Source organism: Calypte anna, chromosome 1 (assembly GCF_003957555.1).
Source record: "Calypte anna isolate BGI_N300 chromosome 1, bCalAnn1_v1.p, whole genome shotgun sequence".
NCBI lineage: Eukaryota > Metazoa > Chordata > Aves > Apodiformes > Trochilidae > Calypte > Calypte anna.
The window spans coordinates 52,922,967-52,985,099 of NC_044244.1; the positions used below are offsets into that span (position 1 = coordinate 52,922,967).

The 62,133-nt window shown below is 47.0% G+C and overlaps 1 protein-coding gene and 1 non-coding gene across 2 annotated transcripts; one reads left to right on the forward strand and one right to left on the reverse strand.

The window, feature by feature from the left end:
* The first annotated feature begins 2,030 nt into the window (after positions 1 to 2,030).
* On the forward strand, positions 2,031 to 55,862 carry CACNG2 (calcium voltage-gated channel auxiliary subunit gamma 2). The gene is made up of 4 exons (XM_030463379.1): positions 2,031 to 2,241; positions 50,925 to 51,008; positions 54,701 to 54,841; positions 55,327 to 55,862. The coding sequence occupies exons 1-4, from the start codon at positions 2,031 to 2,033 to the stop codon at positions 55,860 to 55,862; spliced, it is 972 nt and encodes a 323-aa protein (XP_030319239.1).
* LOC115600490 lies at positions 31,246 to 31,337 on the reverse strand. Its single transcript, XR_003989015.1, has one exon. It is a non-coding gene; the product is annotated as a small nucleolar RNA SNORA5 (small nucleolar RNA).
* Positions 55,863 to 62,133: the final 6,271 nt, after the last annotated feature.

Here is a 62,133-nt window from a genome sequence, read left to right on the forward strand (position 1 = left end):
TTGTGTCTGCCCAGGAAACTTAAGCAGTGATAGATTTCAGTCTGCATCCATTCAGCTCATGCCTCTTTCTGTGTAAAACAAGGGTATGAGAAGCGGATTGCTTTCCAGGGGCTGGGGGAGAGAGGAAGCTATTCAGTTTGGTGGTTTCTTTCCTTAACAAAATAACAGTATCAATAATAAATTGCCCTTTCTCATGAAGAATCTTTGCAAAATGTCTGCTTCTTGGAGCAGGCATTGGGATTTCACAGAAATCTGTATAGGCAAAGACAGAACACAGGGATTCATATAACACTGGTCAGGGGGAGACAGAGGGACGGAAAATGAGCAACACCAAAACATATGCAACTTGCAGCAAACCCGAGAAGAGTGAAGAGCGAGCACTTAAAAATCATGACAACGACAACAGTAACAGTAATAAATGCTTATTTTTAAATTACCCTTCCACGTTACATTTCACCAGTCTCCTGGGGAGAGCAACGGCTGACTGAAGTTTTGTGCGGGTCTAACTGCAGTGTGTGCGGGTTGCGCTTGCAGCTCTGGGCGCGTACGGTGGGAATGCGAGGGAGGCTGAGCTTGGGGGGAAGCGGGGGGGAGGCAGAAAGCGAGGGAGAGCCCCAGCTTACACCTTCATCGGGGGAAGGGGGGGGGGGGGGGAGGAGAGGAGCGCGCAACCCCTCCCGGGGCTGTCAGCGGCGGTCTAAGAAGAGGGGGTGCGCTGGGTGCGTGGGGGGATGGGCCGGCTACCCCCCCCCCCCTGCCCCCCCCCCTCCTCTTCCCTCCCCTCTCCCGCCCCTCCCTGCCTGCTCTGCCTGCCCGCGCAGAGCGGAGGAGGAGGAGGGAGGGCGGCTGCCGGCGGCGGCTGTCGGGGCGCGGGCGGCGCGGGCAGGGAGCTGTCCTTCAGCACCACCGCGGGCCGCCGAGCGCTCCTCCCGCCCCGCCGCCCCGGGGAGCTGTCCTTCAGCACCACCGCCGCCGCGGGGGAGCCGGACAGCGCCGCGACGCCGCCGCCGCTGCCGTTGCCGCTGCCGCTGCCGCCGCCTTGATGCAGTAACCGGGGCCCGGGGGAGAGTCGCCGGGGGCCGCCGCGGGGAAGGGGGTGCCGCAGCCGGGCTCCGCTCCGCGCCCCCCCCCCCCGCCGCCCGGGAGGGGCGCAGCCTCTCCCCTTCCTCCTCCTCCCCCCGCCTTCCCCCCACCCCCCCACCCTCCTCCTCCCCCTTCCTGTCCCCCTCCAGGAGCCCCCCTCTCTTCTCGCCCACCTCCGCTGGGAGCGAGCACCGCGGCTGTGCGGAAAAGCCATGGGAGGCAAGACCTCGGCACCTGTTCAGCTGAAATCAAGGGCTTACAGTATACTGGGCAGTCTGGCTTGGTGGTAGGAGCGAGCGAAAGGAAGGAGAAGCAAGCAGGAAAAAAGTGAGAGAGGATTGGAGCGACTGCCGCTGCCGGGAAAAAAAAAATAAAAAACCTAAGGAAGATAACTGGGAAGGAAAAGGATTTTCATGGCGCAGGCTGCAGAGCTAAGCAAGAAGACTGAAGGTTGCATCTCTGCTCTTACAGTCTCTAACTGTCTAGGTCCAGATAATGAGAGATTGTGTTGAGGATGCTGCTGCTGCTCCCCTGTTCACTGTGGAAGCCATCTCCAAATTAGCCATTACATATGGAAACTGGAGACCAGAATTTTAGAAAAAGGGATTAAGGCATCTCGTTTTGGGGGGGTTCTCTCTTTATTTGTTTGTTTTTTCTTGGTTCTTTTCTGTCTTTTTTTTTTTTTTTTCTTTTTTTTTTTCTTTTTTCTTTTTCCTTTTTCCTTTTTTATATTTCAACCGGAACGTTTCCGATTTAAAAGGCAAGCCTCTTCCCGTGTGGTCTTTCTAATTTACACTCTTTTCCGTGGGCTTTCTTACCTCCCTTTTTTGATATCTATCTCTCTATATATACCCATTATATTATTAGTCGGAATTATTCTTTTATTTTATTAAACACACACACCCCAAGAATCAGAAGGCGGTTGGGTATTTGTATAATGAAGAATTATGGGGCTCTTTGACAGAGGTGTTCAGATGCTTTTAACCACCGTTGGTGCTTTCGCTGCCTTCAGCCTGATGACCATAGCTGTGGGGACCGACTACTGGCTTTACTCCAGAGGGGTTTGCAAGACTAAAACTGTCAGTGAGAACGAAACCAGCAAAAAGAACGAGGAAGTCATGACCCATTCTGGATTATGGAGAACCTGCTGCCTGGAAGGTATTTGATTCTGGATCTCCACACTCCCCCTCCACCCCTTTCCTCTCCCACCACCCCACGTTTCTCCCTTTCTCTGAACAAACCCCTCCACATTCCACCATTTTCTCACTTCATTCTTTTCACCATGGATCGAGAGCAGTGGGCTCAGTTACTCAGGGCACAGAGGCAAGAAGACAGGCAAAACATTCCCTGCTCCCCTCCCTTCTCCTTTCCTCTTCCCTACCCCTTTCCTCCCCTCTCCTTCCTCTCCCCCCCATTCCCCCTCCCCCCTCCCCCCCTGCATCCCCACAAAATTTACTTTCCCTCTCCAACGGGAATAATGTGTGTGTGACCGAAACACTGAGAGACCCTTTCAAAAAGCCACTGTGTGGTCTGCCTGTCTTCAGCTTGTTTGTATTGCCTGGGAAAGCAATGCCAAAATGCTGTATTATTGCTGTGCGCCGGCTGTAACCACAGAGTGAAATAATTGCTCTCTTTACATATGGCTTATTGCAAAGACAAGTCTGGGAGTGGGCGACGATGTGGGGAGGGGGTGACTGCAAAGCACTTAGGATGCAATTATGAGTTCACTTTAAGAGGGAAAAAGAGAGAAAGAGAAGCAGCCTCGTTACATGCAAAATGTCTCATATGGTAGATCTAACAATTCTAGTCATCTCGAGCAGAGTTCTGAGCATTTCGTAATGTCTGTAAGCAACCACATCTCATTGGGCTGGGTGCAGAGGGGTCTAGTTCGTGGCTGACTGGTTTTGTTTGGGGCTGGGATTTTTCCTTCTGTTTGTTTGTCGTTGAGGGGTGGGTTTTTGTTTGGAGTTTTGTTTGGGTTTTACTTTCTTGGGGGATTTTTTTGTTGTTGTTGTTTTGTTGGTTTTGTTTTGTTTTGTTTTGTTTTTTAAGATTTATGGTAAAGGCTAAAAATAAACAGGTCTCTGAATGGAAAAATCAGCCTAAGTCTGATGTGGTGAAACTGAACAGCAACTCAGTGACATGTCTGATGGCAGAAGAGACACCGCTGCAGCCAACTTCTGGAATCAGACGTTCCTAAGGGAGGGGGAAAGAAAAGAGGGGCCAGTGATTCGCTTTTCAATACGTGTTGCTCAGTACTGCTATTGGCGTGCGTGTGGGCTGGGGAGGTGGTCTTCAGCCAGTGCTGGAGGGATAGGGGCGACCGATGGAAATGTGTGGTTTCTGTTACACACAGAGAGAGGAAGAGAGAGAGTGAGAGCACACAAGTGCACATTACAGCCCATTGTAAAAGCCCTGCTTATGAATGAGGTCCCGGCTGGAAGGTGGGCTGCCAGGGGTTTGTGGACATCCAGGTACAACGTCTGTGTCTGTCGGTGTCCACCAGATCTGGGTGTGCCTGGGGCTCCCCGATGGGAGAGAGCGGGGAGTGGGTACCGCAGAACTGATTTTCTAAGACCGGCACTGGGAGATGGAAGGCAGGAGGAGGGGGAGGGGGGAATAAACTATGTATGTCCTAATGTCTCTCACCAAAGCAAGCTAAAGCTGCTGTTTGGAAATGGTTATGTCCGGGAAGAAGCGCGAATTTCCCCCCCGTTCTTGGTGCAAACGGTTGAGTGATGGCTGGACATGTTTTGAATAGCTAAGTGACTTCATTGAGCGATGGTCTATTTGACGCATACTGCATTTAGTGCCCTTTGTCAACCCAAACTGCTGCCTTTTAACATATCCTGCAGAGGAGCTCTATGCTGAATACTATATGCTGTCTCCACGCCAGAAAATCAATAGCAGTAAATTAATGGGAGATGTTTTAAACACACTTGCTCGCATACACGCACGCATTTCCTCCAAATAGATAAATATATAGAGATATAGATTAATAAAAAATGAAAAGCCTTTCATACACCTATTCATTACAACCGGGGAAGGAGACATCTCCTTAATTAAAAATTAATGAGAGAGGGAAGAGGGGAAAAAAAAAAAAAAAAAAAAAAAAAAAATGGAAGCCCAAATACAAAGCCATGCAGGGAAGGGAGGCTGCAGGAAAGAACTCCTTTCCTAAGCTGTGTCCCCAAACTGGAGGGCAGAGGGAGGCTGGGGTGGAGACAGGAGGTATGAGGGCCCTGGCCGGGAGAGGCAGTGAATTCAGATCATGTCTATCTGCCCACAGAGTCATACCCAGAGGGACGCGGTTTGAGGGGGAGGAGGAAGGGGCGGGTGAGGTTTGTCAGATTGGAGGAGCTCGGGGCTCCTTCTCTTTTACATCTGACAGGACCCCACAGGCACTGTGGAGAAGGAAAGTGCCAGGATGCTTCCAATTAAAAGCTCCAAAGTGCCCTCAGCCTGGTCCCCCACCCCTCCCTGTATTGGGGATGATGTTCTCCAGTGGGCTCAAACTGCAGCCCTGCATGAGGGGTGTGAAATGCAGTCTGAGAGCAAGCTGCATGGCCCCGGCAGGGTGCTCTGGCTTGCCCCAGCCATATGAAGGTTGGTCTGGCCCATTCCCCCAGCCCCTGGATGCTGGTCAGAAGTGACAAGTGGAGCAGGAGGGTGCAATGCACCGCACAGGAGCTGAGCCCAGCTCTAAGTCCCTAGCCTGAGGGCACAGGTTGTACCAAAACTTGAATAAGGGCCATGTAGCAAGAGAATCTCATCAGGAGGCAAAAACAGCCCTATGGCCACATGCTGAGCACGGGTTTGCCTGATGGGCCAGAATGGCACAGGTCTAGCACCGCCACTGCCAGGATGCCTCTGCTTGTCTTTTTGCAGCCCCACAGCCTGCCTGGGCTGGTGGCTGGCACTCTCTTGCTTGTCCCAGAACATCAAAGCCAAATATCTCCACCAGCCTCTGGGTGGCAGACCTCTTGGTGTCATGCCTGAACTGCTTGCAGTGGGAGGGGGGTTATCTTCTTTCTCAGCAGAAAGAAAGAGAAAGGTGTCCCTGGTTGAATTGCTCACCCTTGTAAGCAGGAGGGAGAAGGATGCAGCAAAGATTTCTTTCCCCCAAGATGCAGAGAGTGGGCAGATTTGTGGAGGGAAGGGCTTGGTCCCAGGAGGCTGTAAAAAGGACAAAAGATTTAGAGTCTACTCACACCTCGCCCAAAGTATGGCAAAGGTACCAGAGAAAGGGTGTGAAACAGACATCACTTTTGCTGCCTGGGGTAGGTGTCAAGACATGTCTATTAGGGTAAGGGGAGGTAGTGAAGAGGAGGGCATGAGGGTTTTTTACATGTAAATAATCAAAGGAACCCAAACTGCCTCCTGCTACTGGCAGGAAGCCTCTGACAAGGTTGTTTTCATTTTGAGAGATGTAGGGGGATGCTGGCATTAGTCAGTGCTGTAGGTGGTAAGAAATGGTGGACCCCTTGTGTTCAAAATATTGTGCTAAGTTGTCTTTTCTCTTCTCAGCTTAAAGATCCAATAGCAAACATAGACGTGGGGACTTAGCCTTGGGCTATGCACACAGATAAGCAGCAGTCAGACTTGGAATTTTCTCTTGAAGAATTTGGTCTCCAAACTTTCAGTTTTGGGGTTACCCTCTCACCTATCATTCTGTTCCCTGCAGTGGACTTTCAGCCAGCATTTTCAGATCTTTCTACTGCTCCAAAGAGGAGTGTTATTTGGGATATTCCTTCTGTTTTCTCCTTGTGTCCCTAGAGTGAGCACCTGTTCCACTGTGGGGCTGAAGGAGGGAAGTGGTGTTGGTTCACACTATTGCAGATCACACTTTTGTTTTCTTTCCTAATCTTCCTTGAAATAATCCTTTCTCAAACTTTAAAGTTGCCTGAATGTGTCCTGAGGCCATTCAAAAATCTTTGCCCTTTAAGAAAAATGGCCTTTCTCAGCCCTTTAGCTGTGTGGACATGAAAACCACACATACACCAAGAAACTGAGATCTGCAAGCTCATGCCACACATGGATACTGCACCTCTTACAACTTTGAAATGGCTACGGATCTTCCAGCCTAATTCCTTCTTGGCACCAAATGCTTTAAAATCACTTTTTATTATGAGTGATGCCTTGTCTAATTCTTTCATTAGCTCCTGTAGATCTCCTACAGGATCTCAAAAAAAGTGAGCAAGGATGCCTTATCAGGGTTTTATGAAGCAAGCAAATGAAATGTATTTTATATCTGTAGGTTATTGGGTTTGTCATATTGTCATTATTATTAGGAAAGGAATAGGTCTGGGAGGCTTTTATACTGAGAAGGAGGGAGAGTGTCCAGGGCAGGCAGGCATGAGTGATGTGCATGGGGTTAGACATCCCTGTAGATCTGACTGGTGTGAAGGCAAGTAATTGAATGGATGTTGGTGCAGAAAGTAATTCCTGCCTAGAGACCCTTCCCAAGGAAAATTAATGAGCTGATCTGTTCTCTTTTCAGCTTGTTATATCTGAACAGCGCATGAGTTCAGTGCTGTTTCAGTGTTTGCAGAAACGAGGAGCTGACAGCAAAGCGGAGCACAGGCAGTGGACAAGCTTCTGCCAGACAATTCTGGTGCCGCGTTGCTTCCTCATGCTGCCTTCTCCCACTGCTGTTTGCTCCTGGGCCACCTCTTTCCTTTCATGCCCATCTTCTGAGCGGATTTTTTTTGATCTTCCCCCTTACCTTTCCCAATTTCCTTTCTTTTACCCTTTCCGTCAGCATTCCTGGTTTTGCGCTGCAGAATTGCCTGCCGTCCTACTTCCAAGGATCCACAAAACTACCTGAGGTCCTTCCCCCTGGCTCTTGCTGTCCTAACCCAGGGGCTTTTCTGAACATACAGTGAAAACAGCAGTAGATTAAGCAATGGTGTCCATGTCTTCACAGTTCTGGACCAGGAGCAGCCTAGCACAGCCCTGAGATGCAGCAGGAGGCAATGGCCAGGCACACGGCTGATTGCTGCTGGCATTGCATCTGCCAGGGAGGAGGATGTAGAGCTGGACAGGCCTTGGACAAAGAGCAAGACAAAGGATTTTTAAAAGTGGGGTGGCAGATGGCAAGGGAGAATCAGTTGGGATCCCAGATTTAGAATCATAGAATCATAGAATAGGCTGGGTTGGAAGGGACCTCAGAGATCATCGAGTCCAACCCTTGATCAGCTACCGCCACAGTCACTAGACCATGGCACTGAGTGCCATATCGAGTCGCTTTTTAAATGTCTCCAGGGACGAAGAGTCCACCACCTCCCCAGGCAGCCCATTCCAATGTCTGATCACCCTTTCCGTGAAAAAATTCTTTCTAATAGCCAATCTGAACTTCCCCCGGCACAATTTAAGACCATGTCCTCTTGTCTTTTTGAGAGTTGCCTGGGAAAAGAGACCAACCCCTGCCTGGCTCCATCCTCCTTTCAGGTAGTTGTAGAGAGCAATGAGGTCTCCCCTGAGCCTCCTCTTCCTCAGGCTGAACAGCCCCAGCTCCCTCAGCCTCTCCTCATAGGATCTGTGTTCGAGTCCCTTCACCAGCTTGGTTGCCCTCCTTTGGACCTGTTCAAGGACCTCAATATCCTTCTTGAACTGAGGGGCCCAAAACTGAACACAGTACTCAAGGTGTGGCCTTACCAGGGCTGAGTATAGGGGCATTTGGGTGGGTATTTGGGTGGGTTTAGTTCTCCCTTCAGCTTAAATTCACACCTGGCTGTCTGTACCTGGCTGTAAGTAACTGAGAAGGTGGGGACCTGAGGGGCTGAGACCTGCAAGCCTTTCTGTAAGATTTTATAAGGGAATGCTCTTCCTCATCAGTGAGTTGCTGGAACTGTCTTTTAAATTGTTTTTAAGTTATGAGAAAGAGGAATGGGTTAATATTGTCCTGAAATGCACCAGAAATTGCCTTGCTAAAGAGAGTGAGAGACCAATGCAGTGGGAGGGACATGGAAATGCAGTGGGGCAGCAGTAATGTATAAAGAAATTACACAGAGATAGAACAAATGTCTCTTTTCCAGTGAGACCAGGAGTTATTCCTGTGTAATGTTTCCCTTCTAACCCAACCCTTTCCCCATGCAGCCCTCTGAGCCCCTGTCTCACTTCGCTGCAGTTTGGTATGATCTAAGCAAGAGTTTTGGGGGAGGAGGACTGCTGAGGTTTGCCAGCAGAATCTCCGTATTTATTTAATTTTAAAGCAGTAGCAAGGAGGTTGCCGGTGGGTGGGGGGTGGGGGAGCAGGGAACATTTCAGGCTCTCAGATGGCTCTGCCCCTTGCCCCTGTTTTAAGAGCAGATTCCCAACCAAGCGTTCCCGGTTTGTCCCAGGGGGAGCCCGTGCTGCTCCGTTCTGCGCTGCTTCTCCCTTCTTCCATATTGCCCTCCTTGTTCAGGGGATGTGCTGCTGCTTCTGCCTTTCGCAGGAACAAAACCTTCCCCCTTGCAGGGGGCTCCCAGGGAAGAAAGTTGGCTGCTTCCAAGGGAATGGGATAGCATTGAATCTCTCATTCCCTCTCCTTCCCCACAGCCCCCATCCCAGGCTAACCGCTACCCAGCCAGGCAGGGAAAACACAGGGTGCAGAACAGGTCAGGCATACACAGAATGCATTGTAAATAGAATATACTTAAAAGTTGTTTCTCCTTTGCTGGTCTGACCCCAGCTTTTCCCTCACCCTCCATCTTTGACTCATTCTATCCATCTCCATTTTATTATGCTCATGTTTCCCTCCCCGGTTTTTCTTCTTTATTTTTCTCTTTCATCTTCATGTCTCTTCTGTGCTTTCTCTCAAATGCAGCTTCTCCTTCATTATTTCTCCCTATTTCTCTGGAAGCTCTCTGAGGCCCATCCCCCTTGCTCTTTCCTCTGCTATATTATCTTGTCCTTGCTCTTCTCTGTCCCGTTTGCTCCTGCCATCTCATTTCTCTATTCGCATGTCTCCCATAATTTCCTCCTGCTTTCCCCTATCTCACATACAATCATTCTCCCCCAAATGAAGAACTCCATCCTTTTGGAGCCGTGCTGGCCCTCCACTCTAAAGCAATTCTTTTCCAAACCATCTCCAGCTCTCCCCCTCCTCCTTTCTCTGGCCAGTGTGCCCCCTTCCTCCAAGCTATGAATGACACTGGTTGCTGTCAGTGTCTTCTCTCACCCCCAGGGCAGCCTAGCTGCCTCTGAGGGGGGTGAGACCCAAGCCCCTCCTTCCTCTTCCCCTCATGGCTCGTTGCTTATGGTCAAGCCAGCAGCCCTCCACTTTGCTGCCTCCAACATCCCGTGGCCGGAGGGCTCACTGGCAGCTCAGCTGATGAGCTGTCTCATCTGCATGCAGCCAGCAACTGGGCTGGAAGGAGCTCATGGCAGCCCTAAATACCCTCTCTGGCAACCCTCAGACATGGATCAGGACAGGATCCAAATGGAAAATAAGGGTCTCTAGCCATAAGCCTGGGGCAGTTGTTGTGCACTACAGTAAAGGATCTCCAGTTGTTAGGAGGAAGTGTCTCAGCAAGCAGTCGTCCTCTTCAAGCTGTTTACAGTAGGATGGGTTTCTCTGAGATTCTCAGGAGCACCCCAGGGGGTGAGGTGAATGGGTTCGAGGTCTTTCAATGATCAGCTGGATGAACATGAGTCAGTCAGGTCAGAGGGTACCATTGGCTGGTAATGACCAACAAAAAGGGCGCTGGTGTACTGTACAGGGCTCTACATGGACCACAGCAGCTCACAGGATGCGAGAAACAGTGATACTGCTGGTGGTGGCCCAGTGAAAAGCATAGGTGTAGACAGAAAACCCACCACCAGCAAGTCCCCAGGCATAAAGAGTAGAGTAGGGGGGATCTCAGAGAGTGTAGGAGCAAGGGCCACCTAAGGCAGGGAGTCTGCAGAGTTAGAAGAGGGTTCATAAAAGGGGACAGGGACAAAGAGGAGTAGGAAAGACGATGACTATGAGGGCGACCTGCAAGACTAAGATGTGTTTGCCTGGAAGAGGAGGTGAATGAGAGGGAAAGTGACTGGATTGTATTGAATAATGAATGGGCTGAAGAAGATGGATCAGTAGCTCTTGATTTCCCCATTTTGTAATACACAGACAAGAGGACCTGACGTGAGTCACCAGAGACCCAGTTAAAGCTTTCTCATTTGATGCGTATCAGGGCTGTGGAGCTCATTGCCACTGGAGCTCCTGTGGCCAAGATTTTAACAACATTTAGCAAGCAAGTGGGCATTTATGACAGAGTTCACAAAAATTAAGCGTCCTCCTAATGGATGTGAACAGCATTTTGGGGTGTTTTGTAATTCAGCAATTAAGCCAGCTGCCATAAAAACTGTGATAACATTTCACAAGGGCAGCCTATCCCCTATCTGACTGCCATGTGGTTCTTGCCTCTTCCCAGAAACATTTGTCAGGGATTAAACAGAGCTCAGATTTACTTAGTCTGGCACTTCTTTTGTTTCTAAATGCTAGGCTATGCAGTTGCAATCTAAGATGCAAACTAGGCCCTGTGTTTCTGCTAGTGTCAATGACTGCCCTAATTTGACAAATTAACATCAAGTTTAGATATTTCTATCATATTTGGCTAGGAAGGATCTGGGATAGAAAGCAATTAAGAGCATATGGAATTAAGTGGAGTCCTTTTTCTTCACACCCTAGGGTATAAAGTAAGTAGTTAGCAATGAAGGTGCTATATATGTGAGAAGAATTATTATTGTTGAAGTCCCTGCTTCCCAGAAAGCAATAGGCTTTGGGTCTCTTTGATGCTATCATGACTAAATTAGAAACGAGGTTGTCTCTTTTCTCTTGTATCTCTGGATATGATTACTGAACCGGCATCTAATGACGTACGGTACTGTAGTGTTTCAATACACAAGAGATGAAGGCCCAAGTCTCTCCTCGTTTGCACTGATGCAACCTTACTGACTCGGATGGAGCCACCCTGCTTATGCTGTCGGGGTAGGCAAGGGGAGAACTAGGCAGAGGAAGGGCCATGTGTGCTTTAAACATGTCCTCAAGGTCACTCTGCGTCCTCACTTTGTCGGTGCCGTACCCAACAAACCAGGGGCTAAGTTCACTTCCAGTGTGAGTGGATGCAATGACCTCAAAGTTAATGAGATTCTGCACTTATTTATGCCAGCTGTTCACCTGTAGTGAGACAGGACCAGGTGCCCTGAGTTATTGATGAGTGGGTGTGGGTTCACCTGTGTCTGGCCTCCCTCCTGAGCATGTGCAGGAGCACGGGGCCAATAAGAGAGCAGCTGACACCCACAGAGACAGCTCTCACTCTTCAGTGAGGATGGGGAAGCCCACAGCTCAAGGAGCCCCAGGAGCCCCAGGAGCAGGCAAGAAGGGGTAGATCCCGGAGCCCCAGGAACAGCCCTAGGACATCGTCCAGGAATGGGCTAAGCCCCGAGGCCTCAGGATCAGCCCTAGGAGCAAGAAGGGCTCCTTCCCGCTTCATCTGGTGGAGAATGCGGGCAGCCTGCAGAAAACCTAGCTGGCACAGAAACTGCAAGAATGTTCTCCCTGTAAGGTATGATCAACAAGCTCTCTGGACAGGAAACCCCAGAGCAGAGGGGAAAATCCCATGAGGAAGGGTTAAATCCCGAGGCCCATGAGGAAAGAAACCCCGGAACAGAGGGAAACCAAGCCAGAAGAGCAGATACAGGAGGGAGAATAATAACTAGAAGAACAACTTGCAGAGACTCTGTGAAAAGTGCCTGGTGCAACTTGCAGAGGCTTTGTGAAATATGCCTAGGCTAAGCCCTTGAGCAGAGGGAAATCCCATGAGGAAGGGTTAAATCCCGAGGCCCATGAGGAAAGAAACCCCGGAATAGAGGGCAAGTGCCTGGGACAATTTGCAGAGACTTTGTGAAGAGTGCTCAGACAGCTTGCGGAGACTTTGCCAGAAAGGGGCTGACATCGAGCGAATATATGGGTATGCTTAATTCCCCTTAAAGAAGGTTGAAAGAAAGAAGGTTGAGAATTCTCCCCAAAATACGTGTAAGGGTTGAGAATTCTCCCTAAAAATATATGTAAAATAAGTTATATGTTATATGTAAGTTATATGTTTAAATCTTGTAAGTTATATTTTTGTGTAAAAATCCTCTAACCTCTCGGCGCCTCCTCGATGCTCTTAGTTGAGTGTCCCGCGGGGCCCGAAGAAAAATCCTGTAAGTGTATTCTTGTGTATAAAAAATCGTGCGATGTAAATATGTAAATGTCTATGTAAATGTCTGTGAAAAAAAAAAAAAAAAAGGGGGGAAATGTAGTGAGACAGGACCAGGTGCCCTGAGTTATTGATGAGTGGGTGTGGGTTCACCTGTGTCTGGCCTCCCTCCTGAGCATGTGCAGGAGCACGGGGCCAATAAGAGAGCAGCTGACACCCACAGAGACAGCTCTCACTCTTCAGTGAGGATGGGGAAGCCCACAGCTCAAGGAGCCCCAGGAGCCCCAGGAGCAGGCAAGAAGGGGTAGATCCCGGAGCCCCAGGAACAGCCCTAGGACATCGTCCAGGAATGGGCTAAGCCCCGAGGCCTCAGGATCAGCCCTAGGAGCAAGAAGGGCTCCTTCCCGCTTCATTCACCTATCCCAGAAGTTCCCTTTTTAGCTATTTCCATTTTCACCATCTTTCATTAGAAAAATTCAACCTGGCCACCTTCCCTGTGGGACAAAAAAACCTCTTACGGACTCCTCGCCTTGCATCACTGAGAGTGTAAAATGGCAGAGGTGACCATGAACTCTTGGTATCCTCCCTTCTCTTCTCTCTGCACTTCTCTCTTTCATTGAATCTCTTTGATTTACTGACAGCTTTCTTTCTCTCAGCCCCATCTGTCCTCTTTGTGTTACGGAAAAGCTCTCTCATATAATTCTGAACTACATAATCAAGAGTTTTCATAACAAGCCCTGCAGGATAGGTGAAATCCACTTCTGTTTCTGTGCCACAGGCTGCTGAAGTTTTTATACAAGCTTCCTATCAAATCTATAACTCCCCAGAGGAGCATATGGACTTTATCCTGCACCTTCTATTCCCCCAGAGAATATATTCCTACCTGTTAGATGTGAAAAACAAAGCATGAGGGTGGTATAGGAAAACTTGAGAACACAATGCCCTCCTATCCATGAGTAGGGATTTTTCTGTTGTATGTTTTTGCTAGAAGCAGAACAGCTATAAATTTCTGGTTTAGCTTGTTGTATAAAGTATACTTTCTGTCAAATAAAGAATAACACTATCCACCTCCGTCCCCTGGATTTTCTATCCCTTTCTGATTTTTTGCTTCCTATTTCTCAGTTTTCATTCTCCTCCCGAACATGATTTTTTTTTAGTGCCTGTTTTATTTTTCTCCTCCCACTGCTTCATAACTACATTTCATTCTTAAATTTACTATCACTCAGAGAACTTCTCCCTTTCTTCAGGTCCTGTTTATACCAGCAGTGTAGCTGTAGTGCAATGGATCGCACTTGAACACTGAATATTTCCCAGGTTTATGGTCATGTTCAGTCAGTGTCACAGACCAAGTGCTGTCAATCAAGCCTCTTTTCATCCAACCCTGTTTTCTGACTCCTGCAGCCTTACTGTGACCTGTCTTTTGCAACCAATAAATTTCTAAGAACCTGTTCCTAGAGTTTTATTTCTTCCTGGAGATGTTGCTTAATACTTTTCTTTCTGAGTTTCTTTTTTTTTTTTTTTCCATTTACAGTTTCAGTTTTTCTTCATTCATGCCATCAGTTCCCTTCAGAATTCATTGGTTTTAACTTTCTTCCCTTTTTCTCTACGCCCTCTTTCACGTCTGCCATTTTCTCTCACAGCACTCACCTCTATTTCTTCTCTTCACATTTCCAGCCCATAGTCCTCTTGGCTAGGAACAACTCCTCTTGATCCTTCCTGGTTCAGCCTATATGGAGAGGTGGTGGAAAAGGAGTTAAGGGTGTTTATGTGCATATTTGTGCGTATGCATGCTTACATCTGCATCTCCTTTCAGAAATGGTCGGTATGAAAGCTTGGTGGTTGTGATGAAGTAGCCTGGCTCTGACTCTTGCCTTTTGGACAGTCATGAGGAGTCATTTCCAAATGTAGATGGCCCCCCAGAATTGCCTTCGGAGTACAGGATGTCAAGGGATCAGACATCAAGGATTTCTGCTGCTTCCTTTTATATTCAAGAGTTGCCCTTTTCCTTAGGCTGAGGGTCATAGGTTTTTGAAGGGCAGTGGCAAAATCATGAAAGACATTTTTCTCTTGCTCATTTTTGAGTGAGGGAGTGAATGAACTGTGATAAATATTTTTTCTTTATAGAGCTAGAGCTGTCTCAAAGAAGTGGCAGAGGAAACAGATGGTAGAGGCCCTTTATAGGCAGCTGCTGTTGTCTCTTAAGGTGTCACAAAGACAAGAAAAGTGGTTGTAATTGGAGAGCTTCAAGATCAGTAGCACCTGAAAGACTCAAGCAGAAAAGAATGTCATCCACACAATGGTGGGGAGATAGAAATCAAAAATTCAGAGACTAAAGAACAGTGCTTGAATGATGAAATTAAATACAAGGAATAGGTTGAAGCAACTAAAAAGTTTTACTGAATGTTACAACCTCAGGATGAATGGTTTCCCTGTGTTGGGGAGTTCATACTTTGCCACAGACAGTGGGAACATTGTAGGCAAGATAAAGTGATGGCTTAGAGTACTTTGGAGACAGCAAGAGGAGCTGATATCCAGAGGAAATAACTGAGTGAGAGACAGAGATTCCCTAATATACCATGGAAATGAAGCTCGGGGAGAGGAAATGTCCAGCAATATCTATCTCCAGGCTCCCATCTCTTCCAACTTGCTTCAGAGTCCACCTGCAGAGTGTTCCCTTTGATGGGATAGGGGGTGCTAGAGTCTGGTGTAGAAGCCTCTGTCCTAGATATTACTCAAATAATTCACCTGCCTGTAGCTTTATCAACTCAGTGTACAGAGCACAAAGAGAAATTCTAAGCTGACCTGTAAAGTAACAGAAGTGGAGACAGGAAGCTGCTCCCACAAGGGGAAAAAAAAACAAAAAACAGAACTAGGTTCCTTCACATCTTCCAGGCTGGGAGAGGTTGTGCAGTAGGCTAGACCTCTAAGTCTTCCAATGATGGGGTTGTTTACATCTCTCCTGGTCCCCTTGTGTGTCCAAAAGAAGGAACCATGTATGCCCTTCAAGGAAGAGAAAATTCACATACAAGCTCAACAGGAAAACAGGGAGAATGATATGGTCTGTCATGAAGTGCAAGGGTTTGGGGTGACAGAGCAGCTGTGAACAGGTTTGGTGTTGGAGATAAATTGGAGCTGAATGTTGCAGAGTGTCCTCCAGCTGAGACACCTCCATTGCAGCTCTACTCAATAATCTCAATGGAAACAACTAAGAGCAGAGCAGAGCAGTGCAACATTTCTGCTATTGGGAAAGGGAGCAACAAACTAATATGTCTGCCCTATAGAATGAACTTCAAGGCAGACAGCAGCACAGTACAGAGGGAAAATATGGGATTGACAGTTTTCCTAAATTTCAGGTGACCACCTAATGGTTTCGCCAATCTTCCCCAGTCATCGCTCCACTTTTCCTCTCCTCAGTCATGACTTATTCTGTGTGTTTGCAGGAAAGCATAGCTCAGGAAGGCCATGAATGGCTTTCCAGGAATTAATTCCAGGGGCTGCCTCAGATCATAGGAGAAAGGTGTTCTTCTGTGTGCTGCATCCTTACAGCTTGGCCCACATTTGCAGGAACACTGAGGGGGAAAGATAGCAGAGCAAAGCAAAGACTGTGAAAAAGAGCACTTTGAGGATGTAAAGATACCAGGGCCAGGGAACATTTATGCTTTTCTGCAGAAACTGAAGGGATTGGGTTGTTTCTGGGAGTAGACTGGCTCAGATGTGGAAGAAAGCATCTTTGCATGCTGGAAATAGAGGGACAGTTTGGGCTGGAAGGGTCTGTAGCAGCTGGAGAACATGGCTGGCCAGAAGGGAACACTAGGCAAGAGGCAACCCAGTATTTGTCCATGGCATGGCATGGGGAGGTGGTAATAATAATGCAGTGGGAATGCTGGAGATAATTGAGAAATATGGTCTGAAAGAAGAGGGTGACTCAGAGGAAACTCTAGGACTCAGAGATAGGAGGAACTTGAATTGCTGAGAGAAGCAGAAATGTCAGCTGGAGGGACAGACCTCCTCATCCATCTTCTCTGCCTTGTAGAATGGGACAGATTTTCTCCTGTCTCATGCCAGTATCTGCTACCCCTAAAAGCCTTTTCTTCCTCTCCCACCTGCTCCAGCACATGTGAGAAAGAAAGGTTCAGACAGACATAGGCAGGGCAGGGTGAATCACGCCAATTTACCAAGCCATAGACCTGCACCAATCTGGGAAGTCTGGCCAGTGCTCGCTGGCTCCATGTGGTGAAACCTAACAAAGAAAAGATAGGGAGAGGAAGAACAAAATGAGCTGGAGTGTAATATTTTTGTTCTGAATTGCTTGTGGTGAAGAGACTTAGCTGTGTAAGCAATTAAAGACAGACATGACCACCTCCTGCACTGAGTCTCTTTGCAGGTCTTACAGTTGTAAGCACGTGATCTTGTCCCACTTCTGGAGGCCTGGGGTACAGTTTTCATGGCAGATAACTCATGGCTTGGCCAGATTATCTTTAGTAAAGCAAGGGAAGCCAGACTTCATGCTCCTCTCTGGCTGATGCTCTTCAGCAGAGGGTTTCTGAGTATTTCACCTTTTGTTGCTGTTGTGACATTGCAGCTGCACCAAATGCTTCACGCAGGGTGGAAACACCCTTACACTAGACACTGTGCACAGATAAAAGCTGTCTTCCCTGTATCAAAGAAGTAACAAGCTGAGATGACAAATGACATATGAAAGGCAGCAAAGCAGAAGACAGCAAATGTGTAGAACTTTTTTTTGCATTGTTGCTTTAGACTTCAGTAAGAGGGTATTTCATCTAGAACTGACTTCACCACCTTCTCCAAAACAAGCAGAGCAGAATGCAGAACAGAGCACAGCTGCCCAGCACCAGGCAGTGCCAGAAGGAGATACCTGAATAAATCTAAGCAAGCTAGCTTAGGTATTTAAATCCCTAATGGCTACTCAAGCATGGTGCTCTGCACAGGCAGATTAGCAGCATGTCTGCGAGCTGTCAGGATGCGGCGCTTACTCAGGTGTTCAGCTTCAAAGACCCGTACGAGGTCACATTATGCTGTGGCATGGGGACCTGTAGGAAGAGCCTCTCTCCTTTCAGCCTAAAATTAATTCCCATATCCCCGTGCCTATGTGGGTGGAAGTTTTGTCCCCCCACACTTGGTAACCACAAGTGGTCTGAAAGGAATGAATTATCCCATCTCACTCTTCTCCTGTGGAAGGGGTACTGTATTATTTGGGGTTCTGGAAGGGAGCTTCGTCCCCAACTACTTGAGAAATCTAGAGCCAGGAGATGCCATCACAGCTGGATTTCTCCTTTGCAGTTTTAGCAGTCAGGGTTGAAGGACACAGAGACTAATCTCCATGTGACCTGCAGATCCTGTCCTTTCACATGAGGGCTGAAGCTTGCTGAAGAGGCAATGCTGGAATGCTTTCGCCCATGTGGTATCTGCCCTGGGGATACCCGGCCACTTCCGTCTCTAGGGTTGTCACCACTGAAAATTCATTGGATTCATGACAAAACTGCAGGATTTACCAGCAAAGAAATAGTTTGTTCAGAAAATAAATAAAATCTGATCTGGAGGTGGTAATTTACTCAGGCACCCAAGAGATCACTTATTCTGAGTATCTTGTTTAATTCTCACTGAGACTGCTAGTTTTCTGTCATTCTTGATCTTAGTTTTCTTGGGAAAAGGTAGAATATATTACATGGCCTTTCCCCCATAATAAAAACAAAGAAAAATCTCAAGGAGAGGAAAGCTCCATGGCCATCACTTCACTGAGCTGCAGCACAGCAGGGACAGAGGTTGAACCCACATCCAAAGAAATTCTTAGGGCCTATATGAAGCCCTGCTCGTCTTTGAGATCCATGTGAATAATGAGATCTCTGCAACAGATACACAGCCAGTAGCTTTTCCCAAATAATGAACTAATCAGAAACACTAAAAATAGGCTGCATTGGAACATCAGCTCAGCCATTTGGAATGTAGAGCAAACGGCACTGAATGTGTTTAATGAAGTGAAAGGGCTTTGTTTTTAATCACTGAGCTATTGATAAATTGTTGATAGGTGATCAAATGTGGGCTTTGCTTTCAGATGTTGTGACTTTATGAACCTGCCAAGACCCTCTTGAGCCACCCTTGTTCCTTTCAGTGCTAATGTAGTACGACTTCCTGCCCTTTTCAGGACCTAAAATAAGAATAATTGTAATGTCATCTTTTTTATTTTTTCCGGATAACAAACATTTAGCCTCTGGGCCAGTGATCAATTTTCAAGAATAAATGTTCATAGTTGTACAAAATCAGACCCTGGGAACTCAGTCGGATATATGAGAGAGGATGACAAGATGGGAGGCAGATCAGTTCACATCTCTACATGCTGTTTTGAGAATAACACCAGGGCATTAGATTAAAAGGATGGTGAGAGCAAATGAGTGAGGATCTGGTTCTTAATTGTACAGCAGCAAAACCAGTGGGGAATCAGGGTAGAGCCTATGGCTGAAGAGGAATTTCATTTTCATGCAGGGAAGGAAGTAAGCTGGGATCTCATGGATGTTAGGAACAAGCAAAAAGAATTAGGGAAACTGAGGCTCTAATAGGAATAAATACGTCTGCTTTCAGGTTTGAGGCAACACTATTGAACCAGTTTAGTTCATAATAGACCCTACTGGATGTCCTTCACATGTGGACTATGTCTTCCAGCATGTCTGATTCATACTCAGTCCAGAATGCAAGAGAAGAAGAGCCTTAGCCTCCTGTCAGAGTCCCATGTCACTGAACTTAAGTCATCCAGTGTTTCCCCTATGTACAGGAATTTAAGCAAAATTCTTTGTTGTTTTATGTTATTCAGTGGTGTGAAACAACTAGAACTAATTTGAGGACCAAGCTCTATGTCTACACTGTGGCTGACATATGTTAATACATTAGTGATTTTAGTGGGTAGTCTGCTCTGCACCTTGAAGCTATCTTTACTTTTCCTTCCAGTGAAGCAGAACCACAGTGTCTTTCTCATGGTCTGCAGGAAATCTCACCCCATATTTGAGGCTTGGTTTACAACAATGTGTTTTATCTCTGGTTTGCCCAGTATGTACAGACCTTAACTGTTCTGTGTTAGTGTTATTGGGGTGGGGGACATCATTCAACCTGTACTAAGCTGTATTTAATGTAATAATGAGTTCAATGAGCATTTGTATTCTGATCATAAACCCACAAATTATTCAAGTCTATCCTATTAGGAACCAGATTTTCCTTTTAACCTCAACTGCAAACCAGCTCTTCATCCATTACAACACGCCAGCACCTTTAGGGTGATGAGAACAGCAGAAAAGCCTAAGTGGGTTGCTAGAAAGTGCTACAAGTAAAATAGAGATGTCTTTCATTAGTGTTGGGAGGACTGACCATTCTTTAATTGGATGAATCACCCAATGGGTGTGTTCCTGAAGCCAATCAGAGCGTGCCAGTTCAGTAGAGCCACAGTGAGCAGCGCTGTGCTGCATCATCCAGCATTCTCCGGTGAGTGATTAAATCCATGTCATTTGTAATAAATCAAATGTTGTCATGGGGTCAATCTGGTGGGTCATGCTAGGTTATGGTGGTGATTTCACACTGGTTATATCAGGTACTGCTGTGTCATATGGGGTTTTGCTGGGTCATGGGGTCGTGCTGAGTTCCTTAGATATCTTCTCTTGAACTCACCAGTAGCCCTGCTGGAGTAGGTCAGGGGAAAGAGGAGAAAGGCTGTGTAGCCTTCTGGCACACCTAGTTACAGCCTCTTCTAATGGATGAAGTATCTCTTCCCTGGAAAATGTGCATTTGTCTTGTTTATTAGTTTAAAGAATCATTGTGACTTTTGGGATTTGTCCCCTCCAAAACAACACCTGCCCAAGGCCCAAAGATCTAATCTTGAGCCAATTACTTTTTTTTTCCAGAACAGAAAACATCACACTCTTTGACTTAATTATATCGCTGCCTGACTCCATAGAGTGAGAAAGAGACCCTGCCCTCTGCTACCATCACTGTACATTGCTGGTTTAAGTGTCTACTTGGGGACCATCTTATTATAGGGAAACTCCCACACAGCCAAGAAATGCATAAACCTCCCCTCAATTAAGAGAGATGGCCAGAGGAACAAAACTACAAGTAACAAGAAATCATGTTCCAGGTGTCTCTAGCTTCACTGGTATCTTGTTTTGAGCTATGATTTGTCAAGTATATGTTGGAACAGCCCTGAGGTGACTCTAATATGCATCAGAAACTAAGCCAATCTCTTCTGGTCTGATGGTCAGAAAAACACAAATGCAGCATAGGCCACCCTTAATGCCCACACCATCCATCCTGCTTGAGATACCACTGAGAAAGCTGGAATCCCCAGCTTCAGTAGAGATGTCCCCTTGAATGGCAAGAATTTAAAATGTTGACCTCTTGATGCAGAGCAAGACTATTGTAGGATTTTTTTAAAGATAAGTATGGCCTTCTTTGAGGTCTGCATAGTAAGCTGAGTAGTAACTGGTGCTTGCTTCCACAGAGAAGGAACATAAGAATAGTCTCAATAACATTTTTAAACGTCTCAAAATAAATTTATTTTCCATGACACACATGGCACCTCCAGAATAGAGAGTGGCAGATTGTATGGAAGTTTTACTGGTACCAATCAGGATGACATTTCCAACCCACTAGTGCCATCGCTGGTCAGGTAAACAAAGAAATAACAGATGATTTACTGAAAGCAATGTCCCATTTTTCATAAGCAAAAACAGTGCTGCTGTTGCTGAGGTTTCAACTTGTGCTTTCTATGCATTCCACGGCTGTTGTCTGCTCACAGCACCAAAAGTCATTCTGTTAGTGCATGGGTTTTCACTTCTTGATGCATTTCATCACTCAGTGTCCTGGGAGGAAAAGAAAATGCTCCCATGCCCATTCTATATGTGGAAAAATTTGGACACAGGAAGGTTAAGTGGTTAGCCAACTATACACAGAGATTGCAGCAGAGCTGAACTTACTTTTTGCCAGGTCCTAAGTCCATATCCAGCTCATTCCACCATCCTTCCAGAGAGCTGTTTATCTGGCCCCACTGCCCATCACACCACAGAAAGGCATTGCCTGTTTTCCAAGAGTGAGGCATATAGATGATGTCTAAAATACAACAGAAATATCATGGATTGCAATCAGTAATGTATTAGAGCCAATTCAGGCTCTACAATGCTTTTTGCATGCTCCCAGATTCTTTGAACATGGGAGGTCTCTGCAGGAGCCACATCAGATCTTGCTGATCTTCTGTTGGAGTCAGTGAGTGAGCCAGGAAAAAAGTTATTCCCTCTGCAATTGAAATCAAACTCATACTTTCCTCAGAGGAGCTATTTTAAGTCATTCATTATTATCTTTCTTCTCTCCAATGTAAAGCCCATTTGATACTCAAAGGTTGTTAGAACCAAAGGAGAAAGAGAGAACACTGGGGTATTGGTCTGGTTGCAGTTGCAGACTTACTTGGTATCTAAAAGAGATTAAAAAAAAAAAAAAACAGGCCACATCTATAATGCTTTGAGTGAGATGAAGAAAACAGCAAAGGAAAAAAGAAAAAGAAAATCCATGCTGTTGAAGTCTTGGGCAGTGTCAGGGAAGAAAGGCCTGAAGTTGACATACTGGGTCAAATCCACAGCTACTACAAGTGAGCATAAACCACTGATCCTTTCATTTGGTGACGATGTGTGTGAGGCTAAGACGCCGATTAGCTCATTTAACCTTTGTGATATAAGAAAGATCTACTACTGAATTCCTGTGTACATCTTCAACAGATGGTATTTAAAAGCAGCAACAGTCACTGTGGGTGCCTTTCCATGTCTTGCTGGATTCCATCCTTCTCAGGCTTCCCATGCCAGTTGTAACTCACCTGGAGAAATTTTCAGGTGTGTTTTTCTGCTGCAAAAGCAAGGTATGGAAATACATCCACATTAACTTGCCACTTCAGACAGCTTCACATGTGTGATGTGTTGCAGGCAAAGACATAGGTTGGCACCTCACATTGCTTGCTTTCTTCTATATACCAGCATGAAGAATCATCTCACCATCATCCACCTATTTGCTTCTCCACCTGCTTGCCTGTGGCTTTTTTCCTTCCTCATTCATGTTCAGCAGGTGCCTTCAGTTCTCAAACATGTTTCTAGATCTCCCCCAATGTCAGTTGTGGAGCTAAAAAGGTATTTCCTGAATTTGATTGATCAAGTTGTCACAAACGTGGCTGGGAGCCATTTATTGGACACTTGCTACTGCAGAATCCAGCTGCTGAGTTTCCAATGTTTTTTAGCCTTTGGAGTATAAAAAGAGAGAAAAGCACTACACCTGACTGGGCATCTCCAGGGATGCCTGAGGGTCACAGAGCCTTTATCGACCATCTCCTCTCCTGAGATCTTGACCTGCTACTGCAGTTGCCACTCCCTGTGGGCTTGCACAGCTTCCCCAGACAACTTAAAGGCAGCCTTTCACAGATTCCTACCAGGAGGCATGAGCTTTCTGGCTTACACTTTACTCCATCAGGCACTGCCAAATGTAACAAAGGGGTGATAAAAATGAACTTTTCACATAATGTCCAAACCCAGCATCTCTCAGGGAACATATATCATGAGAAAACAACAAACACAGTATCCCCACCCACCAGTACCTCTCCCTTTGACTCAGAGGTGGATCAGATTGCCAGCTCATAATTTGTCTTTTTTAAATGTGGTTATTCCCTTTACTAAATTAGGCTTTTTCTTTCAAAGACTATTCACTCCCCTTTGTGCCATCCCTTCTCTCCTTGATGAAGTTCCCTGTTTTGTTAGCCAAGTCTCTTAAATCCTTTCCATCCTTACTTGGCTTGGTTCAGCTTTTTTAAATCATGGAATCATATCATAGAATCACAGATGGTTTGCATTCGAAGGGACCTTAATGATCGTGGGCATGGGCAGGGACACCTCCCACTAGACCAGGTTGCTCCAAGCCCTATCCGGCCTGGCCTTGAACACTTACAAGGACAGGGGCAGCCACAACTTCCCTGGGCAACCTGTGCCAGTGTCTCACCACCCTCATAGGGAAGAATTTCTTTATTATGTCTTCCTAATCCACCCTCTTCCAGTTTAAAGCCATTTCCCCTTGTCCTATCACTATGTGCCCTTTACAAGAAGTCCCAGCTTTCCTGTAGGTTTTTTTCAGGTACTGGAACGTACCTAGGCCTCAACAATCCCACCACCCCTGTCTTCAGTCTTAGTTGTCACCCATCAAATTGGCTCAAGGACCAGCTGCTGTCAATGACATATGAAGGACTCTTTTGCCCAACAGTGAGCAGACATCCACACTAAAACAACTCCCATAGTGACAGCAGTGTAGTGACACTGTGACATCAAGGAGAGTGCACAACTCACAATGAGGTCCCACATCAACATGAGGCTCAGGACCAGCTGTTCAACAGCTGGAACCCAAGGAAGAGGCATTTAAACCAAGTGCTATTCTAGTAGTGTTGCAGGCTCAATAAGTACAATGACTTTGAAAGCAGAGATATTTATCTCAACAAGCAAGTGCAGCCTTCAGCTGCTCATCTGGCAAGCGTTGAAAGGTTGGTTCTGGAGGACATCTGACCACTTAGATCTCCAACTTTTGAAGTTCCTTACACAGGAGCTTGAGGACACTGGTTATCTTCTGGGTGCCATATTAGCCAGGATATATACTGTGCACACAATGCACAGCATAACCTGCATGGTTTTATAGAGGGAAATAGGTGAAAATACGGTGCCATTTGTGGTTGCAACTCAGCAGACGCTCCATTTGCACAGCACAATTTATGAGCCATTCTGCAGTATGATTTAAAGGGTAGAGGACAGAGTGCTTTGGTCTCCTCAGGGACAGAAAGCTAAGGGAAGGCTTCCCATGAACAGGCAGTGAATGCAGCTTCTGGTAGGGGACAGAATCTTCCTAAGCTGACAAGCCCACACACAGACCAATGCACAGATCACCCTTGGAGTAAGGATGACTCGGTGGACTCCTATTATAAATGGTCCTTGGCTAACAACATAGACACAGTAAATTATGGCTCTTCCTGCATTACTGAATAATCTTTAGTAGGTTGAATTGTCCATAAATCTATTGCTGTTCTTTGGATACAGGTGTGAATCCAAGGACTCTCTGACTCTTAAAATGATGAAGTTTGGCAAGCAGAAATCACTTTTAAATCAAGGATTCACTCTTCTCTCATTTAAATACTTCAGGAAGTGGTGACGCACTTACAGGAAGTTAAGAGCTGATTCTGGTAAACTGGGCTGATATAACTTGCCATTTTCAGAGTGGGATGAAACACATGGCAATTATAATGCAAGAAGCTTTATGAGGATGTAATGCTTAAAAGCTGATTAGGAAAAAGAGGGACTTGGCATCCGATTCGGAAGGGTAGTAGAGGGAGGGATGGCTGCATGGCAGGACTCCTGTTGGTGTATGAATGTCTGCACCATGGTAGCATTGTTATCCCCTTCTTGTCCTGACAATATACAGTCAATGGCACTTCAGGAGGTGGGTGGGGGACATCTGGTTAATGAGGAACAGATGGACATCATCGGACTGCACTATACCTGCTCTTTCCTTGGCTGTTCCCTCCCTCTCTCTCCAATTTCTCCCCTGCAGCTGAGCTCTTCCTTCTCCTTTCTTTTAATTGGGAAAGAGTATTCATGTGCTCCTGAGAAAGAGCAACGGGTGGCTGTGGTCAGAGCCAGGTGCAATACCAGAAAACGCAATTAGGAAATAGCTGTAGCATGTGCCTTTCTCTGGAGTCCATATACACTGTGCTCATCCCTACTTACTGCATCCCTTTCCCACTCCATCATGACAGTGAGTGATGGAGGCTGCTTTCCCATGTGCCATTTTTTTAATATTACTTGTAGAATGACTTGAGAAGGACTTTCTTGAAGCCCATTCTTTTGGCAGTTTACCTCACTATGAACATGTGTGCATTTACCCCTCCTGGCTCTCCACTCCTTAGTTTGTGGAGATGATTTTTAGTCAAGGTACAATGATCTGAGCCAGCAACCTGAATTTCCCTTCCATCTTTCTGGCTGCCTCACAGCACATACGTGGGATTTGTGTCTGTGCTCGTGCACTCTCAACTACTGAGCCAGGAAAGTGGCACCCACTCCCATAATAATCTGAAAAGTTGAATACAAACTACATCCTGAGAGAAACACAAGCTCCCAAAGGCCTCTGCATCTCAGTCTCAGAGTAGACTAAAGAGCATTCCTAGATGAGCTTTTACAAAAGAAATCTTCCAAAAATCCCTGTGTTCCAACTAATGCTGACAAAATAGCAAAATAATTCCTATCAGATTCCAATTGGCTTTCATTAATACTGGTGGCTTTCACTGAGTTTTTCTTCCTGTGAAATTTGACAGAAAAGTCAGTCCCTAAACCCCTTCTCACTCCTTAGAGCATTTTTATTTCACTACAGTTATAACTGCTCAGTTACAGACTTGGACTGATCTCTCAGGTTCAGTTTCATGACGTGCTCATGCTGCATCAGGACAAGGATTTCCACCTCTCACTCACCAAATATTTTAATGTGGGTGAGCAAAGTTCCCTGAAGCAGTCCCTTTCAGGGGCATCAAGCAGAGCTATAGCCATCAGTCCATCTGTGCTACCTTCTTCTGTGTCTCTAGTCTGAGAGCTGTTACAGTGTCCCAAAATGGGATTAATTTTCTGAGTAGCTCTGTTTTGGATAAAAGGTCTCCATATTCTTGCTGTGGTCCTTTTCCAGCTGCCTTTGAGACACATTGGATTTTACATATAAGGCACAGCATGAACGAGGAAGGAGAACTTCAAAGAAGGATGATTTAGGTTGAGTGAGGTGGAAACCAAGTTAATTCACTTGACCTGATCATTTCAATGAGGAAAATGGACTGAACCCTCACTGTATTCTCACCATAGCACACAAATGCTGAGTTAGCATCCAGATCTATCTTCTGCCAGGATTCTGACTTTATGGGCAACTCGGAAGTGTTATTCAATACGCATCCCAGCCAAAGCATCATAACTATATTTGATTGTCCTTGGCTTTCCTTCCAAGGTATTTTCCATACTCCCTCTCTTTCTGCCTTTTCCCAAACAAGCCCTTACTTCTCTCTGGGGAGTTAACAAGCATATTCTGACACAGTGAGTTAGCAATACCTCAGCAGCCATATGGAGTCCAACAACTACTGGCAGGATGGGGCAACTACACAAAAAGCCTGTTCATCTTTCTCCTTTTGCCATTCATCAGAGATTGGACCACACTTTATTTTGTATGACCCCTTGGGACTCTCTTCCTGCTTGGATCATTTCCTTCATTACAGAAGATGAATGAAGATCCTGATACCCACACAAGTAGCCTCTGAAATCCAGACTGCTAAGACTGCCTTTAAACTAACCTTTTCTACAAGCTAATGAGCATGGCAACACAATTCAGGGACACTAAGGATCCCATCCAGAAGTCCTCAGGGGGAGATTGTGCTCAGCCATCCCTGGCAGCTAATGTCCAGGTTTCACCATGCACATACCAACGAGTCTGTCAGGCCAGTCAGTGATAACACTTTGCATCCACTTGACTGGCTGTACTCTTCTTGTTTCCTCTTAGATTCTTTCCTCAAACACATCTCAAATCTTTCCTTGGACACATTCCATGGAATAACAATTCTTTATGAAGCCCTCTGCCCCCAGGAGAAATATTTTCCCAAGGTCACTGATGATTCAGTGAGTTGGGGTGGTCTGAAAGTTTCTTACCAGCATAACCTCTCTGTTTGTTAGCTCCCATCCCCTCAACTTCAAGGTGCAAGTCTTGGCAATAACACTGTCTTCAGCGTTCCACCTCCAAATAGCCTTCCATCTGCTGAAGACTGAAAATCGGTGTCAGTGCACCTGAACCTGTTCCCTTGCAGGGAGATATTCTATGCACTGCCCCAGATTTGTCAAGTCCATTATGAAGAATCCTGTTGTGCAGAACTTCGATTCAAGACACACTGCTTTGTAAGATAAATGCAGCTTGAAAGTGTGCAGCTGCATTCCTAGAGAAAAGGGCTACAAATCCCCAGAGACCCTCGAAGGTCCAAGGTAGCTGCAGTCATGACCTCATTGCCTGCACCAGTCTCATCAGTGCAGTAATGGAATGAACTTGTGAAAGCCTCACTGGAGAAGGGACAAACCCAATAATCCAAATCATCTCACCCACAGCAAGTGCATGGCCAGAAATGACCTGGTGTGCCTCTGAGGAAACCTTATACCCAAGGCTAGAGAAAGAAAGGAAATGGGGTTTGCTGGTGGTTTTAAGAGTCAGTGGATTTTGGATTCTTGCTGTAATTTCTTGTGAAATACAAGTTGATTTATTACTTGCCAACGGAATGCAGCAACATCCAGTGAAGTGCATTGCTTTTTGGCTGTTGAAACTCTTGGCTGCTGGAAGGAACCCAATTTTCCTGTTTCGTGCACAGCATTTCCCAAATGTGGTGGGACCTGTGGTCACCCCAAGCTGCATAAACCTCTCCCAGCCCAAATTAGAGCTCAGTTTCAATTTGTTCTTCTGACTCAGTTTCACTGGTAAGTTGGAAATAATCATTCACCTTAGCTGAAGTCTGAGTTTCCATCCCAAAATGTTTTCAGAGGCTTACCAGTTATGAAGAACAGACTGACCAGTCAATGAGCTGGAACACTCATCCTTTTCAGAATAGTAGAGAAGTCTCTTTTACTTTAAAATATCGTGCACTGACAGAAGCCTGTCAATATGTTGCCAGTCTGAGAAAGTCTGTTTTTCACTATACATGGTTTTTGATCATCTCATTCCTTTTCTCCTTGTTCTAGTTACAACACAAGTTCAGCAACTGGATCCTGCGGTAGGATGAAATTTTAGAGTCATATACACTCATAGGTATTTATTGTCTGGCCATTATTATGCTGTGTCTGTATTTTAGCACTAGCTTGTCAGGCTTTGCAATGACATAGCACTGACTTTCACCTCTGGTTGTGGTTGTTTAGATACACCCTCCAACCAGAGGGCTGGGGTGTGGGGGTTGGGAGAGAAAAGGTCAGTCAGATAATTATGTGAAGTTTGAATTGTAACCTCACTGAAGCATTCTGGTAGGAAGGGATCTCACAAAGTCTCCCGTCCAACCTACTGCTCAAAGCAGGCTGGGACTGTTTGCTCAGGGCTTTATCCAGCTGGGGCCTTATCCCATCAGAACTTCAAATGAGTGTGATACATCACTGCAGAACAGCCATGCCCATACCTTCAGAGGTATACAGTTTTTTAAAAATTAATGCTTTCATTTTAGCAGTTTGTGCATCACACCTTTAAACTTATCCTGACTCCTCAGTCTATCAGACCTCAGAGATACTGATCAAGAATGGAAAATAGCCCATCTTAGATCTCAAATCAATATAAGCTGTAAGCCCTGCTTATATATTTGTATATACTTGTAAGAAAGCTAAAGGAAGCACCTTGTATGACTTTTCCTAGGTGATGCACACAAGAAGAGAGAAAGCAGTGCCTCACCTCCCTTACCTACTAGGGAGTAGTCAGAGACTAAGAGATGTAGGACAACGTGGTCTGCAGTATCAAGGTCCTTGGGAGCTCAGTGTGTGCATGCTGGAGGCTGTGAGCCCAGGGGAACATCTTTCATGCCTCTTTGTACCAGTAGGTGAAATCCCACGCACCCTATTTCTAGTCCCTTCTGTCCTGGGGATGAGCAGACTGATCTTCGTGAGCCACCTCTCATAGGCTTCTGCACATATAACAGGAACTTATGTCTTTCTGATGGTAAGAGTCTTCAGGGTTAGTGTGAAGGAATCACCATCTCATAACCCATCTGGGCCATCCTCAGAGTCCTGGGAGCAGGAGTTAATGTCTGGACCCAGTGAAGTAATCTCTGGTCAGCATGGATGATGCTGGGTTTGGATTCTTGGACAGTATTAAATGTCCTGAAAAATATTTTTGATATCCCATTTGTTTGGCTCCTTACCCAGAAAACTGTAAAGCAGCTCAGGGAGTTTGCTGGTCTCATCATGCAGAGCAAATTGGACAGGAAAGTTTCAACAGCAACACCAACCAATTCAACTGTTCCAGATAACAAGTTTTGCTTCCTAAACATGACAAGGGATCCTGGTCCCCATGTGCTGAGGATCTATTGCTGCAGGTCTCAGAGCTGCAAAACTGTGTCAGCCAGGGCTGTTCAATAGTTCAGTGTCCTGTTGGACAAATGAGAGGATGAGAAACACAGTAAAAGGCAATCTGAGGCCACGTGACTGTCTGTCAGCCAATGCCACCCTTCTGGAAAACCCAGGGTTGTAATTAGAAACAGTAAGTATTTCATGAAGCAGTATTTCCTACTGTAATACTTGTTAGATAAACAAATAGAATTTTAAAAAGGGCTTTAGGGTCTCCTACTGTGATGCATGCTAGACAAACACATACAAAAATCTTCAGGCAGGCCCACTGGATCTATTCCACTCAGATCCTGCAGCCACAAGGGCCTTCCCAAACTCCCAGATCCTGGGAGGAGGCTGCACCTCTGAGTGGTATTGCACAGTGATAGGGATGCAAACAGCTCTTTGCAGACCCTTGGTAACAACTTGGGCCTCTTGTATTATCAGAAACTTCCCTCTAATCTTTGATGTAGCACTGGCTGGATTGGTCACAGGCATCTCCTTTTTCCATCACCTCCTGTAATTCCTTGCATGCACACTTATGAGTTACTGTTAATCCCACTTTCCTGGAGTTCACTGTCCAGGCCAGCTAGGAAATGGGGCTATGTCAGAGAGAGATACTGTACTCCACACTTACTGCTGTGCAGCCAGAGGAACCCAGTCAAATTACTTTGCAAATGGCCCCAAATTTGCTTGCTTGTATTCACTGGTACACCCCATGGCACTGAATGTCACATAAGGCAAATGAGCACTTGGTGTTCTGCTGGCTGTGAAATGTGTGTGATTCCCAGGGCTGCTAATCAGTTTCATAGTTGGCTTATAATCTATATGTTAGGCATGTAATGGTGTAGAGTAGTGTGATTGATCTAGAGCTAGATGTGGTGGCTCTGACATCTCTGTCATCTCTCTTTTAAATAGTTCATCAGATGTTTGCAGCAGAAGTTTCCAATACCAACTTTATTTACCCGCGGCCATTACTTTGCACTGCAGCCATTTCACTGCACACAACCTCTGGGATTTAATTCCAGGACTTCTACACTCAGGAGAAAAGGCCTTTCATCCACTGAGATACAAAAGCAGTTTGACTGTCTCGGATGGAGAAGACGGAAGTTTATACCTAATAAAAATGCCAGCAAACCATAAGTATTTGGCTGCATTCACAGCTTGAGCTGAGTGAATTGGAGGCAGTGTGAGATGCTGTAATGTGTCATTTTTTCTGTCCTGCCAGCACATAACTCACACAACTTAAACTACCTTAACTACCGCTGGTCACCCCACACTTGTCCTTTGCTGGCCAATAAACAGGATAGTGATGTGGGGATCCTAATAGCACCTGTAAGTCTACCCTGTGCTACAACAGCACCATTCTTGCAGCAGCTGAGGGCAGAATCATGGCTGGGTAGGCCAGTAATTGAAAAAGCTGATCTATTTCCACCAGAAAAAGGTAGCAATTCATACCCTCTACCTATCATTGCCCTTAAGTATTGATCCTCCAGTCGCATTTTCTTTGTTAAATGGCTTAATTCATCAAGGAGGGATTCTGCAGTTGCAGTCAAACCAGGACTGAGCATATACGTGGAGCAAGAAGTGTATGTGACCTGAATTTTGGAGTAGCTGCTAAGGCTACCCTTGTAATGAAAATCGGCGTGCCACGTCTCCTGCTGTTGGTGAAGTCCTCCCATTTGAAGGGACAGGCTATGCTCTGATGGGCCTGCTGTCAGGTTGTTGTATCTTACTTTGCAAAAATTATGTGGCTGTTATCAGATGGGAAAAGGAGCTAGGTTTTTTGGTAAATAGCACATAAAATTTTTGTGTGCGATCATTCAGTTTACTCTAAACAAATTTGTCTCTATTGTGTTCCCACTCTATTTGTCTGCCTTCTGTGACAGTTCCAGCAACATTTTTACTGGCACTGATTTTCACTCAAACAGCAACATTTAAGTGAACATGTTTGTAAAAAGTGAATCTATAATCAAAAAGCATTCACTTTGATGAGACACTACTATTAATGAGCTAAAGCCACTACGTAATTGTTACTGGAAATTTTTGTCTGAAAGAAACTTCAAATTTACACAACGTGACAAGAGCTGCAAAAGTATTTGGTTTCCTGACATGTTTTTGATAAGTTTTTTCTTTTGGTAGGGCAATGGCAATGAAAACATTTTCCATTTCCAGTTGTTGGTGTAGGATAAAAGTCATTTAGTGTATGTGTCCAGGCAGAACAGAACTTAATTTCACATCTCATGTACTTAAAGCAATGCCAGTAGAAATGGATTGGCAAACAAATCAGAGGCTGAATTGCCCTTTTATTGTCAAAAAATGGCAATCAACAACCAAATTAAGGGAAATTATTATTTTCCTCCAAGAACTATTTGAAAACAGGTGGGAGTAGGGTTAATAGTTTTGAGGGAGCAAGTATGTCCCAGGGTATTCAAAAGAGGAGGGCTTTCTGCTCATCATGTATGGAATTGTGCTTTTACATTGCTTTTCAATCCCATCTTTTGTAACACTTGTACTGTGTGCCAGAAGAGCACAGGCTGGCCTGGGTTCACAGTGGAAAAATACAAGAATAAAGTTTAAAAAAAGAATTGAAAACAAAGCTGAGATCAATTGAAATCCAGATAGAAGGGGAAGAGAGAGTCCAAAAAACAGAGAGATGGAACTGTGGGTCCAGACCAAGGAAGCAGCATTGGAAAAAGATACCTCAACAGCTGGAGCTGTGGGACACTGAGGAATCTGGCATTAGCAGAGAAATGTGGGTTATGGCACAGATTGAAGGAAATCAGCATGGAAAAATAATGGAGAGGAATTTGAAAATTTTCCTTTAAATGAATGGGAAAACAAGGCTTTGGGATGAAAAGCCTAAGGTGTAATACCAGTTGTGTTTAGATGTACAGACAGATTTGGAAAAGCCCTGACTAAGAACATTTCAAAGGTCAGACCACACAGCAGGCAGTGTGACTGGTAGATTTGCTGTTGTGACAAACCTACATAGAGAAGATGAGTTAAAAATTCACAAAAATGCTCAGCTTAAGCCTAGCATATGCAGAACGGGTTTCAAAGAAGGACTGGAAAGAACAATGGATTAATTAAAACATTTTAGATGAAAAGGAACCATTTTATATGTGAAGGAGTTAACTGAGAAAAGCTGATAGAAATCCAGAGGCTTTCTTAGGCAAGAGTGGCTGCAGGTAAGCAGGGGAGAGCCAGAGCAGTTAGAGAAGGTATGTGTATTATTTGAGTACTATGGACATTAAAGTAACTGGTAGAGCTCAGAGGATTTTTTTAATGGAACATTTTTTGTCTGGGAATGTCAGTTTGTTGAAGCTGAGACTTTGCAGGAACATACTTTCTAGTCTCAGTGGCAAAGTTTGCTTAGATCTGAGATGGAATCCCTAGTCAGAAGGAAAGAGAAGAGGCCACCAGAAGGGACAAATAATTAGTTAGCTCATCTAGAACACAGGAAGCCCAAGGTGAAGTCTTCGTTGGGTGTGAAGAATTTTGAACCAGTTTCCTCCATTTCAGTCTTAAGTCTAGCTGCCAGACCACTATTTCTCCTAGAGCAGAGCAGTTTTCACCCTTCCTCACAGGAAAAAAGCCAAAAAAACAAAACAAAACAAAACAATGGAGGAGGTAGGGACAATGTGTGGACAAGGTATGTCAGAGTACAAACTGAAGATTTATTCTGAAACTTCTAAAATATCCTGATGTTTTGCACCGTCACATCTCTCCATCGCTTAAGGCAGAAAGAAGACCCTGAAGCAGCAGTATCCTCATGAATGGAGGTCTCTGACTCTGATGCCAGAAGCAGCTGAGCTCTGTGTGGTCTTGATCAGATGGTATACAAGTATATTTTCATAGGTACTCGTATCTCTGAGGTATTTTGTACCCACTGTTCTATTCTGCCTCGTTCAAAGGTGCTGAAGACCTACTGCTCCCTTTCAAGTCCTACAGCAAAGCAATTAGGTTAAGTTATTTCAGACTGGGTTCCCAGAAATGAAGATGCATAAAATGAATGAACACATGAAAATATTGGCCCTAATATCTCTGTGACTCAGCTTTTCCACCTCTACAATGAAGAAAATGACGCTTAGTGATTTTGCAAAATGCTTTGAGCTCTATGAATGAAAAAAAAGGAAAAAAAAGAAAAAAAGAAAAGAAAGAAAAAAAGGAATATTAAGTAGCATTGTAATTTTTATTAGAAAAAGGTTTAAAGGATCATTTGTCCCCAGAGAAGGGATCCCAGCACAGGAGAGACATCTCTGTCCGAAGAACTACTTGAAAGTTGAGCAGTTGCTAAGAAACCAGAGTACCTTCATCATGATGAATACCCCAAAATGGATGGAGTGGGCAACCATTTCACAAGGCTGCCACAAGGTAAAAAAAGAAACGGGACCAGGCATCATTAGCAGAAAGGAGATCATTAGATTTCCTCACTATGGTCTGCATGAACCTGAAGAGAAAATGGACGAGGACAGCCATGTAGGAGAGATAAGAGGGAGTGACTCTCTTAAGCACTCTATGAAGAATAAGGAGGCTCTGGGTGCTTGTTAAATGGAACAGCGGTGTCGATGGAGGAGCCTGAGGACACAGCAGATAATGGCTTACTTTCAAAGAGCTAAGCAGAGTACCAGAAGCTAAGGAATTACTGGAGTAAAGTAAAAAGCCAGAGTAAGGAGATAGGCCCACATTATGAGAGGTACCAGGGTCAAGAGAAGTAGTTGTTTTCTTGAATGACTGAATTATGTCAGATGTTTCCAGGGCTGCAAAGAGAGTAGGAGGAGAGGCATGAGAAAGGCTCAGGAAAGGGGGATGTTAAGTCTAAGTGAGATAAATCAGGGCAATCTATAATTGAAAGATGAGAAAAGTATATTGTGCTTGTCTGGAAAAGGGCTAGGAGGTGAGAACAACATGGGTGTGCTGGGAAGAACACCAGTACCAGAGATAGAGGAAGGAAGAGCTAACAGCTTCTTGAGAAATAAAGGAGTAATAGAAACAAGACTGTTCCTGATAAACTTCCCTAAGTCTCCTGCAGGATATGGCACAGGGATTGGTACTGTTGTTGCTGAAGTTATATCTCAAATGACTGAAAATCAGAGATTGGACAAAGTATCCTCAGTAAGATCTTGACATGATGGATTTTGGTTTTGTTTGTTTCTTTTAATGAGGAGAGTGTTGGACAGAAATGGAGATTAATTCAGCACTATGGGTAGTGCCATAATGGACTGAGAGAGGAAAGGAGGGAGACAGTTAAACTGCAGATGAGCATGAGAAAGCATGTGGGGAGAATGCTTCAAGGGAATCAAAGGTTTATTGTGATCCTGAGGTGAAGAGACAACAGAAATCAGTGCAAATCAAGCAAGACATCACTGGCTAGGGATAGAAAGGTTGGGCTCATTAGGACAGAGTCCCAGAGATGAGGAAACCACATGACAGTAGTTGGAAAGGGGGGAGAAGAAAGAGAAAGGTGCAGCATGAGGACAGAGTCACCACATTTGGAACAATAAAGCAAGGACTGTAAGAAGTTTGCAAGATCATGAAACATAAGAAAATAAAAGAAATCCACTTGCAGAAAATTGTTTCAGGAGTGAAATGAGAGATTATCTGTTTAAAAAAAAAAAAAAGACATAAGATCTGCTCAGAGCTTAGGAGATGAGGTTTCTTCTGGGAGGATGCCACATGAACAGAAATGTTTCTTGCTTGTGTTGGCAGTTCCATCCTGCAGGAACTACCCTTGGTAGGACATGATCCAGGGAAGCTGCAATAAACAACTGAGACAGCAGTATTGATCTATTTGGGAGCCTGCAGAGAGTGAGAAATGCTCTACCCTTGGGATTATCCCTTGGTCACCTTCCAGGGAGATCCGGAGGTTGGAGGTGATCTTCACACCACAACCTGTAGGCCAGGATGAGAGATCCTCAGCCCCACAGCATCACATTGCTCTGCTGCTGGGATGGCACCCATCCCACCACTCACAGACAGCCCTTTCTCAGTAACTGTCTCCCATCACGAGTAAAAGCTCCTGATGTGTGCAAAAGCAACATAGAGACAACACCTTACAGACCTATTTAGACCAGATCACAGAAGCACCAACCCACTGCATCCTTAGGGCCAGAGAGCCCCAGCAGGACTACAGGGGAGGCTTAATACTCACGCTAAAATGCCCAGTGTGCAGCAAATACATTATCTTTCCCTACCTGCTGTTCCACTTGTGTCACTCTCTCTTCTCGAATCCCCATGCTGCCTTCCAGTCTCCTTCTACATCAAAGTTCAGTTCCTCACTTCATCTGCAAGGCCTTACATGGCTCTGTCAGACTCTGGTTCCCTCTTTCCTCTCCCACCCTGCCTGGTGCTCACTCAGCACAGCTCCCCTCCCCAGCCCCTCTCCATCTCCCTACAGCAATGACCCTGCTCCTTCCCTCCCCCTGCCCTCTCCCTTCCCCTCCTTTCACCACACAACCTTATTCACCTCCCTCATGCACACCCTCAGGACTCATTTACTGTGGCAAATCTTCCTGCGTTAATGACTTCCACTTCTCCTATGCCCTTGGCAAGCTTTGCCCCCTCTGACTATTAATTTTGTTTACTGTATGACATCTTTAGAACAAAGAATGATTCAGAAATGCCCAGCCAAAGCCAGGAGCAAACATGGCATGAACATGCCATAGCTCAGCTTGTGACCTTTTGCAGACACTTCCTTCCCTCCTTCCATCCTGCCTGGCTCAAACCTGATCTTGTCCCCACTGTTTTCCCTCTGACCTCACCAGAAGCAGGATCCAGGCCTTGTAGTTACTGCCTAATGGCTGCTGAGAGCATCTTCTGAAGAACTGAGCATCCTCACTCACTAGTGCCCCAAAGGCCAGGGTCTTTGTGCCATGAAATCCTAGGGGCAAGATCCTGCCTTTTTAGCTGCCAGCAAAACGCCATGTACGCATGATGGCACGTGGAAGCCCATGATAATGCTTGATGCTTTGAGCAGACAGCATTAGCAGGGAAAGGCTTTCCCCTCCCACTCACCCTTTGTCTACCTCTTTCTTTCCCATTGTCAAAATTTAGCATCCTCCACTGAGAGATTCTGTTTTGCTCTGATGCTTGGAAGGCATCCAGTCCCAGCCTGCTCACTTTCTCTGCCAGTCTCCACAGGTATTCTGTACATGGGGCTTCCAGATAGTCAAGAAATGTTCTCTCTTCTCTCTCACCCTCCCTGCAGGGGAATCTCCCAGTGCAGGGGTTGTTACAGGATCCTGGTGGTTAGGCAAAATCATTCATTCTTGATCTGATGTGTTTACCACGTCTGCTCCGCAGTGCAGGGTGAAGTGCACTAGAGGAGAAGAGGAGCCCTTCAGTGGGAATAAAGGGCAGCCCTGAAGAGGCATTTACACAATGCATTTGTTATGTCAGGTCACAGAGGAAGTAAGAGGAAAACCTGCACCTTTTTGGCTCTAGCTTGGCCAAAACTCATTTTGGTGTTTACTGGAACTGTATACAGGAGAGACAAGTTTGGCCAGAGACTGATTCACGGGCTGGATTTCATGTTTGAGGTTGACATGACCCTAATGTTGGCTTGGCAAAACCAAGGCCACAGACTTCCAAGGCTGAGCTGGTCAGAGGGCCAAGAGGATAAGGTCTTGGTGCATTGTGTACCTCAGACGGTGGTTTTGAAGAAAAAAACTGGGGGATTGAGATGTGGCAGTGGTGGATAGAGTTAAATGGAGAAGTGGTCCCCAAGGAACAGCTGGCCAGCTGTGCCTTCAGCAGCCACAGCTGTCACAGCAGGGCCCAGAGAGAAGCTGGGTCTTTTTTATTTTCTAATTAAGATGCATGGCAGCTGATGTGAAGTCAGGTAGTTGCAGAGACCAGGCTGGAAACACGTAAGAGAACTATTTTCCTGTCCCACAAAACTTTGGAATTATAGGGCTTCCTGTTCTGCAATGGTGTTGAACAAAGATGTTTTTCAAAGGCTTTTTTTCAGACCAAAGTTAGATGCACTGAAATTGTTGGTAAGCCAACAGTTCTGGTATTCACTACATTCACCTGGGATTCAGATGTTCAGGTCAAAGTCTCTGTATCCCTCTGAGAAAATTTCAATGGAAAACTCTGACCAACTCCAAGAGAAAAAGACTTTCAGAAGTGGCTGTAGCATGGCAAAAAAAAAAGGGATATACTCATGGAGAATCAAACACCCAGTGACATTGAAATGCTGCTGTTCTTTGGCACATGTCCTGACTGGCAACTCCAGTTCAAAGGTAAGATAACTGAGGTTAAGGCCTGAGATGAAGCACAATAGACTGCTACATCTATAGCAGTAAATTAGAAACTGAGGAAGGGGATGGAACTTTAGACCAGTGATTCCACTGGATAACTGGTAATTTTTTCAAGGAAAAGTAGGCAAATCTTGAAGGAATTTTTTTTTTTTTTTTTTAATCTTTGAGAGACAGGTTCTTGTTTCACAAACTTCAAAGCAGGAAGTTTTACTTCTGAGACCTACATTACCCTATGTGGGGGGTAGCTGGGGATGTGTGGTTTGGTGTTAGAAGCACTGATGGGCACATCTCCAGTTAATACAATCCTGGCCAGGGAAGGTGACTTGGTACCTGGCTTGGACATGATTCAAAACCCTGAAACGGCCTTTTAGGTTTCTAACAAAGAGTAACTGGACCAGATCACAGTAGAAATCATATTCCCTAGTCTCATCTTGTGAGTAAATTTTATCCCATTCTAAATAGCCTCCTGCCCAGGACGCGAGAGTAATGTTATGTATAGAGTAGTTGAAAATGCTTCAGAGATTACCCCTAGCACATAGCTCACACCTACAGACAATCCTGTAATAAATTAGCATGCTCAGTGGATGAAAAATAATTGGTGCAGTAGCATGGCTTACAGTCAAGCTTCAAAGGGGTTATTATGGCTGAGCAGCAGTCCCTGCTCCCCTTTACACCTTCTCTGGCTGCGCCACAGGTAGTACCATGCTCCTCCTTCACAGCCTCCCCTTCAGCCTCCCCCTTCCAAGTAGTCCTTCCCTCACTGGCCTCCATTCACCTTTCTTGCAGACATAACTCCTAAATCTAGCACACTTTCACCCTCCACGGTTTTCTTTTTAAAAGCCCTCATAAACTAATGGGATACACACACGTACACAGCCATAAATGTCTCATGATCCTGTGCTGCTATAAACCTCCCTCTTCCAAACACCCTGCTGGCACTGTTTGCTTCTTAAACAAGCCCAGCGCTGTGCTTAAGTCTAACTTTTGTTATAAGCACTTCAGGAGAGGGCCAAGTCACTTTGTTTCCTTGTAAATCACCAGGGTACCTGCAACCAAGTTGAAATAACAGTAATAAAATTATTAATGTTATAATAGCAGCCTCAAAAAGCTAACACCAGTCGCAAGTCTTGGCATTTGTTTTTTGCTCAGCTGCATAAAAAGGGACCTAAAATCAAATCTGTGCAATATCTACTTTAACACCCAATGTTTGATGTGGATTATGAGTAAAGCAGCAAGTCAGAACAGCAGCAGCTCCTCTGGAGACATTGAGAGCCACAGCATAGCTGTGCTAATGCAATTTGTTCAGTCTCACACTCACCAGCTACCCTGTTCGGCCCTGTGGGATACAGACTGTGTCTACCAACACTCTGAATTTCAACAACCCAAGTCAAAAATAAGCATGACGTTCGCTTTGTGTGAAACAAAGCAAACTCTGTGCCTTGGCTCTTGTAGCACAGAGGGCACTCATTTCCTACAGCTTTTACGGACCAGTCTGGTTGTTACCCTGAGTGGCCCCCATCCCTGAAGTGTTCAGGGCCAGGTTGGATGGGGCTTGGAGTGACCTGTTCGAGTGGGAGGTGTCCCTGCACTTCCAAGGGCATTGGAACTAGATGATCTTTAAGGTCGCTTCTAACCCAACCATTCTGTGATTCTGGGATTCCATTTGCCCTGCCAGAGACCGGACCCAGATAATCAGTGAAGTATGAGCCTACAATTGTTTTGGAACCATAATGAAATCCACACAGCTCTTCAAATCCTGAATCCCCCAGTATAGCCAGGGAATGCAGGAAGCAATATTAAGCCATGTTTGGATTCAGTGTTTGAGCTGACTGTGAGAGGGCTGCAAGGGGGGCTGTCCCCACACTGAGGACACTGCTGAGGCAGACATCTCCCCTTTCTGGAACAGCTGGGGACTACACTGGTTTCCCTTCCAGCTGCCTGTAAGAAGGGGCTTGCCGTGCACCAGGTCAGCCCTCCATTCTTACTGCCCAGTCTTCCCCCCAGTTTCTTATTCCTTATTGCTTTAAGAACATCTGGGAGGCTTTGGGTCATTTTGTGAGTGTGGTGCAGGTCAGGACTGAATTTACCAGGGATGAGCATGCTAAAGGGGTTCAGCAGGCTAACATTCCCCTCATACTAGGGTACCACTGGGTAGCCCTGTACCTACTGCAGAGCTTCTCCCAAAGCAGCAGTGCTGCAGGGTGAGATGCAGTAACTGCTGGAGGAAATCTCAGATTTAGCAAGTCCAAACCTCTTCCTCAGAGGTTTAATTTTATGGTTGTAGGTGGTGCATTTCAAGGCAATAAAGGGCACAGGGCAGAAAAGCACCACGAGTGCCTGGCCCTGCATGATGCAGCCCAACCCGAAGCGCTGCAGTCAGCAAGGCTTTCCGCCAAAGAAATCCTGCTCTGAGTTCCCTCCTGGCCATCTCTGGTGGGTTGCCTGAAGGGACAGCAAAAACCCCTGTGCTCTTTCTGAACAGAGTAAGGGATAACCAATATTCCCTGCCTGGGTAAAGCCACCCCCTCTCTCCGAGGGCATCTGTGAGCTCAGTGAGCGCGTAATGGCTGCCATGCTTGCCTGCAGAGCCACCGCACTTGGGGGATCTTTCTCAGTGTTGCATGAAGGGCTTTAGGTACCCTGGGGTATAAAAAGTGCTAGAGAAAACCCAGCCCTTCCCCTGTTCTATTTCCTCGCCTAAAATAAACTTCGCACTCATCTGCTAGGCTGGAAGAGACAAAGCAAGTTGTACATCCCATCCCCAGTGGAGGTGTTCACCCCAATTCAGGCAACCATGACCGGACCCCCAGTTCTTACCCAGAAATCATTAGAGAAAGCAGGAGGTGCCCTACCTGCCCAGTCCTTTCCCTACGGGCAGGTAGGTCAATGAGATGAAAGGCCCTTGGGAGCAGGGGGGGCAGGGTTGCATTTTCCCCATGGGAGGCAATCTAAGGAAATCACACTCCCTGCTAGTCCCCAAAATTTCTACTGCTGCCTGTAAATTATGTTGCAGATCTGGCAATTTCTACTGCAGGCTGATGATGTTGTGTGGGAGAACACAGGAGACTTGCTGAGACTGCCAAATTGCTAAACACATGCAGTGGGGGTCTTTCCCTTTCTCCATGTGTCTGAGCCCTGGAGATGGAGGAGGAGGAGAGCTTAAGTGGCACAGAAGAGGGAGGATGGATTGAAAGCTGCCTCTGTCATTGACTTGTTCCATTCTTTAGACTATTTCCCTGGTGTTCTTGGGTATTTTTATTATTAATAACTAATAATAATTTTTATATAGCGCTTTGCATCCTTAAGGACTCTAAAGCACACCACATACTTCATAAGCTAATTACCAGCTGTGAGCCTAATTCCTCTCTTGGTTGTGACCACATCTGCTGAAGAAGTTGCTCAGAGTCACACTAGATTTACACCAGTTTAACTGAGGATATTGTCTCCCTATAGATCCGTCTGGATATGGCAGAGATAAATGCAGTCTGGAGTTAGAGATGAAGGATTTGAATGGCCTTTGCTACTCCTTTGTAATTCAAAAATGACTAATGAAACCACATTTAAAAAGCCTTGTGAACACAGCGTTACAGTCAGGGGTCTAAAGTTTGGGAACAACCAAGTCCAAATTCACACTGGGGCAAGGACTCAGCCCACATCTGAACCAAGGGACTCTACAGCTCCTGGCTGTGTGCCAGGATATGCAGGCCACTTCATGGTGTAAGGAGGGCTGGTTTTCCCTCTTTTCTTGCCTGGAAAATCCATGCCTGTGCATAGTAACTTCCAATCACCTTACCACTCATCCAATACATGACCTACTGTATGAGGTGAGCCTGGCTCTGCCCTCTGATGCACGGCCACGGAACAGAAACACAGTCACATCTGAAGAGAAAAATGCATCCCAATAGGATGAGCTGAATTATAAACATTCTGACACATGAATTTCCTCTGCTTACTTCTGGGGGGAGACCAACCCCCCTGAGCTCTGGATCTTTGAGTTCAAGTTTGAGATGGTTTAGTTCCTATGTCCTCTTCAGGCTTGGATGTTGTTTACATGCTCTGATTTCTGAGAGCTTGATGTGCAGACTCTTAGTTCTATATGCAAAACCTGTCCTAGTTAAAATATTGTTGCCGTGATAGGAAAAGAAAAAAGAAGAAGAAGAGAAAAAAACAAAACAAAACAAAAAACCCAACAGCTCTTAAATATGTCCTTCATCCCTTCATGCCATCCACCCCATTCCCTCCAGGCTTGCATTAGTATCTCCCTTCTTCTGACATCTGGATGTGCAGCCACGGCTCGGGATTGCCTGTGGTAGCTATGGAGCATCTCCTCTCCTCCCACACCTTAGGCACATCGTTTCTCTCTCACTGCAGATAATTGCATCACCCTTCCTGTCACTTGTCTCACAGTTGTAGTGTCACATTTGACTCGTTACACACACACATGCACAAATATTCTTGCTACAAATTGCCAGATTATTTTTTTAATCCTCTGTAATATCTTGATTACTTTCACTTGCTCCTTCTTTTTTGCTTAGACTTCTCTCCATGTCCTGATCAACTTTTGCCTTCACTTTTCCATCCTCCATCCCAGCAGCTCTAGCACTTAAATTATGCTCCTGGAGCTTGAAACCTAACATCTTGGTACAATATCCAAGCACAACTATTTACAAACCCTTTTCTCAATTCTTTTTTCTGGTTCCCAGCTCTTTTTCCCAGGGCCAGTTCTGCATCTTCTTGCAAGGCAAAGTCAAAAGCTTCTACTGACTTAGCTGGTATACCTTGAAAACCCTGCAACAAGGCTTGTATGCCCAAAAGCTCACATGTTTTTCCTACCTAGTGACACAAGTCACTCCAACAACTGTTGAAACAGTTTCTAACCTCTCCGCTGGGCAATCAGAGATAATGTCAGTGCTTCTGCACACACTGAATCGCACAGGAAAGTATCTGTCAGAAAAAAATAATTATTAAATTGTCATATATATGAAATCATAACATTATTATATATGGACATACAAAATTTCCAGAATGCTAGCACAGTAGGGAAATACAAGAAACACAACGTTAGGAGCAGCAAGGTTCTCATTAGCTTTGAATGACTTAGATAAGCCTAATACATTTTTCTGTTCGATACTGTTTTCAAAAGAAATTCAGCTCAGGTTTAATTCTGGCAAAGTCTAGAAAACAGAGATAATTGTTTAGCGGGGGAGATGTTTGTACTGGATGTATGCAAGAAGGATTTTTTTTAATTATTTTTATTATTGCTGTGTTGAGGATTTTCATTGCTAACTTGGGCAGATGTCTAGCAGTCCCTGAAAACCAACCACCTGCAATGTTTCAGCTTGTGAAGCTCAAACGTGCTGGATTTGTGTTTGCACCAAAACGTGTTCAGAAAGCCCTTGCCCAGTTTTCCCCAGCAACCTCACTCTCTGCCTGCGATCAAACAGGGGAAATCTCAAGCCACGGGGAGGATATTTTTGAAAGTTACAACCCTGTAAAAAAGAAGAAGGTGTTTATAAATGGAAATCTTCATATAATCTTAATAATAGGTTTTCCTACCGCTGCATCTCCACCCACATACAAGGAACAGCTACAGCCAGCTCTGAGGCAGGATCTATCCGCTATTTTAGCAGCACACAGCAGCAGAAGCGGCATCAGGGCTCCATTTCGGAGCGGGGTGGGAAGGAGAGGAGATTTGCCTCCTCCGAGGAAAAATGGGAAGCCAGGGAAGGCTGGGAGCAGGCGCAGGGTCGGGCCGTAATGCAGCGCGATCCTCGTTCTCTGCCGCCGCAGCTGCAGCGCCGGGCGGGAGGAATGCTGCAGGGAGCCGTGCGGGTAGCGCTGGGATGTGGTGGGGATCTTCTGCACTCCCGGTGACTGTCAGGGAGGGCTGCAGAGAGCAACCGAGGAGCAAGAGCTGAAAAAGGCAAAAGAGGAGCCTAGGGTCGGCTTGGATGGGACTTCTCTCCCCGGTGCCTGGTCACTATTCACTCTACATCCCTCCTTCCAGCTTCTCCTCTCCTCCTCAGTGCTACCCCGTGCCGGCTTCTTCCACTTTTTTTCTACGCTGCCCATTTATGTCTCCATTTCTTTTTCTATTTATTAACTGTGTCCTGACTAAACTCATCTCCCCAGAATTGGTATTATCAGGCCATTTTACTGCTGTAGCTTTGGTAATGGCTAATGCACTGTGATATACCCTTTCCTTCAGGCTCATGAAGGCAGCAATGTTCTGTAAGGCAGTGTTTGTACCGTTTTTACTGCGGTAAACTCCCTTTATCATCTGATCCTTGCCAACAGCTGTAAATAAACATGACTGTTAATAATAAGGTGAGGAGAGATGGTATAATGTAGACAGGGGAGATATTCTTTCATAACTATAAGATCAATTTCTCTTCTGCATCAGTTCTTTTAAGGGCTTTTTCACCACAAAATCTGAATGATTTCCAGTGGCACATTAAGCGATGGGGCTTGATATCAGTCACATGGGGTTTGTTCTTTTATCCTCTCCCCAGGGAGAGAATTATGTATGCAACATACTGGTTATGTTGCTAGGGTTTTGTTTGTTTTTTTGGTTTTGTTTTGTTTAGCTTTTCTTTCTTAACATATGCACTGCTGCATGTTTATGTTGGAGAGTGCCACATCAAAGCAGGCACACTGCAGTTGGACAGGAAGGTGGTAAAATTTCTGCTGGCCCTTTGTTCCCATGGGATCTCTGCTATTGTCCCAGGTTCACCCCCCACAGATCCCATTTCCTGCCCCACTGAGTTTCACCTTGTAGTAGGAAGTTTCTTTGTCCCTAAGAAGAGCTGTGGACTCTCTGGTCTTAAAATCACCTGCCTGAATCCAAAAGTACTGGCACTAGTGCAGCATCCCCTGCTGCTGTGCAGCACCTGCTCAAGCCCCAGAATGACCATCCCTCAGGGCACAATGGCCACGCTTCCTGCCATAACCCTACACCTTGTATCCAAGGCCTTTAAATGCATATTGAGGCGTGTGAAAAGATGGCCTAATTTTTGCAAGATGCTCGCTACAGAGATGTTCCCTGAAAGGTATAATGAGCTCTTCTCAGAAGCCAGCCTTTCTTTTGGGGATGTCAGCACAGGGTGGGTAAAAGCAGATGTCTTGTGCTCCCTGCCACCGTGCCTCCGTGTCAGCTCCAAATCACCCAAAAGGATGATTGCTTTCAAAAGTGTCATTCTTAGAAGGGTGTAGAGTAGTCAAAGGGTGTTTTCTATGCTTCTCTTGGAATTTCATGAAGCCTCATTCCTTCCTCTTGAAGTTGTGTCAGGTTGACATTAAAAGCCAGAGAGACTCAGTGTCAGTGGTATCATTTTTTGAAAGGGCCGGCAAACCTCCACTCCTGATTTGGAAGTCCTTTGCCAGTACGTGTAAGTAAGACACACCAACAGTTTGTCATGTAGCTGTGGAATTTGTCCTCCCAGCCCAGAGGCTGTATCCAAGCCCTACTTCACCACCTGGTACCAATCAAACTCAGTGCAGAAACAGAGTCCTGTAGTGGAAAGAAATGTTGGTGTTTGTGTCTGCCCACCTGCCCTTTGTGTGCTGTTTCTCACATTCCTTTCATTGGGTGGATAGCAAATATGAACCTGCAATGAGGATTAGTCCTAAGGCAGGAATCCCAAGTGTGAATTTGGGAGCTCTTTCATGTGTGCACAACACTCCCCATTTGTCTGGGGGAAGGTCGCATCCAAGATGAGCACTTTACATTTGAACTGGAAGATGGGGAGGATTATCTGGCCCGAATGTCCAATCACTTTCATAGTTTTAATTTAGATATATCCTCGGGCTATTTCCCTGAGGCAGGGAAATACTATTATTTCCCCTTTGAGTGAAAGAAGAAGGGGGTTAACTCACTTGCCTAACATGATACAGGGAATGTGTAGCAGAAAAAGGTATTGAATCCTTGGCCACTACCAAGACATCTTTCTGAGCTTTTACAGACAACAGCTATATACAGCCCCCTTTATTTATATCTCTAGAAGCCATCATGCCAAAACCTCTGCTAAATTAGAGAGTGAGACAAAAAGAAAGCTTTCAGTGGATTGCTTTTTTCCATAAATGGAAATATCACAAATCATTCTGGGAAAACAGGTCTTTCTGTTCTCGTTCTTCTTTGTCTGCTTCTCTCCTTTTGGACATCTTTCCCTCTGCCTCTGGCTCCCAGTTTTCAGATGTACGGTTCTGACCATTTAAAAGTGTTCCTACCCTGCAGGAAGGGAGGAGCTTTTCATTCTTTGGAACTTACTATTTTGCAATGGATTGCACTCTGCAGGCAAGCCGGACTTCTGAGAGGGATAGGGCTGCACAAAGAGGCACAAAAATAAACCATGCCACCAACAATTCCCGGGCAGGTTCTCACTGGGGGTAACTCAGTCTGAGTCTTGCTGCAGCAGAGCTGATGGCTGCCTGCTGCCCTGGATAGACAGTGTGTACCCAAACAATGACCCAGCTGCATTAGAGGAGGCCTCTCTGAGGGCTGAACGTGCAATTCATGTTGATTTTCATGCATCTTAGACATTCAGTCCATCTTGGCAGTATTGCAGGTTGTTGCTACTCTTATCAATGCCCAGGCTGGGAAACTTTTGTCCCAGCCCAGGCACTGGGGGTGTGCCTCTTGCACCAGCCCTAGCTCCTAAAGACTGTATTTTCCAAAGCTTGGGCAGGCAACAAGTAAATGGTGGGATCTCACATAAGGACTCCCAGTGGTACCCAGGGGATCTGGAGGATGCTCTGTGATTTTCCATGGATCTGGGTGTCCCCAAACTTTCTGTCCTGAAACTAATAAGAGGTTCTCCCTGCTTTCTTTGCAGCCTGCACATTCCAAAGCAGGCTGCACAAAGAATTCCCATACCAGTTGATATACCAGGGAGAAAGAGGTGGCTGTGATGCATGAGAAACTGAGGAACAGAAGAAAGATCTGATGGATGAGCACAAGAAAGAGGATGAGAAGGGAGCCTGAACTGCACTGGGAAAGCTGCAGGGATGAGGTAGAAATGCTTGGCTTAAGTTTCTCAGGGAAGTGTGCAGGAGGTTACAGTGCTCAACACCTTCCTGTTTCAGGGTTCACAGCATGAAATGACTCAAGCTGGGAAGAAGGGGAAGGGCAAAGGGACACAAGAACAGAGGGCTCTTACTCCCTCGAGGGGGTCTCAGAGCTCTACATACCCTCCAAAATAATTATTTGCTCTTGTTCAGGCACTTGGGAGTGTAGCTATAGGGTGACACATGGCTTTTCCCTCCCTGGCTCTGCAAACCTCACGTGTGGCAGGGGGAAAGGCTGTTGTGTCAGACTTCAGGAGCACTGCTGAGCTTCTCCAGCCCCCTCCCTGTGTGTGGCCATAGAGCTTCCACCAGCACAGGTGCCAGTGAGAACACTGCACCATCTCAGCAGGCCACAGATACCCATCAGAGAACTGCCGAGTGACCTTGGCACAAAAAGCAATATCAAGGCCTTTCCTGCACCAGGATGGCTTCTGAACTGTCACCATCCATTGCTCACCTTCTCTGTGAGCTTGCACAGCCGCTGGCACCAGCGCACCCACACCATGCCCTCTTTAACACATCCCTGTATGGCACAAGGCAGAGGAGGGCTGTCACCCCCATTTTACAGGGTGGGACTCTTAGGCAGAGAGAAGAAGTGGTTTTAACAGCTTGCCTGTGGCAGAGCAAGAACTGAATCTTGTTCCTTATATTCCCAGTTACCGCATTAATGACCTAAATTCTGCATCCTTTCCCCATCCATCGCCCAGAGGAGATGGGAGGCGTTGAAGCAGAGGGTGTGGTAGTGCAGGAGAACAGGCAGCATCCAGAGTCACGGTTCTCTGTGCAAGGTACAAACAAAGCATGGACTAAAGTGGGACCAAAGCTTTCCAGCCTGCCCTCATGAACCCCTGCAGGGCTGAGGTAGGGACAGTGATCAGCTTGGCACAGCCCTTCAGCTTTTGGTGACAGCACCATAGCATTTTAAGCAAGCCAAGACTTGACACCCCATGGCCAAGCACCCTGATGAGCTACAATGGCAAGACCTTTTGGACACTCAGCACCAGGAGCAGATTTTCATAGAATCATAGATCGTTTTGGGTTGGAAGGGACCTTAAAGATCATCTAGTTCCAACCCCCCTGCATGGGCAGGGACACCTCCCACTCAAACAGGTCACTCCAAGCCCCATCCAACCTGGATTTGAACAGTTACAGGGAGTGGGCATCCTCAGCTTCTCTGGGCAATCTGTTCAAGTGTCTCATCACTCTCATGGTTTAAGAAGTTCTTCCTAATATCTAACCTAAATCTACCTTCTTCCAGTTTAATACCATTCCCCCTTGTCTTACCACTCCATGCCCTTGTAAAAAAGTCACTTTCTAGCTTTTATGTAGCCCCTTTAGGTACAGAAAGGCTGCTATGAGGTCCCTCCAGAAGCTTCTCCAGGCTGAACCACCCCAGCTCTCTCAGGCTGTCATCATAGGAGAGGTGCTTTAGTCCTGATCGTCTCAGTGACCCTTCTCTGGACTCTCTCCTACAGATTTTCAAAGAGCTTGTGCGTCCTCTCACCCTGCCTAAGTAGCTGTACCTCTCACTAGCAATCCCACACACAGCCATATAAAACACACCCTGCACAAGATACAGCATCTTTTCCAAGCAACTTGAATCTTCACATAGGGTTTAAGCAGACTCAAGTACAGCAAGAAACAGAGCAGGGGAGAGGGAAACAAGAGGAAGGAGGGGAAGAATGGCATGAGTGAGGGGGTTTCCAGATGCAATGTCTCATCCATCCCTGGCTGATTCCAACTGGGGGTGTATGGCTATGCACTGGGAGTCTTGCCTGAGAAGTGCAAACAGGCTCCTCCTGCTTCCCCAAGTGTATGGGGCAGACACTACTCAGCATTAAAGATCTTCTGTGCAAAGAGATGAAATCTGAGGCTGGAGACTGCCCCGATGCCTCAGGGAGCAGCAGTGCTCACGTGCAGTGTACAACAGTGGCCACAGCCAAAAGACCAGGGTGATGAGCTGCTCCAGGCAGCCAGGGGCAAGCAAGGGAAAGGACCCCCTTAATGCTGTATCTGCCTTCCTCACAGGTATTTAAGTGGACAATAGGACAGGGTGTAGTGGGCAGGGGGAGCAAGTAGTAGCAGGGTGGAAGCATGGCAAGGAAATTTGTTCGGTTATAAAGCTCTCCTTCCAGAAGAGCCACGGAGGAGGAACAGACACTTGTTGAAAGAAGTAGCAAGTTTGGGGATGGATGGTTAATAATCTCCTTTCATAACCCACAGTTTCAGTATGGGAATAACACTTCAGAGCTACATGGGGAGGCTTTATTCCTGCTTCCTTCTCCTATTACTTACCTCTTACATGCACACACACCACTCTCTGCTGTCTCTGGTCTCTTCATGAAAGCTCTTTGAATTAGTAGTTGAAGGCAATGGGTATCTCAGAAGCATCAGACACAATCCGACTGGATGCAGAAGAAACCAAGCTTGGGGCCTGACCTAGAGGAACCCACCTGCATGCCTTCTGCTCTCTATTTGCTCAGGACTGCCTACAAAACCATCCCAAACCTTATTCCAGCAAAGTCTGGTCTTGAAAAGAAACTCAGAGGGAATTCTTTGAACTTAGTTCTTCCAGCTATTTCCAGATAGAAGAAAGATCATTGGAATTCATCTCGAATAAACCTTCCAAGACATGACTTGGAGACATGGTCCCTGCAGCCTGAGTAGGGTTGACCTGGAAGAGTTCTGGGTTCCTCACAAGATACTCTTACCAGAGGCAGCAACCAGAAGAGTGGTGGCTTTATTGTCTCCTCACCCTGCACACCCAGCTGGTTCAGTGGCTGGGCTTGGGCAAGCAGCTTTACCAGGTTTCCCCATCATTTGTCACTCTCCAGACTCAGGCTCCCGACTCTTCTGCTGAGGCATCAGTCAGCCTGAGCCACTCTGGTGCCTGACTTCTGGTGAGGGAGGCCATGGGATCACCATGCTTACACATGCACCCACGTAGACACTGCATTCCTACTTTATGGACAGGTTATGTCACTCAGTTATGTACTAATGTCTATCCAGGAAAAGAATCCAGAGGGATTCAGGTAAGGGAAGGTGGCAGAAAATGTTTGGGGGAGCCCCAGGAGGCCTAATGTAATTGTCTTCCACGTGGTCACCCCTGTACGAACAGGAACAACCTGATCCTTTGAGGCACTAATCAACCAGTGGTCATGATGATGATGATGATGATGATGATGATGATGATGATGTGGCTTGAGGATTACATCTCTGGAGTGGTATTCCTGATTTCAAGATGACAGAGACACAAATGACAAAAATAAGAGCCTGGTATACATCCTAGATGACAAAAGACTAGGAAGATGTTGCTGGTTTCCTGCTGGAATGGGGTTTGCTGGTCACAAAGAGCATGAAAAAGGGTGCTCAGTGACTAAAGCTAGTAGAAGGCCCTGTACATAAAACATCCAGATAAAACTGAGGGTGACCAGCCCAGCTTCTCTCACTTACTCTGTAAGATTTTGCTCCCCCAGTGCAAAGGGTGTTTTGCTGCTGAGCTACATACAGACTCATGCACCAAGCTTCTTGTAGCCTTAGTCTGTGAAGGGACAGGAGGAGGCCTGATAAAGGAATGCAAAAACAAGCAGTCTTACAAAGAGAGAAGATTAAGAGCTTTTGTTCTTCTCCTGCCACACCAGAACAAGGGACATATCCTGATGAGGAAATGAATAGGCAGCAAACTCAGAGCTGAAAGAAACAAATGCCTTTCCACCCAAACCTGATCACTCAGCTGCACACAACACTGCCTGGGGCCCACCAGGTGAAATACAAACACCTAGAGGTATACCAGTCAATGCTGAGGGAAGGGACTCTGACCTTCATGCTCCACAGTGTTACCCAGTCTCTGGCTCCTCTTCCTCAGAGGTGGGCAGTGCTCTCCTGTCTGCCTGCAGCAGGAGCCATACCTGGTGCTTCTGGTGCTCTCCACCATTAAACGAGGACCACCGGTCTAGGTGGGCATCAGACTGGATCCAGATGGCAAAACCCAGGTTCCTGTGCAAATATGAGGGAGATACATGGGAAAGTGTGTGAAGAGAATACCTGGGCATTTAATGGGCATCCATACATGAGCAGTCCTGCTGCTGGGGAGGAAGGCAGGGTGGGCACAAAGGGCAACGCAGAGGGCAGCTGTTTCTGCAAGGCAGGTTTTGGTGTTCTCATTTGTTCTTTTTTTTTCTCTTGTTCCCTAGGGAATTTTAAAGGTCTGTGTAAGCAAATCGATCACTTCCCTGAGGATGCAGATTATGAAGCCGATACAGCAGAATATTTCCTCCGTAAGTCCGCAGGCTCTTCTCTTTGCAATGGCTCATAGGTGCTAGCGCCGGGTGCCTCTTGCTTTTTGAAGGTAGGGTGGTGTAGGTGCTGAGAGCTGTTAGCCTCAGTGGGCCAGAGAAGGTGATCCCAGAGCCTCACCACCCCCAAAAACAGCTCCTCTCTCACCTCTCTGGGGCTCTGCTCGTGAGACGGTGCAAGTTTTGATCTCATAGCAATACCAGTGGTATTTTTTTCTAAACAGAAGTTAATTACGATGTAAATCCAGAGTCTTAATTCAAATCCACTGGAGAGCTGCTGAGTGGGCATAAGGTCAGGGCTGGGTAAGGTGGGGGAGTGTGTGTGAGTGTGTGTGTGTTCTCCTTAAGCAAAGGAACTCTCTATTTCTTCACCTGATACTCTTAATAAACTAGCTGGATTGTGTCTGAGGAGCACCTACTTCTGTCTTTACCTTTCCCCAACCACCAGTCCTGCAGCAGCTGCAGATCTGATCTTTGCTGGGTTTAGTGATTTCAGTGATGGGTATGGGGAGCAGGAGTAAGGACAGTCAAAGCCTTTTGCAGAAAAGACCTGGTACTCACCCAGAGTCCCCAGGAGAGGTGCTATACCCCAGACACATGGCATCTCTGTAAGGAAACCTAGCCTGAGCTCCCAGTCCAGCCTGGGATGTGCAGGTGAAGATCACTCCCCCTGCATGGGGACGTGGAAGGCAGGTTGGCCAGCAGAAAAGATCAACATTATGCATTGCCCTCCCTGGTCACAAGTAAGGATTTTCACCTGCCCCAGAAGCAGGAGCTTGCTTTTCCTTCAGCCAAGCTGAACAGGGAACACTCCTTCTCTTAGGTCCCCCTTGCTATCCTCCTTCCACAAGCCTTTTGTTATCATGAGAAGAAATCTTCTCCCCTCAGAAGTCTGAGATAAGAGCTTTTGACCTCCCAAGGTTAAGCATGAGAGGTCTCTAAAGGCTGGGAATCTTTCAGAATAGCTCCTTGTCATCCAGGCATGCTTCAAGCCAGATGTGGAGACCCAGCCCTGCGGCAGGGATGAGAGAGATAATTTAGGCTCTGCAAGGCTCATTTGTATGTGAAAAGAGGCGGACCTTATACTGCTTCCTCTTGGTTTCTCAAACAGTTCTTCATCTGCTGTAAATTGCAAATAACCCAGGGAGATAGCTTCTTTCAGATGCCTTTCTGCAGCATCAAGTCCCTTAATCACAGCATTGCCCCTGAACAGCAGAGCTGAAGCCTGGGGTTTGATCCAGTGTGACTCCAGGACTGTGCAGGCTGCCTCTGAGGGCAAACCAGCTCTTGCAGAGTTGCTGGGGAGCAAGGAAGCTGCTTGCAGCATCAGCTGCACTTCAGAAAGAAGAGTTGGGGAAAGGGGTCAAACACCTCAAGAAGGATGGGTCTGTTCCCTTGGAGGGAACAAGATCTGAAGGAAAAAAATTGGCCCAGCATCAGGATCTGACAGTGTCCCTGGGGTAGAGTCCTCTTTAAGAAAGAACCAGGTTCAAAGAGGGATTTGGCAAGTCAATAAAGGACTACTTGGGTCAATCCTAAGGGAGGTGGGATTTCTGCTGGCTTAGACCTGAATGGAGAGGGACCCCACTGAACAGTTTCTTCCCAGGACTTCTGCCAAACTGCAGTCCCTGGCTGCTCTGTATGGGCAATGCCTGGCAGTACTGGCAAGAAAAGCTAAGAAGTCATTCTTTAGTACCAGACCAAGCAATTCCCTCATTCAAGACACCAGCACAATTGTGGGGCAGTGTCCATGACCTGGCTAGGAGGGCTTAGTCTTTATTTCTGCCAGCCATCCCCATACGGTGTCTTAAGATTTTTGAAATCAAACACCTTCTTGTCAGAAAGGAAGCAGAAGCCTCCCTGTATTTCTTTGCTAGAAGACTCTTGAGTTAGAGTAAACAGATGATACAAGGGAGCATTTGAACACCACTGTGAGTCCCCTTCTCTTTAGAGCAAAGACTCTGGACCCAGGAAGGCTAGGTTAGATTCTGCCCCATTCTTGCTGGCATGGTCCTCCTGAGGGGCAGAAAGCAGGGGCTGAGCAAGGCTGCTGTCCTCCCCATCACACAGCGCCCGCAGCTCCCCATGTCAGCAGACAACTTTCTGTTCTCCCAACACACATGAATTTCATAATGAACACACCAATAAAATTGGTGTGCTCAGGGCCAGGCTGCTGGACTGACTGAGCATCCCTATAGAAACCTTTCTGAACAGCAGATGTCTGCTTGATGTTTGCTTACTGTCATTTAAGCTTCACATTGTCAAATCCTGCCTTGCTTTCCAGAAGCTATTAAGATGGTTATTATCACTATCCTGTTCCCTGAAACACAGCCAGGCAGAACTGGAAAGAAAGCAAGCAAGAGAGGTTTCTCCCTGCCTTTTGCATTACACAAGCACAGGCAGTGGGCTAGGGCCACCTTTAAAGAGCCTATTGCTTGTGCCTGGTAGGATCCTGATGCCAATAGGATCTTAGAAGCACAGCCTCTGCCTTGCACTTGCTTCAGTAGGGTTATTCTCACAGGCAAGGACAGATTAGCTTTCATTCCCCTTCCAGATCTTTGCTCCACCAGCAGAACTGCACCAGCCTGTCCAATACATTTCTTTATCAAGCAAGTCTTCATTTCAGACTTTAACAGCTTATTTTCTCTCAGGGACAGAGGAAGGAAGGCCTTCCTAGTTAAAATATAGGAATATTGGCCACATGAACTCAGGTGGCCTAGCTGGTACTCACTGAACAGCCCACAAGCAGCATGTATGTGCGTGCACAGTCCTGGCCCTTTCCCATGTAGACAGGAGAGTCCCCCCAGAAGCTTTGGGGTATATTTCTTGTACATGTGTGAGCATATCCGTGCATCTATGCCATTGCCCTCTGCTGGCTGAGCTCTTCCCATATCGACCGATGGAGAGCGTGCGTGTGTGGGAACTGGCACATCCAAACCCATCACTGCCCTCTGGAAGGAGCCCAGTCCTTTAAAAACCAGGATAAGCCCCACATTTCAGCATGCAGGACTGCTTCTCAGTCCTCATTGCAGCTGCAGAGTGGTGCACAGCATCCGGAGCTTCTTCCCAGCCCTAAAAAAAATATAAATCTCTCCTTGAGATGCTCGTGTCCTTTTGGGAGGATTTGAGATTGAGCAGCACCGCAGGAAGCATTTGGGTTGCTGCTCTTTGAAGAGCAGGCTCAAGCAGCAGCACCCTGCAGGAGGAGAAGCTAGATGGTGCTGGGGCTCCCCCTCCAGCTCAGAGTGCCCCCAAAAGCAGAGGAAAAGACTGTGCGAGGAGGGACGGGCAGCACAGGCAGGCTCCCAGCTCAGCCACTGGCCCCACAGCCCCTTTTACCTCCTTGCACTGGGCCACTGGCTTCATGCAGCATCACCAGCCAGGGCGCGGGACAGCAGCTTGGGAATGCTCTCTTTTTCTGACACACTTTGTTTCTCCCTCCCTTCCTCTGTCTCTCCTTCCCTCTCCTCCTCAACACCTTTATGCCTCCTTGAATTAACCCCCTCTCACACGTTGCCTTCTGTCTCCCCCCCTTACCCCCACCCACAAAACGTGCTCGCATGCCCCCCTCCTCCTTGCCCTGGCATTATTTCCATGCCCCTTTTTCCATGCTCCTTTTTTCCTCTCTCACACCTGTGCTGTTGTTTCTGTTCCTCTCCCTCTTTCCTCTACAGGGGCTGTTAGAGCCTCTAGTATTTTCCCGATCCTGAGTGTGATTCTGCTTTTCATGGGTGGACTCTGCATTGCAGCCAGCGAGTTCTACAAAACCCGACACAACATCATCCTTAGTGCCGGCATCTTCTTTGTGTCTGCAGGTAAAGGGATGGACAGGGCCTGAGGCTCTGAGAGGTGGGGGGGCTGCTCAGACAGAGCATCCTGCAGGGGCATGGTTGCATAGGCAGGAGTGTATGTGCTTCCCAGCTCTGCTGAGCCTTATTCAGGGTGAAAGAAGCTTCCCAAGGATGCCTTTCTACCTTGCCTTCTTGCCTGGCAGAAGCAGGCAGCAGAGCCTTGCATGCAGGAGCTTTCTTGCTTCTTGGGAGCTGCTGGAGAGAGAGTTTCCATGCATCCAGCATCTCTCAGGCACCAGCCAGGAGTGCAATCCAGGGGTGCAGCAGGCATGCAAGGAAGGCCTTGCCCGGGTTTCCCAAGGAAAGCTGCCCACCGGGAGGGGATGGGTGGCTGGAGGATCTGCTGTCCCTGCCTCCCAGGGGCGGGGGCTGAGTCCTGTGTCCCCTGCCACCTCAATGCGTGACCATCCTGACACCTTCCTCTCTCTTCCCCACTGGCCGTCTGGCAGGTCTGAGTAATATAATTGGCATCATTGTATACATATCAGCCAACGCCGGAGACCCCTCCAAGAGTGACTCTAAGAAGAACAGCTACTCCTACGGCTGGTCCTTCTACTTCGGGGCCCTGTCCTTCATTATAGCCGAGATGGTGGGAGTGCTGGCCGTCCACATGTTCATAGACCGGCACAAACAGCTGCGCGCCAGCGCTCGTGCCACGGACTACCTCCAGTCCTCCGCCATCACCCGCATCCCCAGCTACCGGTACCGCTATCAGAGACGCAGCCGCTCCAGCTCCCGCTCCACCGAGCCTTCACACTCCAGGGATGCCTCTCCCGTCGGGATCAAAGGGTTCAACACCCTCCCATCAACAGAGATCTCGATGTACACCCTGACCAGGGACCCGCTGAAGGCAACCACCACCCCCACCGCCACCTACAACTCCGACAGGGATAACAGTTTCCTCCAGGTTCACAACTGTATCCAGAAAGAGAACAAGGACTCTATCCACACCAACACAGCCAACCGCCGGACCACCCCGGTATGAAGCCGTCGCCAGGAGCTGAAAATGGGGCAAGAGGGGGAAGGAGGAGACGGGGGTGGGCTGCAGGGTGGGAGGGTGAAAAGGAGCAAGGGGCAGCCAGGGGGTGTGGGCAGGAGGAGATGGAAGCGCCCCTTGGGGGGGGGGGAGGGAGGGTGGGGGCCTTCCCAACGCAAAAAAAAAAAAAAAAAAAAAGAAAAAAAATCCACAAAAAACTACAAAAACGAACAAAAAAATAAACAACAGAAAAAAAAACAAACGACGAACAAGCAGTTAAGCAGACAAACAAGCGAGCAAACAAACAAACAGAAAACTCGAGGAAAGACACAACAGTGAAAAAAAATATTAAAAAAAAAAGAAAAAGAAAAAAAGAAAAAAAGAAAAACTTTAAAACTGAGAGAGATTTAAAAAATAGAAATAAATTTAAAAGAAAATGCATGATTTCCCATGTACCATTATTTTAACATTTAATAAAAACAGAATTAAAAAAAAAAATAAAAGGGAACCAAGAAGTAACAAATTACAATAAATAAAGTGGGAGGAGGAGGAGGCAGCTCTTTGGATTTTGAGGGGTTTTATTATTTAATTTTATGGTTTGTTTTCCACTTACCTTTAACCCAGCACAGGCTTCTTAGGGGCAGCAGATGGGGGCTTTGGCCATCAATGACTTCGATGGTTTTGTGATGGTTACAGAGGATTCTGGGGTGCTGGGGTCAGCTGTGACCAGCTCAGTTCCCCCAGGTTCTGTGGGAATCTCCTTTCCCCCCTCGGGATCCCTGGGGATCTGCCTGTCCCCTGTGGGTCTGTAGGGCTTCAGAGTCATTCCTGTGCCTAGGGAGTGCAGGAGCTGAGGCTGAGTCACCCCTCCACAGTGTCCCCATGGGAGGTCTCCACTTTCTGGCCCTGAGAACCCCCTGGGGTTAATGGTGACAGTGCAAAAAGCAGACACAGTAAATAAAGACTCACACGCAGAGACACAAAAAAAAAAAAAAAAAAAAAAGGACAAAAAAAGGTTTCTTAAAAAAAAAAAAAAGAGTGGCAATTTTTTTAATAAAACAACAGTTATAAATAAATGTAAATATAATAAGTTGATTCACTTGCAAGAAAAACATAGTATTTTTTTTTCATTTTTGTTTTCTCCAGCATTAAACTGTGAAAAAAAAAAAAAAACAAAAAACAAGAGAAAAGACAGCAGGGAGAGGGGTGGGAGGCATAGGAGGGGGACCCAGGGATCCCATGCCTTCAGGATGCTGCTGATACTGCGGGGGGAGGACGCACACGGGGAGGCCAAGCCAGTGTGCTGCTGGGGGGGCTGGTATTCATTTGCACACACGTGTGCCCGAGCTCACACACATGTGCCCAGGCATACGTATGCTCTCCTGTGAATGCTCCCGAGGCTCCCCAAGGGCAGCCGTGCTCCCCCCATATCTGCCTAGGTCCCCCTTGAGGTCCTGCCAAATGGGGATGTAGCTATGAGGCCCCCATGAAATGGCTCCTGGACACATCCAGCCTGCCCTGACCTCCTCAAGGTGGCTGCTTGGCTTTGGCAGACGTATCCTGCTGGCCCCCATCCCAGGGGGCTCCCAGCTAGAGGCCTGCTCCCCCCCAAGTCCTGGCGGCCATGCCAGGGAAAGGTGTGAACACATTGGGTGTCTCCACACCCACTGTGTTTCATCCTCGTCTCCCCTTTGCCAGAGGGCCTGAGCTGTTGTGGTCTCACCCACAGCAGTGAGGCAAGCTGGACCTCTGCCATCCTGCCCCAGGACCCCTGGCCTGGATCCAGCCCCTTCCCCACCGTGCCAGGGGAATGGGGCTCCAGGGGTGCTGGGAAGAGCTTTTAACCCAGCTTCCACCACCATGGCTGCCTCAGATACAGGCAGGAAGGAAGGAAGTGGAGGGGAATGTGGGGGACCCTTGTGACACCCCACGCATGAGCAGCTGGCCAGCCCAAGGCATGGAGAGGGCCCCTTTGGGGGCTGATCCCCAAAAGGAGCAGCACCCTGGGCAGGCACGAGGCTGAGGGTTGGCAGGATGGGGCTGCCAAGCCCTTCGGCAGCTCAGACCCACTTTTTCGACTTTTTTTTTTTTCTGTCCCCATTCCCGCTGCTCCAGTTTTAGGAGCCGCGCAGTCCCCCGCTTCGGGTCCCAGCAGGGTTTCTGTTTAAAAGCAGCCTGATCCTCCCTGCACAGGATCCTCCTCCCACTGCTGCTTTAACCCCCTTCTCCTCTCTCCGAGGAGGGGCAAGAGGGCAGTAGTGGGAGGGGGGTCCCTTTCTCCCAAAAAACAGTACCACGGGGCAAGAGGAGGATGCGAGTGGCTTGGCTGGGTGTCCATACACCCCCAAACCACTGAAATCCCTTTCCATGACCCCCCAACCCTATATAAAAGATTCACAGGGATGCTTCTCTCCCCCACTGCCCCCCAAGGAATAAGTTAATGTTGGTTTCCCAGACCCCGGTACAAAAGGAGGGCAATTTTGGGGCTTCCATCCCAGCTGCCCTCGCCCGTCCTACACCACAGGGAGCTGAGGAGCATTCACCAGGCCGAGCGCACCCCGGGGCCAGGAAGGGAGGGGAGAGCACCGGGAGCATGGCAGGAGAGAGCCGGGAAAACGCCAGGAGAGCACCGGCAGCAGGCAAGGGCTGGTGAGGAGGTGTTTTTCCGAGGGCATTGCTCATGTCCAGCTCAAACCAGTACAAGAAATCAACCTCCATTTTCTTTATTTTGTGGTTTTTTTCAGACTGTTAAAAAGAAAAAAAAATTTTAAAAAGAGAAAATTACAAAAAAAAAAAAAATCCTGGTACATGAAATAAAGATTTTTTTTTTTTAATATAACTTCATCCTCGTTCATGTGGATTTATTGGTGGGGGGTTTTATTGTCCCACTGTGCCAGAAGAGTACCTGGAAACCCAGCAAGAGACTCAGCTATTGCAGACAGCTTTATGCTCTTCAGCAGATGTTCTAGCTTCAACTGAGCTTCTCAAGCTGGTCTTTGAGATACACAGAGGAAAGACGAGGCAAGAGGACCAGGCTTTGTCACAACTTTACTTGAAGTAAGTGTGGGTAAATTTAAGTCATACATGTGGGCTTTCCTTGCTGCACTCCAAAACATCTGCTCCAGCCCCTGCTCAGCCTCCAACACTGCCCCTCCTGATATGGTGTTGCCCCAAGGGATGATGCCCCAAGTCCCACCTGAAGACAGCAGCTTTCGTGGTGGCAAGCCAAGAAAGCACTGGCAAGCTTTGAATAGGCACAGGCTTGAGAGCTCAAAGAGGAAAAAGAAAGTGGTTCTGATGTTGTTCCAGGGCGTTGTTCACCACTCAGGCAATTTCTGAAGATCTCCTCTGTAGCTGGGCTGACAGCAGCTGCCTGATGGAAGTGCTCGGTGTTGGAGTTCAGAGCAGGGATTTATTCGCAGCAGAAACTGCAGACCCAGAAACCAGATAGGTGGCAGCGTGGCAGGGAGGTGAGAGACCTGCAAAGGGGACCATGCATTTAGCATGTCCCCACTCTGGCCCTCCCCACACAAACCCCTCCAGCTCATGCTTTGTGCCCCCAGTAGCACCTCACACCTCCTGTCAGCATGCACATTTCACGGGCCAGCCAGCAGGACACTTCACCGCCAAAGTAATTGGGGGCACCCGCTGCCCCATTTCTGCTCCCCCTCTGGGGACCCTTTCTGGCAGCAGCCTCACCAAGAAGGAGGGCACGAGGAGGGGACAGGCAGCAAAGCAGGACAGGCACTGGCTCTGGGGACACCAGGGAGCTCCCAGCCTTGACACGCACAAGTCTGGAATGCAGCTGCACCCCCACCCCATCTAGCTCACAGACCCCAAAACTTTTTCATCCCCTTCTCACTCCGTTGGCTGGCTCTGAAGCCATCACCAGTGCTGGGAGCCCCAACACAGACATGGGTGGGATGAGCTGAAGAAACCTCATCTTCTCCACCCTCCCTGCAATGTTTCCAACCCTGGTCTGCTGCAGAGCTGGGGATGAGAGCTGCCTCATGGTTTTCTGCCCCTCTCCACTCCCCCACTTCCAAGCCAGGAGATACGGGTCCACCTCCCATGAGATGCTCTGCCTGAAGTGTAAGGCTCAGCCTCCTTACACTGCTCCATAAGATGCTCCTTCCTCACAGGGTGCAGATGGTCTTACTTCTCTGCATCTCCCCTTCTCCTTCTGTCTTTTACAAGGTGGGGCAAAGGACAGGGGAAGGTGAGGAAACAGAACCAGCCTGAAATTAGACATGGGGAATGCTGCTCCGACAGGGCCAGCCTCTGCACCATAATAATTAATACTAATACTCAGCACTTTTACAGCACTTTTCATGTTCAAAGCACTTTACAAACATTAACAAATTAATCTGTCATATTAAGTGATGTCTTAAAGGGGACATTGAAAGCAAAGGGCTTGTGCGTGGGTTGGAGCCCTCATTCCCCTTCTCTACTGTTAAGGCTTAAATGGGTGTGAGACCAAAAAATGTGACCTTGTGCCGCTCCTGTGTCCATGCTTGTCTCTCCCAATGCTGGTGCTGTGTGCTCCAGCAGGCCCTGGGTATACCAGGGCTGAGAAGGGCACCAGGGTCTTCTCCACAGCACTGAGCCATTGAGGTCCTGACAGAGACTTGTGTCTGAGACATCAGTTAAAACATTTGGACTTGGAAAAGTGCCCTTGTCCCAGTCTCAAAGCCCAGCAGTGAGAAAGGAAAGCCTGCAGGCTCTTCGCAGAACAGCAGGAGCAGAGGTTGCAGCAGGCAAAATCTGCTCTGATGTCTCGAGACAGGTTCTCTTTATGCTCTGGTCCTCAGGGTTATGTCCAGTCCCTGCTTTCAGGGGATGGAGGAAAGCAGCACCTGGGCCTGCATGGGCCCAGTTGCTGACAGCCTCTCCTCCAAATCTGCAGACACTTTCTCAAATGCTTTCCAGGGACAGGTGGAAAGTAGGCAGGGCATCTACCAGGGAGAGTGCTGCCCCACTCAGACTGTGCAATCCCCTAGGATGATTCTAGTGAAAGATCTCAGCTCAAGAGGACATGCTTTGACCAAGGGATGTCAGCCGGTGCTGGCAGCAGTGCCAGGTCTTCCCTTACTTTGGAGGCACCACGGCTGAAGATGGGGCTCCGTTGGGGGGATGGTCAGGGAAGAGAGAGCCCTTCCTGCTGAGTAATGCTGGGTCCTGGCACTGGTGGGTCTGCTGTTAACGTGTGCTTCCCGTTCCTCTGCTGCCTCTCTCCTATGGACCACAGCCAGGGCTGGCTGGGCTTTGCTTCTGTGGGAGATGCTCTGTGATCTCCTCATGTGGGGAAACCCAGATACTTGGCTATTAAATTGATCCCAGGCATTTAACAGCATCATTGAAATGGTTTAAACACCTAGGAGTGGTAATTAGTAATAATGGTTTGGTGAGGGAGGAAATTAAGACCCAGGTATGGAGCCCAATACTTTTCTCTGCAGATAATTTTTAGTGCCAAATGACTACAGAGAGAGGCCAAGCATCAGACACACAAGCCTACTGTCTTGCTTGTGTGTGAGGACAGACACAGCAGGAGGAAGTCAAGCCACATATTTGACCTTTCAAAAGCCATGTACAGGGGCCAAGTGTGGAGAGAGGCTCAAGAAGGAAAGCTGCTGGAGAAAAGAAGTCTGTGAGGAGGTACAGTCTACCTAACAAAAGCTGCTAGGTGAGCAAGGCTGGCAAAGGATAGGCCACCTGAATGTTGTGGAGGTCTGTTTGAGAGTAGAGGTGGCTCCAGATGATTCAGTATTCCCTCCCCCATGTGCCTTCCAGCTGCTGGGGGCTTCCCCCCTCCTCTCTCCAGGACCTTCTGGAAAGCCCCTGGAGAGAGAAAGAAGAGGCAACAGTTTAGTTATGTAGGGAAGTAAAGGCAGAAGGAAGGTAAATTTTAAGAGTAGCCAAGCACCTATAGAGATTAAGGGGATATGCCAATTGCTCCGCAGAGCCCCAGAGCAGCTGTGCAGTCAAAATGCCCCATGGAGAGAAGAAAGTCTCCTTCACAACAAGAGAGGGGTCAGGGACATGTCTCAAGCACATGGGACACTCCTAAAACGAACTTTTCCTGGAGATCTGTGCTCGCAAGGGTAAGGCAGACATCTGTGATGCCCAATGTCCATAGTGGATACTCCATCCTAAAGCCATCAACCACCAACTGGTAGAGGGTTGCTGAGAACCTGCTGGGCATGGAGCTGCAGTGAGGACCCCATCAGAGGAGCCAGGACCCCAACTGGCAATGTTGCAGGAGAGGCAGGAGAGACCGATG

Coding starts and splice junctions, on each gene's coding strand:
- CACNG2 (XM_030463379.1), top strand. CDS start 2,031: ATGGGGCTCTTTGACAGAGGTGTTCAGATGCTTTTAACCACCGTTGGT. Junction 2,242..50,924: donor GAGAACCTGCTGCCTGGAAG/GTATTTGATTCT, acceptor CTTGTTCCCTAG/GGAATTTTAAAGGTCTGTGT. Junction 54,842..55,326: donor CATCTTCTTTGTGTCTGCAG/GTAAAGGGATGG, acceptor GCCGTCTGGCAG/GTCTGAGTAATATAATTGGC.